The sequence below is a fragment of the Vulpes lagopus genome, chromosome 4, assembly GCF_018345385.1.
Source record: "Vulpes lagopus strain Blue_001 chromosome 4, ASM1834538v1, whole genome shotgun sequence".
Taxonomy (NCBI): Eukaryota; Metazoa; Chordata; class Mammalia; order Carnivora; family Canidae; genus Vulpes; species Vulpes lagopus.
Window position 1 is genome coordinate 80384578 of NC_054827.1, and position 72089 is coordinate 80456666.

Sequence of the window (72089 nt, forward strand, 5' to 3'; positions counted from 1 at the left end):
ACTTTATATTTAACTTATAAAAGCATACATAAACTTAATTTTATGAATTTAAAAAGCAGAATGTAATGTCATCAAATTAGCTAAGATAATAAAATACAAAAAATACTATTTGGGTGGTGAGAGATGGGAAGAGAGCTAAAGTGTGACATCAAAGGATATTACCTGAGATTGTTGCATCAAGAAATACATGTAAAATGTATTATTTAAAATTAAAAAGGGGGCACCTGGGTGGTCCAGTCTGTTAAGCTGCTTTCAGCTACTGTCATGACCCCAGAGACCTGGGATCCAGTCCTGCATCAGGCTCCTTGCTCAGCAGAGACCGCTCTTCCCTCTGCCTCCAACTGCCACTTCCCCTGCTTGTGTCCTCTCCCTCTCTTTGTCAAATAAAGAAATAAAATCTTTAAAAAAAAAAGTTGAAAAGATAAACAGTGTAAAGTAGAAAGTGGTGAGGAAACTATAATTGGGAAAATGTATGGGAAGTGGTACAGGTAACCTATATCTGCATTTCCCATGGCAGGAAGTTTACGACAATGTCCCAAATTAACAACAACAAAAATGCATAAACATAATATTTAGCAATATGATAGTAATCACCAGAAAAAATGGAAATCAGGGGCACCTGGAGGTGCCTCAGTGGTTGAGTGTCTGCCTTTGTCTCAGGTTGTGATCCTGGGGTCCTGGGATTGAGTTCTGCATCAGACTCCCCCCTGGGACCCTTCTCTCCCTCTGCCTATGCCTCTGCCTCTCTCTCTGTACCTCTCACGAATAAATAAATAAAATCTTTAAAAAAAAAGAAAAAATCAGAAACAATTGAAAACATTTAAAATGATTATGAGGGACTATAATGAAAGTGAAGAAAGGGCAGGACACTGTCCTTTTCATCATAAGTCAACCTGTTATTTTTTTTTACAAAATATAAAATTTTACCTCAATAAAAAAAATTTTAAAAATAAGTGTATAGGGGCACCAGGGTGACTCAGTCAGCTAAGCATCTGCCTTAGGCTCATGTCATGATCTCAGGGTCCTGGGATTGAGCCCTATGTCAGGCTCCCTGCTCACTAGGATGCCTGCTTCTCCCTCTCCTCCCCAGTTGTGCTCTCTGTTGCTATCTCTGTCTCTTTCAAATAAATAAATAAAATCTTTTTTAAGAGTATAGAATTAAATAGATATAATTGACATATAATTTAAAAATATATATTATGAGCAGGAAAAGCTCTTCTTTTAGGGAGATGAGTGACCAGATTAAAAAGTCTGTCCCTTCATTTTAAGTTTCCTCATGCCCTTGCACACATCTTCCTCATATTCTAGGCCTTCTCCAAATTAGATCTTTTTAGCACTTCCAAGACAGCATTTCTGATGGGGGCAGGGAGACTGTGAGTTTATCTCTGAAATATAAAAAACATAACTTTGGTTTTATATTAAGTGTGACAGAAACACTCTCTGTAGATAACATATTGGGAAAAACAGTGGGGATGTTGTGGAAGTAGCTAGAGGAGCCTAACAACTGAAAATTGACATTTCAATTTTCAAAATAGAGTCAATGCTGTGATTAGGCTATAATTCAATCTTATAATCGATGTCACCCACAATAACTGATATTTACTATATACTTACTTTATAGAAAGTACTTTGTTTCCATTATATTTAATCATCACAATTCCATAGGTTAGTATTTTTATTGCTAATTTACAGTTGAAGAATTGAGGCTCGGAGAGGTTAGGTAACTGGCCCAAGGTCTCACAGCCAAAAAGTGAGGATTTAGAGATATGAACCCAACTCAACTGACTGTACAGTTCACAATATGCTGCCTATTTATTTATTCATCATTAGAAATATGAATATAATCTTTGGATTCTTTGAAGAACCTATTTTCTGAATATTATTTTAATTCCCACATTCTTATCTTCTCTCAACAAATTATGTGACCACCAATTTAACACTGTTTTGTTTGAAGTATCACCCAAATGGCTAAGAACTCTGTCTAGAACTTGACTGCCTCCATTTGAAACTTGGGTCAACCATATCATATGATGCTGAGCAGTGAGTCAACGTCTCTTGCCTTGATCTCTTCACCTGTAAGCTGGTCATAATAGTCCATGTCTCAGTGGGTTTTCCTGGGATACTGAATGGGATAATCCACGCAAAACGCTAAGAACAATGCCTGACCCAATAATCTCTTGGCCTTCCCAAGGAAGTTTCATTTTTACTTCTCCCATTTTCATCAGTTGGAAGACTTTTAAAAAATAAGTTTATGATAATGGACTGCTTAATTTTCTTTCAGACTTATGATATGTATTTAGTATTTTTTATTGTGTTCATTTCGTATTTTTCATTTAAGAGCACTTATAGGAAGTATCCTAGGAATTACTAAAAAGCTGCCATTTTTCCCATGATTCAAATAGTCAAATAGACACTGAGCACTCTGCATATCCATTCATTCATTTATTAATTAACTCCTTCTCCCACAGATGTGCCAGGTATGCTGACAGAAATAAAGTAAAGACATACCAGTGTTCTAACTCTGTCTACAAAAAGGCAGGCAAAATATGGTGCCCAAATTGGTATTTGATCTTCTGTATTGTATGAATGCTAACTGTGGTAGGAATTAAGATAATGGTATCTGGAATTCTGAATGTGCCTCTGTTAAGTCACTTGTAATCTGTTAACATTTAATAATTAAATGGTTGTGGACTAGTGCAGCAGAATGGGGCCAAAAATCCTGTCAATGAATGCAAGAGGATCTTAAGCAGCTTATTGAAATAAAAAGAAAGGTAAAGTTTCTAAAATGGTATTCAGCCTTTATTCTGTGATGGAAAGAAAAATGCCAGTGCTTTAATTGCAAACATGGTTTCTTAAAGCATTCCAAGTTTTCCTTAGAGACTTTCAGAACCAGGGATTGACTATCCTTGTGCCTGCTTGGATAGAAAAGGGCTTGATAAAAGTGTTATGTCTGCTGGCACAGTTTAATCACTTAATACCTTGTTCCAATTGAAAACATAACCCAACCCCATTCAGATGATTGAGCACCTACACTTGATCTGTCTATGGCTTGTGCAGTCACTGATATTTCCAAGGGAAGTCTCGTGATTGTCAAAATGGAAATTAATTTCATAGACTTGGGCCAAATTGAAAAAAAAAATTGTTCATTGTAATCTGCTGCTGCTGATTCCTGAAAATGTTGTTCAGACTAAATAAGCTCAGGTCAGCCTGGAAGAATGGGCCGAGGTGGAAGACTGGGTATTGGGAATAGAACAGGGACTGCGAGGAGAGGAGGAAGAGAACTGAGAAAAGATTATTGCTGGAGGAAAAAGACAACTTCAGGGACCATGTCAGAGAGCATATTCTCCACATATTTCTTTTTCTTGAAGTTTATTTATTTATTTTTAGTTATCTCCACACCCAATGTGAGGCTCAAACTCATGACCCTGAGATCAAGAATCTCATGCTCCTCCAACTGAGCCAGCTAGGTGCTCCTCCACATAGTTCTTGATTCTTATAATCACTGAAATAAGCTAGCTGGCTTCCAGAGAAAGTTATAAAATCGTCAAAGGTATTAATTCACAACCTTCAGTAATAGGTGGAGGGAAAAATTTAAGCTCTTTTTTAGGGTCTATAAAAATCTTACCGATAACACCATTCCTGAGATCTTCATTTTCTCCAACTAGATGGAGTGCTACAGTAGAGGGTCACAAAGCATTCGGTTCCCTTAAATTACTTTAAGAATTAATCTTCTCATCCACGCAAAGGAATGCAAATGAAATGATTGCTGGATTTATTGTGTTTTTGCCTACAAATGCTTCCAGTATAGATCAGTGGTTCTTAAACTTTCCTGAATCAGGAGTCTCTTTGGGAATCTAGTGAGATAAGACCTCATTTACAGAAAAGTGGGTATATGCATCAAGGTACACAATTCTTTATAATCCCTCCTGTATTCCCTTAGACTGTTATGGGGCAATGGATCAGGTTAGTCAGTCCTACCAGACAGTTAAAACAGAGTATTATACAGACAGTTAAAATACAAACTGATTGTATAAAATAGCCAGGAAAATGTTTATTAACATTGTCTTTATGTAATTGCACAGTACATTGAAGTAAAATATTTTTAAAAACTATAATTTTTTAAACTATAATTTTTGAACTGTAGATTATTCAGTCTCCAAAATGAACAAAGCTGAGACCCAATAAGGAGAAAAGACTTCATGTTCACCCACTAGCTTGTGACGGAGAAAAAGGCTATATTATGTTCTGTGGGTATACATGTGTGTGCTAAACTTTCAAACTCCTATATCAAAGGAGTAGATTTAAAGGACAAATTTAACTTTTAAGAAGGCACTGTTGTTTGTGAATAATACCTATTCTGATTTCTACCCCAATATATTAGGGCATTATATAGCAAAAGGAGGAATTAAATTCAGAAATGCTTACATCTATATTTATTAAATCAAAACCTCATTAGGATAAATATTTTTATTATTTATCCATTTTTAAAATGTCACCTATTTCTAACTCAGGTGTGTAAAAATACAGTATTTTTTCTTCAAAGAATTTTGGAGGCAATTAATTTTCATGAAGTTTTCACGAAAGCTTTCATGAAGCTTTAAATTCAAGAAATTTCAACACTATTTTCCAGGGAAGATTATTTGAAAATAAATATTTTTGGAATTGTGAAATCGATCAATTTGTTAAAAACTCAAGTGGTTTCAGTTCATGAATCAGATATAAACAAGCAGAACAAATAGGCAATAAATTAAGTGCTATTAGGAAGGATTTTAACCTTGCAATCTTATCCTGGCTGTGTGTAAGAACCTTCTGCGAAGAATCAGTGGGAGGATGGAGAGGGGCCCTGGCATCCGCCTTCCTTGCTTGAGTTGGATTGGGGCTCACATTCTGAAACACCCAGACGTTGACCCTCAGCTTGTCCTGTGGAGGCATTGCTGCCTCCTCTGGAACAGCTCTTGTCTGTGAACAACCGGAGGTCTGAAAGCACTGTCCCCACTTCTGTACTCATCCTCTAGCCTTGGAGGCTTTGGAGAAGGGATATTGTTTTGACCTTAAGCTCCTTCCAGAAGACTGGGTCCTGAAGGGGGTTACTGCCAGGTGATTAATTCCCACTCTGGAGGCTGTCAGCCCCCCGGAGCCAGCTGCTGTTTGTCCGGGGAGGCAGAGGCGGCTTCCTGCGGCCTGGTGTGCCCCTGCCACTCTGAGCCCAGAGCTGCTTCAGGGCAGACCCCTCCCTGCTCTCCCGGGCCGGCCAGGGGTTTCAGGGTTCAAGCTGGCTTTGAGCCCAACTCACCTTCCAGAGAACCGTGGCCTTCCTGGCCAAAGGGATCAAAGGCTCTGGACCCGGCGTCTGTAGGAAGCAGAGGCACTGGCCTTTCGCTTCCTGAAAGTTCTGCCAACTTTACTTGTGTCCATTTCCGGGCCGGCTCTCTTTGGCTCTCTGAGGGGAGCTGGAGAGGATAAAATTGTTTCTCAAATTGCAGTACTGCAAGGGCAAGCTCCGTTAGTGGGTGGGGGGTGGGGTGCGGGGAGAAGATGCTCGGGAGCCTAGTCCAGCCTCCCCCTCCGCTGGCGCTTGCCCAGCGGGGACGCAAGAAATGGGGGAGAAGTGACACCCTCCAATTTTTGCATTCTAGCTTCTGCCAGAGGACATTGCTTGGGGTCTATTTCTTTGTTTTGCTTTAGTTTTTTTTTTTTTTTTTTTTGTTTCTACTTTCCCCCCCGTTCTGTTTGGAAGCACGCACCTGCTTTGGTTGACCTCTGTCCCCCCAAGCACACTCTCTCTTTTGCTGCGCCCCTAAGCTCCAAGGTGAACGTCTGTGTTGGCAGCCCCCCCTCCCCCCCAGCTTCCCCGCACTGACCACAGCCTCCCGCCTTAGTCCGCCCTCCTTGACCGCTCCCCATTCCCGGGAGCCAGAGAGGTCAGCAGCTCGACTCCAGGAGCCGGGTCCTTCCACACCTGGGCGTCACTTTTGAGATTTTCCCGCGCTCCACGGATAGAACCAAGCTGCGACCCCCGCCAGGGACGCGGGCTGCACGCTCGAGCCGAGAAGCCCGGGAAGAGCTGGGCCAAGCCCCACCCGGGTCCTCGCGTTGGTCTCAAAGACTTTTTAGAGACCCTCTCACGTCTTTGCTTTGCCGGAGCTTTACATCTCACTTCTGTTATAAATTCCCAAAAGGAAAGCAGGCGATGGGGGAGGGACCATGGAGGGGAAAAAAAGGAAAAAAAAAAAAAAAAAGAAGAAGAAGAAGAAGAAGAAGAGCGAACAGGAGACACTTGGATCATATATTTATTTTATATAAAGAAATGATACATATGTAATTTTAGATTTTCTTCCGATTTAGAGTTCTGAGGCTATAGAAAACCTATTTTTAACACTCCCCTTCTCTCATAACGGCCTTGATTGCTTAAATTGCTTCTAATTGGGTGGCACATATTACTGGAGACGAAGGACGCATGACAAGCAGCCTTCATTCTTTCGCAAATTTAGATAATGTCTCCGGATGAGTATCTTTTCCGATCTGGAAGAGCTAGAAAACTCTTAAACTGCCCCGCAGTTTTCCTGAGGGGTTTTGTGCAATAGAAGAGAAAGGTCCTGACCACCGCACGGTCATGCAAATAAATAGACGGCGTTTTGCCGAGCGCGCGCGCCACCCTCCAGGGCCAGCGCTGCCCTCCGGGGCTGGCGGGGCGCGGAGAGTAAACATATTTTTTTTTCTTTTTTTCCCCTTTTCTTTTTTCTTTTTCTTTTCTTTTCTTTTCTTTTCTTTTCTTTTCTTTTCTTTTCTTCTTTCTTTCTTTCTTTTTTTTTTTTTAACTCACTTAGTCTTCCTTTCTTCCCTTCTTTGATGCATGTAAAAGTTTTTAGGAAGCCCCTTTGGCGACGTAAGCCAGCTGCTGCGCCCCGTGCGCGGCCTGCCCGGGGCCTGGGTGGCCCTGGGCGCCCCCCGCGCGCCGCGCCAGCCCCGACAGCTGCAGCAAGGCCGCCCCGGGAGGGTCGGGCCCGCCCGGCCCCCGGAGGCGACGAGCCCCCCGACGCTGACAGGTGGAGCCCCAAGTGGGGTGCGTCGAGGGCCGCGGTGGGAGGTGAGGGCTGGGCTTCTCTAAAGTGCTCTGGGGGTGGGGGGCGGTGGGTAGATCGCCCCCGAGAAGAGCAGACATCCGAAGGGGGTGGAAGTTGAGATGATTATGGTCAACTGAACAAATGAGACACGCAGACACGCCGCGCATCATTGTGCCACCCTGCGGCCTCACTGTTGGCACGACCCCCAGACAGACACATAGGGGACTAAAGTTCTTTTTTTTTTTTTTTAAAGGATTTTATTCATTTATTCATGAAAGAGAGAGAGAGAGGCAGAGAGAGAGAGAGAGAGAGAGAGAGAGAAGCAGGCTCCATGCAGGGAGCCTACATGGGACTCGATCCCGGGTTTCCAGGATCACGCCCTGGGCCGAAGGCAGGCGCCAAACTGCTGAGCCACCCAGGCGCCCCTAAAGTTCTTATTTAAGGCCGGAGGAGACGTGACAAGAGGAAGGGTCCTGTTCGGAGTCGCCTTGCAATTCTTCCCGAAAAAGGAAGAGCCCAGGATGGCGCGGGAAGCGCCTTCAGGGCACCTTGGGTTGTGTCGCAGCCCGGTCCCGGGTGAGGCCGGGCCGGCCCAGGGTCAGGGAGCTTGTGGGTCCTTGGAGGTGAGCTGCAGGCGGGGGCCCCGCCGGGGAGTACGGGTGGGCGGCGCGGGTCCCCGCGGAGGCTCACGTGCTGGTCCCCGCAGCACCCACCCACCGCCTGTCTTGTCCCGTTAGGCGTCAAAGGGAGTGCACGTCACTTTTGGACGAATGTGGCACTTCTGCTGCACCAAAGGCCCACTGCTAGCCAGCTGCACGGTTTCCGCTGGCCCTCAGGATGACTGGAGTAGCCCGAGGAAGAAAGGTTTGGGCACTGAGAAGTATTCAACGGTGGCCAAACTGGTTGCTGCAGGAGGTGTGCGCCTCACCTCCGGCCTTAGCTGGGTCCCCCCCAATGCTGCGGACACTCCCCGGCTGCCTCACTTGTGCAGCTGCCCCTCTCCTAGTCCTGAAGGTGCAACGCAGGGGAAAACATCACGGTGTGGGGGGCACGGGCCCCTCCAAAGGGTCAGGAAAATCCCTCCCACCCAGGAGGTGCCTTTCGGGGCGGCAGTTTGAAAACTAAGAGGCAACATCAAAGCTTCTCCTTTCAAAAAGGTAGCCCTGGGGGTCCCAAACCGATTTTTTTGGCTGCCAAGGAAGCAATTGGCTGAAACGAAATTGGGGTTCGAATAGGGTCAGGGAAAGCCCAGCGTCCCTGGCCCGGTTCTGGAGGCCAGAAGGGCGCTTCCTGCCCCCGCCCTTTCCAGGAGGAGAAGGCAAAAGGAGGAGAGAGGGCAGGAGAGGGGGAGAGGGGAGAGCGCAGGGGAGAAAGGAAGGGAGAAGAGGGGGGATATTTAGCAAGTTAAGAGGTTAAATATTTGAACAGATTTGTAAATATATAGACAGCCCTTGTTATTTGGAATGTGTAATAATGCCTTTTGTGGTGCCGTCTGGCTGGGAGGCTGCGGGGAGAGACCTCTCCCAGCACCTTCCTCCCAGGGAAGTCAACTGGAAAGCTCTGGAGCTCCCCAAACAACAACAGGGCTACTACCCTCCTTTGGGGAAGGGGAATTCGCCCTCCTTCCTGTCTTAAAAAAAAAAAAGTACGAAGGAAAAGAAAAAAGAAAAGCAGAATAAATGAAAATGTTTATTTTTTTCTTAGGTACGATTTTTTTTTTCCCCAGGAGCATCCCCAGGATTCATCTCCAGGCTGAAGTAATTTCAAAGTATTGTTTAAGCTGATGACATACTCTAGCTCTCAGTTATCTATTGTGCATCCATTATTTCTTTGAACCTAACTGTCTGGCAGGCGTGTGCGCGCGCGCGTGCACGTGTGTGTGTGTGTGTGTGTGTGTGTGTGTGTGTGTGTGTGTAGAGAACCTGGGTTCACTAGCGGTTCTTCTGTGGCTTAGCTGGAGGGGGGGGGTTCTTTACGTGTTTCTCACGATAGTGTTTTCTGGAAAACTGTACTGATGGCAGCTGATGGCATCTGTCCTCTGCCTGTGCCCGTGGGCGGAGGACACAGGCTGCGGGTGTGTCCCGCCCCCGGTCGCGCGTGCGTGTGCGTGTCCGTGTGTGTGTATACACGCAGTATCTGGTGTGTGCCTCAAATGGAGCCTTTTTTTTTTTTTTGCCCCTGTCGCTTCCTGCGTGTATTAGTGTTATGCAAATAGAATCATCCTGCTTCAGTATTTTTTGGAGGGGGAGGGGATGAGCCTTTTAAATTCTTCTCCCGTCTTTTCTCGGCAGTCTTTCCCCTGCGTGTGCATTTACTTCGATGGCTTTTCGGGGGGGGGGGTGTGTGTGCATGCGTGCAGGGTGGTGGTGGTGGTGGTGGTGGTGGTGGTGGTGGTGGTGGTGTGCGGGCAGTGGGCGTGTGCCCCAGCGTGTGGCCGAGCGTGTAGGGCCCGCGGGCACCTTGCGAGCGATGCGCGCTCCCCCCGGGTGTCCCGCGTGGCCGGGCCCCGCCCCCACCGCCCTGCGGTTCTCGGGGTGACCCTGCGCCCATCCACATACGTGCGCCTATCCCCCCGCCTACGCGCATTGTCTTTCTCCGTAATCCGCACGTTTCACATATATTCTCTTATCTTTTGGCAAAGTGCCTTTTTTATTCCCGGAAGAATATTTATTGATGTGATCATCTGAAATGAAAAGTGGTCTCCCATGAAGGAGATGGAAGAGAAAGGAGTGTTCATCTTTCTTAATAGACGGGGCAGAGCCAGTTGACTGGATCACAGGGTCTCTCCGCACTTTCTGCGTGTGTCTGGGTGCGGGGGGTGGGGGCAGGGCCGGAGCGGGGGAGGGGAGCGCAGGCGCCTCAAACGGGAACAAAGATGGGCCATCGCGCCCCCTCGCGGCCAGGCTTCGGGTTGCGCCTCCCGGGCCGGCTTCAGCCACAGGAATCCTGTCATTTCCTCCGTTAAGCCAGTCAGCAGCCGCGTCTCAGACCCGGCCTCCGGCCGCCATCCAATCAGCGGGCGCCATGCAAATCGCCGCTTCCGTCCCCGGGACCCGCGGCCGGTCCGCGTCCTCCCCGCCCTCCCGTCCTCGCGCTCCCGCCCGAGCAGCTGCCGGCCGAGGGGGCCGTGCCGGGCGCCTGCCTCATGCATATGCAGACGAGCTGCCCCCGCCCCGCCCCGCGCCCCCCGCCCCGCGCCCCCGCCGCGTCCGCGCGCCCGGCCGGGCGCTGCTCCGAGCTCCGGTCCCGGGCAGCTGTTTCCCCGAAGGAGGCCTGCGCGCGCTCCTGGAACGCGACAGGCAGAGGGAGGAAGGTACTCTCCTTGAAATCCCCTCGAAGGTCAAGTTGGAGGCTTGCGGAGCCGGGGCGAAAGGCGGCGAGCGTGCCTCTGCGGGTCCGCAAGGGAGGCTCTGCACGCAGGACGGTTGTGAAATGTCTCTCTCCTCCCAAACACCGGGTCCGTTGCTCTGAAACACACAGTGTGCTTGGTCACGTCCAAAGGCAGGATGCCGGTAGATGGTTTCGAGAGCCCAGAGCTACAGCGTGTTTTTGTCCTGGACCTCGGGCTACACAGATTGGAGATGAGATCACACGGCGTTAGAGCTCCCTAGTGCTGGAGAGAGTGGGGGGCGGGGCGGTTACAGACCTGCCGCAGCGCCCGCGCAGTGCCCGGGGCTTAAGCCGCGCAGGTGAGCCCACCTGGGGCACAAACGCGGACCCATGAAAGAAAACCCAAATCCCGGAAGAAAAAAAGACCTGGGAGTAGTAGGCTGCTATTGTACTTCCATCCAGACCCTGGTTTCCGGCCTTTTAGAGCCACCGGGAAAGGGGTATGCGAGCTTTGGACACTGCTCAGAGCTGACCTTGAGGCGCACGCAGGGGACAGGTGTCGCTGGAGAAAATCGCGCTTTCCATAGTGCTTTGAGATCCTCTAGTGAGAAAGTGGGAAAATGGTCAAGTGGTCTTGTTTCATAGATGCCTACTTGGACGTAGGACTGTCTAAAAGACTTTGTGGTGAGAATTTAGTCCGTTGCCCCTCAAATTTTATGCCATGGAGAAGTGAGTAGAGGGTGCAAGATTTGAAATATTTCGTCATCATTTACTCATTCAGCACATGACCACGGAGTGCGCATCGCATGCCAGGCACGCAGCATCCCCCCTTCGATGCGAAGCACCAGTGTACGCCTGGATTCTCAGGTGTGATGGAAATTAGGGAGAGGAACAGGGATTTGGGGATGGTTTTGGCCCTAGAGTTGCCCATTGTCTTGCAGAAAGAGGTGACAGGAAGGACAGATAAATGTGTAACATGGAGCATGGAAACGTCTTAAATCTCTGTCTGGAATACGGTGAATTCGTATATTGGCATATTCCTGCAGTGAAATACTCCGCAGCAGTTAAAAATGAATAGTTTGTCTTCAAAGCAGTGCTGGATGAAAAAAGCAAGTTGCAAAAAGCAAAAACAAACAAAAAAACCCAAAACAAACAAAAAACAAACGTGGGATATTGATGTTAATATTAACAATGATTATTGTAAAAAGATTTTTTAAAACCTTTCCAAATATAAAAGTTGTTATGTAATTATGTATACAAAATAGAAGTATACGGACATGTCCTGCCACCTTCAGGACGGAGGATATCCCCGGGAGAGAAGGATCCTTGCACCATATGGGCTTGAGCTATATGAATAAGGTTTATTTCCTTAAAGAAGAAAGGTGGGGAGAGGGGAGGAAGAGAGAATTAGAAAGATAAGAGAACATGGAGAAGTATGGGAAGGCTGTATTGAAGTGGAGACATTGAAGCTAACCGCTTGAAGTGACAAGCAAGAGCTAAATGGGAATATTCAAAAGACAATTCTCTCTTTCTGAAAACATGAGAAAGAAATACTGAAGCTTTTACACTTTTTATTTAATTTTTAATATCCATACTGGAATATTCACTTTTGGGGGGGGGGGTATAGCATTCTATGAGTTTTACTAGTGCAAGGAGTCATATAACCATCCCCATAAGCAGGAAACAAGAGTTCCATTACTCGCTCCCCAAATGCCTTTGTGGTAGGCCTTATTTGGTAGGCCTTATTTATTTATTTATTTATTTATTTATTTATTTACTTACTTACTTACTTACTTATTTAGTGCTAGCCTTTATAATCAACCTTTACCATTTGTAGTCACCTCCCCTATAACTTTAATGCTGAAAACCACTCCATCCCTATAGTTTTGCCTTTTTCAGAATGTCATATAAATGGAATCATACAGTATGTAGCTTTTTCTTTGGGTCTAATTTCCTTCACTTAGAATAATGAATTTGTCTTCATCTGTGCTGGGTTGTTAGATGTAGTTAGTTCCCATATAATTTGTCCCTTTTGACTGCTGAGCAGTATTTCACGGCATGGACATACCACAGATAGTTTCTCTTTTTTACCAGTTGATGGCCATTTGAGTTGTTTCTGGTGTACAGTCTTTTTTTCTTTTCTAAGTAAGCTCTGTGCCCAACGTGGGGCTTGAACCCACGACCCTGAGATCGAGAGTTGCATGCTCCACTGACTAAGTCAGCCAGGCACTCCTGGTGTGCGGTTAGTTGATTCCAGAGAGTGGACTCATTGTTGTCTAGGGTGTTGTCATGTATAATGTGGGTCTTTTATGACTGGTCATTGTATTATATTGTTAAATGTCTTCACTTATTTCCTCCAGAGGTGAAATCTGTAATCTGATTTAAGGACCATGTGTTGTGAGCTAGGTATGGCCTACTCAGCCAGATGTATAGAAAAACATACATATTCACAGTCATTTGGAATTGCCCTATAACTAATTTAGTTGTGAGTGCAGTAGGACGTACTAACTAGAGACTCTGATGGTCAGCTTGTGTGAATTTGCATGTATGGCTGATGACCTAACAGTTCTAACTCTGAGCATCTGTGTATTTCCAAGTGTGCAACTATGGCTTATTTCTAAATATTTCCTTAAATCCTATTGAAAGATGGACCTTGGCCTTTTGAGATCCAGCTTGAGCTTTAGTGGCAGGCTGAAGTTTCCACGTATCTGATTCAAGATGGTGATTTATATCACTATTCCAGGGGTTCCAAACACTTATAAGGATTCTGTGTAGTTCCAGATCCTGGTCTATAGTGTCAGTCTTCAACGGTTTGGTTTCTTCTTGTTTGGTCTTCTGGTTGTTTCTCACTGGGACCCTGAGAGACTGACACCTGGGCTCTATAGAGTAGGTGCTGATTCAGAAATGGAGTACACCTGTGGGGTTATAAACATTTCTTAACATACATGCCTCAGAGTTCCAAAGCCAAATATGAGATGCTTGTGAGTTATCTACTACTTGGAGCCTTATTGGATTTATTTACTTTTAAAACCTGTAGCCCTGTAATGGTTATTTGAAAGCTGTTTTGGTCAAAGGCAACTGGCCCTGTTTTAAGGTTCAAGGTGGGAATGAGAGAACCAAACATTGTAATTTGACTACTTTCTGGATGTGGGTTTGAGTAGAGAAGAGGACACTCCCAGCTGTAAAGAGTGATTATGGTGTTGTGATCAAAGGTACTGTTTCTCATCCTTGTTCCGTTGCTAAAACAGCCCGGAATTTCTTTCTTTAAAAAAAAAAAGATTTTATTTTATTTATTTATTCATGAGAGACACACAGAGAGAGGCAGACACAGGCAGAGGGACAAGGAGGCTCCCTGCAGGGACCCTGATGTGGGACTGGATCCCGGGACTCCAGGATCACGCCCTGAGCCAAAGGCTGCAGCTCAATGGCTGAGCCACCCAGGCGTCCTAACAGACCGGAATTTCAATTTAAATTGTATCCAGTGGCTACACTGAGACTTTGCAGGTCATCCTTAGTCTTAGTTCTAATAATTAGCACCACCCTTTGGTAAATGACTCTAGAGACAAAAGTTTCATTTAACTAGTCAACTAAAGGACCAGTTGGTAAAATAGCCACTTGTAATTTACTTTGGATACATGTAAGGAGAGGTTATAGAGGTGACACATCAAGAGCTAGAGAGGCCACATCTGAGCTTTGTTAAGGCTGGTGAGACCAAAAAAAAAAAAAAAAAAAAGGCTTGTGAGACCTTGAGAACAACCCTATCTTATGTGTACACAATTTTCTTGCTTACAAAAGGGCAAAGGAGCAAACATGTTGCTATTTTTTGTTTTAAGATTCCCCCAGCAAGAAGCACTTTATGAGCCCCTCTTCTCTTCCAGGTGGTTTGGCTGGTCTAATAATTGAATTGATCTAAGACAGATGAACAGGAAAAAAACAGAATTCTTGCTTACAGGAGAGACCCAAAGGCAGCCAGGTAATTGAGGCTTACACAACATCCTGAGCAAGGGAAAGGGATAGAGACGTTCGACACAGAGGGACAGAAGGCCATTTACTAGAAGGCAGAGAAGTTGTTTGGAAAACAAAGGTTAGCCTGTTATGCAGATAACTTTCTTGGGTAAAAAGGTATCTCTGATAATAGCCCCTTTCCAATGTAAATTTAGGCAGCTGAGGAGGAGGTAAAGAGCTTTTCCTGAATCTGCTGGGTTTTGATTGCCTTTAGCTCAAAATAATCCTTATGCCACAGAGACATATTTTGGGGTGGCAAATCTGCTCCCCTTTGAGGCATAAGTGAGTGCCTTATCATAATGTAGGAATAATGACATCTCAAGGCTTGTATGCTGCATTCACAATCAAGGAAAGTCCCAGAACGGGGTTGACTCAGCAGTACCTGACCAGGATGCTTAATGCAGTGATGAATACCTTTGCTCCTAGGAATTAAATATAGAAGTGCCTGGAGCTTGTGTAAGGTTCCCTGTGCCATTTGCAAAAGGTACTCAGAGAAAAGATAGGCTGATTTTAATTTTGATGTTTTAATCATCGGTTTAAGTACATTTATGGTTTGCTTTGCAAAATGTCAACAGGCATCCCAAGTGGATAACATTTTTAAAAGATTGAATTTCTTATATTTATTCTAATATCATTTCAAAAATATGGTCATTAGTGCCTACAGGTTCATTGGTTAGAACAACCCACTCAGATGATTATTTAAAAACATCTGACAACACTTTTTGTTATTTTCCACATTGTCCCCAATTTTCACTGATTAGAATTTTAGCAAGATAGATCTAAAGGCTTCATTCTAGTTCTGATACATTTAGGAAGGGCTTCAAATAGCATTCCTATCTACAAGATGGCCCAAGGACACTCTGAGAAGATATAATTTATTATCTGATGTATTACCTATGCTTTGCATGTTATAAATAACATTATGCTTTTGTATATTATGTATCCAACTACTGACAAAACACTTTCACATAGATTATCTCATTTCATGTAAATTATCTCAGGATAACCTTCTATGAGAGACTGTGAAAAGGATAAGTTAGTTCTTCTTATTTTATGGTAAATGGTATGGAGGTTCAGAAATATTGAAAACAGCTCGCTTTTTTTTGTAGAGCTTTTTCTTTGTGCCAGGCAGTGTTCTAAGAACTTTCCATGTTTTAATTCATGTGGTCTAGATAGCAGCTGTAGGAAGCACATACTATTATTCTCCTTTTCCTTCAATTGACTGGACTGCAGAGGTACAGAGAGAGAAAGTAACTTGTCCCAAGCTACAGAATGAGTAGGTAGTGGAGTCCCCTGAGAATCCACCGGCCTGGTTCCAGACCCCAGTGATTAACTGGTACACTCTCTACCCAGTCAGAGTTCAGCAATTTGCCCAGGCAATTTGACCACTAAGTGTAGAATCATTAACTTACAACATGGGTTTTTCTGATACCCAGTCAAGTGCCTTTCCATTGTGCATTTGGTTCTAACTTCTCTCATTGTCTTTGCTTTATTGTGTCCCACGTTTTACTACCTTATGGACATCGCATATTCCCCCTAATGGAATGTGAGCTTCCTTAGTGCAGAGAAGAGAGAATGATTCCTTTTCTACATGGACTCTCCTTTACCATGTTTGGAAATTGTTCCAAGATAGAAGGAGTCGCTTAAAATATATTGAATTGAATCAAAGTTGTGGAACTCCTTGAACATTTTAGGCCTGAGAATTTGCAGCTGGATCTTTGGTGACATAAAAATGGTTGACAGGGGCACCTGGGTGGTTCAGTCAGTTAAGCATCTGCCTGCAGCTGGGGGCGTGATCCCAGAGTCCTGGGATTGAGTCCCACATTGGGCTCTCTGCTCCATGTAGAGTTTGCCTCTTTCTCCCCCCTGCTGTGTTCTCTCTCTCAAATAAAGAAAATCTTAAAAAAAAAAAAAAAAAAAGAAAGAAAGAACGTGGTTGACAGTGGGAAAGGGGCAGTGATTAAACCAGGGAAAAAGGGAAAGAATTGATGTGATAGGAAAAAGTGCGATAACCATGTTTATATAATCCTTACTATGTGCCAGACATTTTTTTACGTATCAACCTATATGATCCTTATGACATTTTATTATATCCTCCTTTAATGAAAGGGGAGAATGAGGCACAGAGGTTATATGACCAACATATAAATATACATGTTTCTGGGTGTGTACGTGTGTAGAAGGAGAGAGAAAGTCATGTACATTGTTGCCCATCTCCCTATCTCCCACATAACAATTCCCAAGGGTTTCCTGGTATACTCATTTGATTTTCTTTCTTCTTTTTTTTAAAGATTTTATTTATTTATTTTTAGAGAGAGAGAGAGAGCGTGCGCACGCAAGTAGGGAGAAGGGCAGAAGGAGAGAATCTTAAGGAGACTCTTCACTGAGTGCGGAGCTGGATCTCACGACTGGAGATCAAGATCTGAGCTGAAACCAAGAAGCAGCCACTCAACTAACCGAAGAACCCAGGTGCCCCTATCTATTTGATTTTCATCAGATATTTTCTATCCTAGATGCCCTACACTACTGACTTTTCCTCCTCTAATCTCTGCAAAGCACCACACCTATCTTTCTAAAATATGTATCTGATTCTGCTCTTTGTATTAAAACATTTACTGATTTCTCATTGCTAAGAGGTTATGTGGCCAGCCACATCACAGCCCTGTTTTACATTTTCATCATCATTTCAGCCTCCTTTTCCCAGGCCTTTTATTATGATTGTATTTAAACCCTTCTTAATCCCTGCATGGACCATGTGCTTTAATTCTCCTGTGGCTTGTTGGGAAGGGAGAGTTTTTCTTTACCTTTCAGAGGTTCTTTGGCTGGTCTAAGAATTAGATTGACATGAGACAGATTAACAGGAGAAAATCAAATCTAATTTTGTATATACAGGAAGCCCACATACATTCCAAGGAGAGGAGGACAGCTCACAGGGCAGTAAGAGGAGCTGGTGACTGGTAATTAGATGTTTGCCTTGCCATACAGATGGGTCACTCAGATAAAATTTATCTCTGGTAGAAACTCTCATTCTGAAAAAGACTCCCAATTTAAATTCTAGGAAGTTAGGGGAGGGCAAATTTTCTCTTTTGCCCGCTTGGTCTTGATTACCTTCAGCTCAAAATATTTCACATGCCAAAGTGGCAGAATTTGGGGAGATTTGTTCTAAGCTTCTTCATGACTTAATCCATATTGTCCTTTCTGCCTAGAATGCTGTTCCCCCACTTTTTATCTGGCGAATTGCACTTATCCTGCGGGATGGAGTAAAAATGTATTTCTTGATGAAGCTTTTTGTGATCCTATAGATAGAATTAATATATCACTCCACTAATATATTTATAAAGATCTACTGAATGCTTAAGTCCTGCAATTATTATTATTGATGAAGAGAATGTGATTCAGAAGCTTTAGGTAACTTGTCCAATATCACTTGCATAGTAAACTTTCAGACAGATATGCCTGACCCCAAAACCTATAAATGTAGCCACTTTGTTTTGTTTCCTCCTTTGATAGCCCATATTAGAGTGCATATCACTTTCTCTTCAATAGTATGAACTCCAGAAAAACCAGTTATTTACTTCACATGCTTTCTGCCTAGTGCAGTGTCTGTACTATAGAAGAAGCTGAGAGAGAGAGAGAGAGAATGAGAGAAGAAGCTTCATGAACACAGGTAAAAGACTGAATGGATGTCCCTTACCTGGCCCTTTGTATCCCACACCATAGATCATGCTACTTTACTCCATACCCCCACATTACTGACTTCTGCAGTGGCTAGCCACAAAATTGACCATCTTGGCAGCTGTTGCCAGTGAGAGTCTTTATTCAACGTATTTAATAGGTATGGCCAGAAAATAATGGCAAGGTACAATTTATTCTACAATACTTGGGCTGCAGGCGCTATCTTTTTTGTTTTATATTTCTGAATGAATCAGAACTGGCTTGAATCTTATCTTTATGATAGACATAAATATCTATGTTATAACCTAGGAGTATCCCTTCCCCTATTCAGAAATATTTAAGAATCCTATGAGTTTTCGGAGGTCCCACAGAAAAGGCCCATGGCTGCTCTGGGCCCAGGAGAACTCTTGTTGGGGCCATTGTGGCATTGCTTCCGGGTACCACATGGTGCTACATAGATTTCCAGGTCAGGATGCTTCTCTGATGAGCATTTCCACAGGACATGCGTCTCAGTGACCATCCTTTGGGTTTGTGTACTATCCAAGGACGTGCTAGGTGGTATCCACTGTCCACATTCAACCCCTGGAGATTCATCCACAGGGGTCTAGCAGTCTTCCCTTTTCCTTACCCCAAAGGATCAATTCCTCTCCTTTTTCTGACAATGAAGCTTGTTTGTTAATAGAAAGATCCAGACCACAAAGACACAAATGTATATTTACCTCCACAGTCTAGAAACACTTCCCTTCCTTTATAAAAATTCCTTCTTCCAAAGACAAATTGGAAGACCTCATGGTATCTTCTTGCTAAAGGAGCTACAGCAAGATCTTCACCAGGTTGCCCTTTTAAGTAGTTAAATCTTTAGTGGGGTCTCCAGTTGAAATAAAAATGTACTTAATGGGTACACATAAGTGATAGTTGTTCTTTTTAAAGGAGTCACTTGCTGTACATTATTGTAATTTGCCACCATCATCTCAACAGTTTTTTTATTCCATCCTCAGGTTTTCAGAGCGTGTAGCCCAATTTTAAAAAATCATTCCCAAAGAGCACAAATATTTATGTTTGAAAATGGATTTGATTTCAGAAAGAGTCCAGTGTTATTTGGCTTAGTTTTGTGAATAAAATCAGCGTGAAAAGCTGCTTTTGGTATGAAAGGAGGTGAAACTGTAAGGTAATACCACTGATTTTGTAAGTCTTAACAAGTCCATAAGGAACTTTCTGAGTATAGTGTCATGGATGGAGGGTCAGGGAAGTAAATATCTAGCTTCCAAAAGTGACTACAGTAAGAATGGTACAATCTGAATACAAGTATTCTGGAATATTTGTGACCAACAAGTGTCATTATTGTCTACGATTCTATAATTTGCATATTATGTCCAAAATTTTTGCTGAAAATAGCAATGGACTAGTGCTTCTCAAATTCCATGTGAACAAGAATGCTCTAAGGTATTAAAATGCAGATTGTGAATCAAGAGCTCTGGTGTAAGCCCAAGATTCAACATTTCTAAACAGCTCCCATCTAAACATGATGGTCCAGGGACCTCTCTGAGTATCACTATCCTAGACTCTCAAAATAGCTCTCTTAAGCAAGTTCAATCTTGATTTGCCCATTGATTTTGGTGCCCACATTAAACTACACATGAGTTTGTTTTTTAGCAAAATATTTCTTTATGTTCCTATATATGAACTTTGTGTCAGAACAGATAATTTTCTGTGTACTTTATCAATGAAGATGCAGCAGTGACCCCATGACATTTTCCTTAGATTGGGTATTTTCTTTATTCAGAACATAACAGACACTTCCATGGGAGAAAAATGATAAAGTAATTTAAGTGTTCAACTTCACTAATTATTACATGGCAGTTATTATCACATGAGAGAAAGCAAGGTACATTTTGATATATTTAAAGTTCTTATTTCTGATTTGACAATTTTTGAAACTGATGTTACAAAAGTTCTTTTGCTAGCTAGCTAAAAACAAAATCCTATTTCACAGCTAAAATGTAAACAGCTAAGATGTAATCGGAGGACTAAATTTTCACAGCTACAAAAACACAGCTGTGAAGCATAACTTTAGATTGTAATAAAACCAAATAGTTCTGCATGCTAATAATGGATATTACAAATAAAGATGAGAATGACTTTGTTAGAATTTTTAGTATGTAAATACCTTCGCTAATGTTACCTGTTTAACTGAGAATGTTCTCAAGCTACCTGCCACATATACATCTGTTGAATGTCTAATATATAGATTTTGCTAGGATCTAGTGATACAGAGTTGCATATGATAAATCATTCTTTCAAGGAGTTATTTTGTATTGCATAACATGTCCTGTGTCAGTTCCTTTGAGGATCTTTTTTCAGATTATAAAACTAGTGCATGCAAATTGGAAAAATATTAGAAAAATACAAAAGAGAATTACAAAAAGCAAAATATACATTATTAAAAGACCTACCACTGTTAATATTTTATATTGTGTTTAAGTTTCCACTGACCTAATTCTAAGTATTATTATTTATGGCTTCTTGGTGTGCTTTATTATTATTATTTTTAACGGTGGAAATAACTCTTGCTGGTCAGTGTCAAGGTATATTGCAGTTGAATTTTTATGCCTATGCTGGCATGGGCTGGATTTTGGAAACCCACAATAATGTTGTATATGATGTGTGTGTGTGTGTGTGTGTGTGTGTGTGTGTGTGTGTGTTAGGATGGGGACTTAAAATTACTAAGGAATTGGAGCAGTGGCTGGAATGCCATCTAACTCTGTAGATACTACCTTTATGATATAACTGATAGTGTTTATATCCCTAGAGTTACTCATGTGCTTATTATGTTTTGCTTTCAGTTTTGTGATAAATTTCTTATATTGTGATAATTTTTTAAAGATTTTGTTTATTCATGAGACACACACACACACACACACACAGAGAGAGAGGCAGAGACACAGGCAGAGGGAGAAGCAGGCTCCCTGCAGGGAGCCTGATGTGGGACTTGATCCAGGATCTTGGATTCATGACCTGAGCCAAAGGCAGATGCTCAACCACTGAGTCACCCAGGTGCCCCAAGATTATGATAATTTTAAATTGGGAGTCAGTGGACCTAGTTCTTTACTAAAGCCTGTCACACATTTTTGTCATCTGTAAAATAAGGTACATTAACTACATATCCTTGGTTTTCTTCATGTCTTGAATTTTAAAATTCTCTGGCTATTTTTATTTTTATTTATTTATTTTTTAAGTTCCTTTTTTTAAAATTTTTATTTATTTATGATAGTCACACACACACACACACACACAGAGAGAGAGAGAGAGAGAGAGGCAGAGACACAGGCAGAGGGAGAAGCAGGCTCCATGCACCAGGAGCCCGATATGGGATTCGATCCCGGGTCTCCAGGATCGCGCCCTGGGCCAAAGGCAGGCGCCAAACCGCTGCGCCACCCAGGGATCCCTATTTTTAAATTTATATTTTGTGTGTAAATAGATCTATCCTCATAGATACCTTCATATACTTTTTTTAAAAAAATATAATTTTATTGAATACACTGCAAGGGAGCGGTAAGCAGGACAGCAAGGGAGAGATGGTTTGTGATATGTTCGTGTATTTTTGATAATCTCCTGAATCAGTGTAAACCTAAAGTTTGTTTTAAAATCTCTAATTTGGAGGGGTCCCTGGTGGCTCAGTTGGTCGAGCAGCCAGCTCTTGATTTTGGCTCAGGTCATAATCTCAGGGTCCTGGGATCAAGTCCCACATTAGCTCCACCCTCAGCGGGGAGTCTGCTTAAAGAGTCTCTCTCTTCCCTCCTCCCCACTTGTACTCTCTCTCCCTCCCCCCAATAAATAAATAAATCTTGTAAAAATTAAAATCTAAAATTTGGAATAATAATCTAGAAAAGAGCTTGTCAAATTATTGCATGTAAGCTAAATCTGACCCACTGACTATTTTTGTAAATAAAATTTTATCGGAACACAGCTACGCCTATTCATTTGTGTATTATCTATGGCTGCTTTAAAGCTATAAATGGTGGAGTTGAGTAGTTGTGTTAGGGACTGTATTTACTATCTGAACTGTCATAGAAAAAAGCTTGTTGATCTTGATCAAGATTAATGATCTTTTGGATCAATAAATGTGCCTTTCTTTAGATACTTAGAATGACTATGAATAAGTATGGTATCTTAGTTACAGCAGCAGGGGATATAGATATGGAAGAAATTGCCTGGGTCATATAAACCAGCCCCTGGTTTTGTAAAAAGGGCTTTTTCCTAAATGGAATTTAGTTGGGCTTGATTTCCAGAGGTCAGCTAGATCTGCATCAGATAAATATCACATCTGTTGTCAGGAGAGAAACTAGAGTATCAGAGTGATACTCTTTAAACCTGCAAGATTCATCTTGAATGACTCGGGCAGAAGCATTTTCAATTAATATAGGGACCCTTTGTAATAAAAACCAGGCCAGGAAAGCTGTGAGCTTTTAATATCACAGGGTTAGAGGTACTATTTCACAAGGAATAGGGGCCAAAGTCATGTTAATAGTTGATGTACACATTTCTCATGAAGATTAGACAGGGCCTTGCCCAAGTCTTTGGAAGAAGATGAACCTTTCTGTGATTAGGGGTGTAAACCTTAAAGTATTTGGCAGGAAAGTGAATTGCAACATTACTGGTGAAAAGTATCCTCACTGACCTTGAACTACCCACCTTTTGCATAGACCACGGACTTGGAGGAAGCTTAAACAGAGACAGCAGACCTCTCTGAATTCCTAATGAAGCCTAAGACAGCAGAGTTTGCAAAGCAGAAGATGGACCGGACCCAGGACTCAGTGGGGGAAGAGTGGTTTGTTCTTTTTTGAGAGGGACTGAAGAGAAGACAGCTGAAAGGACCTGAAGACGCTTGGGAGAAGGTGAGAGAAAGGGAGGGAGAGTGTCTTCTTGGAACCTCTTTCAGAGGCTGAGATAGAGGGACCTTGCCTCCTCTGGTACTGTGAAAAGTCTACATAAGTAGACGTTCATGACCTCAAAGATTTGGATCCTTTGCTGCTTTGGGACACCCTGCAAGCCTTTGGTAAAAGAATGCTAAAATATCTGTCAGGGTCTAGTTGGTATTCTGGTGGAAGAGTTCTGGAATGAATTCAGTTTGAATCTGAATAAATACCAATCTGCCCATTTGCAGACCACCAGCAAAGGGCTGCCCAGCCTGAGTGTTCAGGGGCTCCTTCCTCTGATTCTTCATTCCTTTGCTGAACAGAAAGGACACTCCTGCTCTCTGCTCCAGAGAGCTTAAAACTGTTAACTGGGTGGGAAATTATCAGTCGTTTGAGATGATTGGAACTGAATTGAGGTTTTCTTTGTGAAGCAAATAGAAGATTTAAAAGATTATTGAAAATAATTTAATTTTCAAGAGAAACTGAAGCATCTTGTATCAGCAACAAATAGAAAAATTAACTTCTCTTTTTATTTATTCCTTTCAGCCTTTTTCTTGTTGTCATGGCATTAATTACTCTGATGTTATCACAGAGAGTGGAAATGTACTAAACCCTTTTCATTTAGAAAATATTTTAAAAATCACTTTCTGAGGTTCAGATGATTTGGGAGAAAAATTAAAACTGAACTTTATTCAGATGCTTGGGCTTGCTCTTTCTTTCTTTCTTTCTTTCTTTCTTTCTTTCTTTCTTTCTTTCTTTCTTTCTTTCTCTCCTTCCTTCCTTCCTTCCTTCCTTCCTTCCATCCATCCATCCATCCATCCATCAATTTTCTTCATCTGCTGGACCAATGTAACAACATAAGCTGATAGCCTGAGTCGCCTATTATATACTGGTAAGATCAACACACTAGGCAGTATTATCCTGAAATGTCTATAAGAATTGTCCTAGATAATAATGGCTTCTTGAGAAAGATTGGTAAGTCACTTGCATATTTTTATGTTTAGGCAGAGTTTGACCTTCAAATAACGTATTAATTTAAAAAAAGTTTATTTAGGGAGGCTTGGGTGCCTCAGTCAGTTAAGCATCTATCTGACTCTTGATCTCAGCTCAGGTCTTGATCTCAGGGTCATGAGTTTAAGCCCTGTGTTGGGCTCTGCTCTGGACATGGAGTCTGCTTTAAAAAATTCACTTAATGAAAACTAGTCAAGCAAATATTATAAGTTATTAAGATAAAAATATTTGGCTGAATCACATGAACTTGCTGATATTTAGACATCTTGAACTAAGACAATGGCAATTTTGTGTGTTTCAAGCTAATACATAAATAGACTTGAGCTTTCCCCCCTTGTTTTTAAATTTATCCTATTGCAGTTTTCCAAGACAAAAAAAAAAATGATATTCCTTTCTCCACTCCTGAAAGAAGAATCTAGCATAGTATTTCTAAAGATCTTAGATATCCTTACTGGCTCTCTCTTACTCAGTTTTCTTTTGTTTTTTTACATCCACTAATGCCCTAGAGAAGAGAGGGTTAGAAGGTGATGTTTTGAGCTGAGTTTAAAAGGAGAATAGCAGATTTTCTAGGTCCTAGTAGGGTCTTCCACAGAATAGAGAGAAGGGTCATATGTGGGTGATGTGTGAGACTACAAACCTAGACCATCCTGCCATGTAGTGTTCTGTGAGGAGAGAGGGCCTCTCAGGCAGTGGTAAGTGGATGCTTAGGTTCTGCAGTCTTGAGGGGTCATGGAGGAAGGCCTCTGTGGCCAAGCTTTGGAAATTGCCTTGGAATAAATGATATGGGCCTGGTCAATATAATGCATTGAAGACTGATGGCCTTTTCTCAAATTTTCTGGACTATACTCTTATATATCCCTACAGAGTGTTCCTAAAACATGATTCAGTTTGAACTTTCCTTCCACTTTAGCAGGTATAGGCAGAGCCAGATTAATTTGTGTGTGCTTGCACTCGCTTGTGTACATGCACACATTCTCTCTCTCTCTCTCTCTCTCTCTCTCTCTCATACACACACACACATGCACACACAGTTGTTTCCTGCATCCATGTGTTGTGGAGGAAATTCATACTTTTTACCTGAATTTCATACTACACAGATGAAATAACTGATTGAACATTTTACTTTCCTAGTGGTTACGTTGCATCATAGATATATAACTTACACTTGTCTTTTCACTTGACTTTTATAAGGTGAGAATCTAATGAAATTTTATTTCTGATACTCTTTTTCTCCTATCCCTCTTTCTACCTTCCACCTTTAAAAGTGTAGAATAAACAAGAGGTGAGAAATACAACTTGAAATGATACTGAGCATTCTTTAAGCAGTAAATAGTCGAATGAGTGGTAGAAGGGAAATAATTCGGTATAGGATTTGTTACTATATGAAGTTCATCTATTCCACCACTTAGTGCATTGCTTTCTACCTTTCCATCTCTTTGGATTACCTTCAGTGCACAATCATTTTCCTGCTGATGGGCTGATCTTAATTTTCTCTGGAGAGAAATCTGGTTTTGTTTGTTTATTTGTTTCCTGAACTTCCTCCACCACCTCTCTCTCTTTTGTTTCAGGAACAAATTCTTTCAAATTTCTTATAATGTTTTCCGGTTATCAATTTGTCTATTTATCCTTTCTATTAGGCCATCACTGAAGGTTAAAATGGGCACAAGTCTCAAGTGTCAGGATACTCTACTGGATGTATTCTGGCTGTACAAGACTTTTTTGTTTAGGTCCTTGGTTTATGATTCTTCATTCAGTGTTGAGCTTTACTAATTTAAAATATATTCACCATAATTCACCATAATAATTCAAGACAGACCTAGTCAGGATCTGAGATTCACATTTTTTTATAGTGCTCTTCAAGTGAAATTCTGGGACTACTGGTCCATGGTCAGGCTGTATGACCATCATGAATAAAATGGAAGATCACAGTGTGATTGGCTGAATCTTTCACTGATTTTCTGAACTGTAATTTCTACTGTAGGGCTCACATATGGTGAGAATTTTTTTTTAAAGCCCCAAGTGGAATACCTAAGATACAGATAATTTTTTTTTTTTTGTCTCTTCAAGGTATAAATGTAGTCTGGGAAACTGGCCAACATACTGACGTTTCTTTGGCATTATTACTTTTTTTTTTTTTTACAACAATGGGAAGAATATTTATTATTGGGACTATTCTAGGAATTCTAAGAACTATGGCAGTCATAATCATTTTGATTCAATTTTTCTGTCTGGTTTTCTCTGAATGTGATGGGATAGAAACAGCTATTCATTTTTCAACCTTTTATATTTTTGGAGGAGGGTAGTTCTTGTTTATTGGCATAAAAGGTGATTCCATATGTGGGTATTATTTAGGGGGTACCCTGAACGTGTCTGGACAGAGATGTTTCCCACTGTTTCCTTGCGCTCCACCTTAAGTAATTCATTTCCATACGTTGAACATATTTTTTTCTGCTGTTGTCCTTTCCTAACAATTTAGTGTAATTAATTTCCATCAGATTTCTTTATTCCTATTTTGAACAGATTCAACCAATATCAAAGATGTTCAAGGCATTCAGTCTAATGAAAAAGGAGAGGAGAGAACACAGGGAAGAGGAAGGGATATTCATCATGTTATTTTACTGTGTGAATGTTTCAAACACATATATTAGAGGCCTCATGGGTTTTCCTTCTTCAAAAGAAACTTAAAAATCATTCTAAAACCAATTCTCAAGTGTAGCATGAGTTAATGGTGGAACACTGTTTTCCTGTTACTACATGGACACTTCTATTAGAATTTAAGGCAAGGTTTTCTTTGATTATAAAGATGGGGACCACATTTGATGTGAAATATCTCTAGAGTATTTATCAGTAACTTGAAGGTGCTTAGCTATATTTTTTAATATTTGTATGATGATTATATTCATAGAAACTGCTCTTTTGTTATCACTGACATTATTGATGCCTCTAAATTTTTTGTTTGATAAACTATTTTCTTCTTCTTTTTTCCTCAGCTTTGTTGAGATTTAATTCACACATAACATTGTTTAAGTTTAAGGTGTACAACATGCTGATTTGATATACTTAGATATTATGAAATGATTGGCACCATATTGAAACATGAGCTAACATCTCCATCACGTCACATAATTACCATTTCTTTTTTGTGGCAAGAACATTTATGATCTACTCTCTTAGCAATTTTCAAGTATATAATACAGTATTGTTAACTACAATCATGCCGTGCGTTGGGTTTTTGTAACTTATACGTCTTATAACTGGAAGTTTGTACCCTCTTAACAACTTCTCCCCATTTTCCTCACCCCTCAGGCCCTAATAGCCACCATTTTACTCTCTGTTTCTATGAGTTTGATTTTTTCTGGATTCTACATGTAAATAGTATCATATAGTATTTGTCTTTGTCTAACTTATTTGACTTAGCATAATGCCCTCAAGGTCCACCCATGTGATTGCAAATTGCAGATTGCCTTCTTTATCATAGCTAAAGAATATGTTCAATTCTTCTAATTTCTCTTTTTAAGATTTTCTAGTTCCACATTTGTACACATTTGAATGCTTGTGTTTGATCCCTAGAGGTTGTTAAGTGTATGTATTTCAATTTGAAAATACACCATTATGTTTATTAAGAACTAATTCAAAATATTATATAAAGATGGCAAGGTTTTTATTTTTGTATGTATTTTTTTTTATCTTAGTCTGGTGGGAAATATACTAAAGGATTCTAATTTTCTGCAATGGGGATACTTTCATTTAGCATCTCATTAATATTGGTTCCAATCAGAAGTCTGAAATTTAATCCTTGGATTAAATAAATTCCTTGTTTTTTCTTTTAGCATGTTGAAATTTATTTAGTGTAAATGCGTGTTTTACTGTAAACTAATGGAGTATGTTTCTAGTGAGTAATTTGGTAACTGTCTAGCTTGTGTTCTTACAAGTACAAGTAGTATTGTGAGCCTGGTGGAAGTAAGAAGAATGCTGTACTCATTTTCCTATATCCAGAGCCTCACATGATATCTAGTATACTCCAGGTGCATCCCCTGACATGTTGAGTCGATGACCTAGTGGTGATAGAATAAGAGTAAATAAGGATGATTAGGTAAGTAAACATGGCGTGGGCATAAGCAAATACTTCATGAAACCTTTGTGATTTTACCCATATATTCAACTATTGCTATGAATATACTACATGAAAAATAATACAAATTTGAGTATACTTGCTTACAGAAGTTTATTATTACACATTTTGATCTTTGGTGACTTATTTATAGAGAAAATTTAAAAGGAAGACTGATTTGTTGGGAAGATGATTATTTTAAAGAATGTGAATGTGTGACTTTGAAAGTTAATCCTGTACTATTTGGTATTGTACTCTTAGTTTTCACATATATATATTTATATAATCTCTACAAATGTATTGCAAATTTGTTGAGAGTACCTGGGCTTTCAGTAGCTTCCGTTCCCCACATATGTAAGGAGTCAATAACATTTATCAAATGTTACTATTAGGTTCAGGGTTCACGGAGTGATTTTATATATGACCTTCTGTGTTTCCCCAAATGTAAAATTCGGAGAATAATACTTTCTCTACACTACTTATACAAAGTTTGTGTTTATGCTTTGGGTCTTATATTTTGTAATGATATAAATTGAAATAAGAATGAGCATCTTGGCAGTTTAACAGCTAAGTGCTTTAACATGTACATTTGAAAGAGCAAGGTATAAAGCCTTCTGCTTTTTTTACTGGCATTGGAAGCCTGGTTTTGCTACACCTTGTACCTTGGGAATGATGTATAAGTTCTCTGAACCTGCATATGCTCTCCTATAAATGACTTTTGTGATTTTTTCTTTATAGTGGTATTGGGAGGTTAAATTTGATAATATGTAATTCTTTTTTGTTTTAAGATTTTTGCTTATTTATTCATGAGAAATACAGAGAGAGACAGAGATGTAGGCAGGGGAAGAAGCAGACTCCCCGCAGGGAGCCTGGTGTGGGACTCTGTCCCAGGCCCTGGGACCACACCCTGAGCCAGAGGCAGACGCTCAACCACTGAGCCACCCAGGCGTCCCATGATAACTTGTGTAATTAATAATATTGTGCCCAACACAAGGTAGATATTCAACAAATATGGGCATTATCACCTGCCCCGGCTTTCTGTCTTGTACTTTTGGCAATTTGAATGACTTCATAGCCTCGAGTAAAGTTGGTCTGTCTTTAATGAGCATTTTCTCATAAGCTCAGGCCTGCATTTCCAGTCACTTTCCAGAGATCTATACATTGTATCCTTGCTTGCCCCTAAAACTTGTTGTGGCTCAAACCAAATTTAACTTTTTAATTCATTTTCTCCCCTTCCACTATTCCCTATTTGTTATTTAAGTCACCATTCCATAGTAACCAGTCCAAAGAGTTTGGGCTAAGTTTCATTCACTTTGTTTCTCTTATGCTCTACATTTAATTTGTTGGAATTTGGGAAAACTGATTTGGCATATCATAGTAGAAGACCGTTTCCTCCATCCCCAAACAATGCCGGAAGGATGTCAATTGCTGGGTGAGGTCAACATCTTTCAAGTCTCACTAGATTTGCCCCCCTCCAGGTTCAAAACCCTCTCCTCAGATAGTGCTGGGTGAACCCTGACTCATTCTTCTCTGGCTTTCTGATGTAGACTTCTGGCCTTGTACTCTAATTTCGGATTTAAAAAAATTCAGATAGGCATGATACAGCCAATCAGATTTCAGGTTTCTTTGTAATGATCATATTCTATGTTGCCACCCACTTAACATCTATACATTTACACTTACTTTATCTGTCAAGTTTAAAAAATGAAACTCATTTGTTATGGGTTGAGGATTCCTAGTTTTACTATGAGAGAATTTATATAGTGTTACCAATCAGTCCATGAGATTTTTAAAAAGATTTATTTATTTATTTATTCATGAGAGACACAGATAGAGGCAGAGACATAGGTAAAAGGAGAAGCAGGTTCCCTGCAGGGAGCCTGATGCGGGGGACTTGACCCCAGGATCCCAGGGTGGAAAGCAGACGCTCAACCACTGAACCACCCAGCTGCCCCTAATTAATGTTTTTCAAGTTTGGTTCTCTTAAAGGAAATGCTATGCCCTTCTTGACACTCAACCACTGAGCCACCCAGGCATCCCAGTCCATGAGTTTTTATTTTACCTCATACACATCCTATTACTTCCAAATCCATTGACGCCATCAAGCTAATCATTACCTTTCCTGAGCCTCTTTCATTGTGCCTCTGTATCAGGCTGCTTTTGACTAAAGCTAATAGAAAAACAAACTAAACATAGATTAAATGATAGGGATTTAATTTTCCTCCCATAACAAGAAGATCCTGAGTAGGAGGCTCCAGGATTGCTTTCATAGTTCAGCAATGTCAAGGCTCTGAATTGGTGTTCTGTGACTTCCTTGACTATACCCTGGTCACAATCTGGCTGCAACAGCTCCAAGCCTCAGGTCCTCACACAAGGACATTTAATTGACTGGAAGAGATGGGGCGAATTCCTCCCCACGTGTCTTATCAAGGGAGAAAAATCTTTCCCAGATAACTCTTGGAAGACTTCTCTACACATCTTATTAGCCAGGACTGGGCTACTTTCTTCTGCCCTAGTGCACATGTAACCAGGTAAGTGAATATCTGTTATTTTTAGTCCCTATATTTGTTAGGAAGAAAGGGGAAGGTTGGGAAGGCTCTCAGGTAGGTGTTTAAATTCATTTTGCATTTCTGCCAAATGTACTTCTCTGAGTACATTTCTAAAGAAAATGTCATCACTCTGGTCTTAAACTTTCAGTAACTTTATTACCAGCTCATACAGTATATAATACTGCTCTTTCTTTCATCTTCTACTTTACTCTCCCATGACTGTTTAGTGAATCCTCAACAGCCCCAACTTGTCCCTGTGTTGGCACCTTAGCTCATGGCATTTCCTCCTCTTAAAATCCTGTCTGCAGTCCCACCAAGGGCCGACTTAGACAATGGTGCTCACCCCTATGGCTTTCCACTACATGAGGCCAGCTCAGTTACTCTCCATCAGCTGGGATTTCTCTTTTCTCTCAACTTCCTTAGTACTTTCTGTCCACTATAGAACCTAACCACTCATGGACTTATCATTTGAGTTTTGATCACTCACAAAAGCCCACAAAGGTACAATTCAAAAGGCATTTTTAACACTGCTGGGGTGCAATCCAAATCTTGAATGCTGCCAAGTGGGAGTGCAGTAGTGAATTTTCTCATGGGGAGGTGAGTCATGCACGGCCGAATATCTAGACCTCAGCGAGGCTTCACTGTTCTTTCTTTGTTGTAATATAGGCAATAAGTTTTGTGAACTCATTAAAAGCCGTGCTCCATTGTGGAAAATGGCTGTTAATCGAGAGATAAAACTTAAGATGAAAGTTGAAAAGGTTGTTAGCTTTTGGTTTGAGGAGAGGCATAGAGAAGGGGTAATTCTCCAGTAAATGTGATTTATGAGTTTGCCACAAGCCTGAGAAAATACTGATTCTTGATTTTATGGTATAGACAACTTCTTACCTTGTATTGTGATTATTTATGTATGAGACCTCTTGAGGATGATAATATTTCAGAAGGCAGAGAGCAAATCATATGACATAGTTTGGTGGTTCTGGAGGCAGAAGAATTGGGATTAACTTATAACTCTGCCAATTCCTTAAGACTGTGTGACCTTTGGGAAGATAGTTGGCTGTATAAGCTTTTTGTTTCTCCATCCATGAAGTGATGAAAAAAATACCTATTTTAGGGCTATGGAATGGAATAGCATCTGGCAAAGTGCCACGTAAATTGTAAAACTACAGATGATTAAATGATTATCATTATTTATGTCCCCACAATATCAATCATGAGATGAGACACTAAGATTTGTCGAATGAATAAACGAATGAGGGAATGAATGAAAAGCTATCACAATAGCCCTGTTATAAGAATAAAAATACTTTTTATAGTAGCGTCTGAGGTTCTAAGGCATTTATTTGCTTGCATTACTAAAATATGGAAATCAATAAAAATCATTACTGAGAATTAAATACCAGTAGATTATATCAACTTTAATATGAAACTGAATTTCTTTGAGTACATTGGCTATTCATAAACTGCTGGGCCTACACTTGACTGTTTATAGCATTACTGGAGCCCTTCATGTGCATCACGGCTTTGTGGTTCCTCTGGGACTATCCATTATTCCACAGATCCATTATCATCTATAATTCTCTTTAAAAACCTAATAAAATTTACTGTAAGATGCCTGTGCTGTGTATTGTCCTCAAACATAAACTTTTCCACATCTTTCTTGAGTGTTGAGCTTTTAAAGGATCTGATGTTATTGGAATGGTAGCTCACTCATGCTTCAGATTTATACCTCTCAAAGGTAAGGGACAGGTGCTGCTATCCTGGCCAGAAAGGGATTAGATACAATGCCACAAGCTGGTCTGGGCGGGCATTAAATGGTTTAATTTTTCTATAACCAGAAAAGGAAATGAATGAATGAATGAATGGGATTATTTTCCTCCCTCTGGAGTATATGCATTATTCCAGTTAAATAATTTGCAAGTATTTAAATCGATCACAAACTAACAGACTATGGAGATCCAGGACATGAGAATGCATATGAGGATGTTTCTCTTAAAATATCGTCACTATGGGATCCCTGGGTGGCGCAGCGGTTTGGCGCCTGCCTTTGGCCCAGGGCGCGATCCTGGAGATCCGGGATCGAATCCCACGTCGGGCTTCCGGTGCATGGAGCCTGCTTCTCCCTCTGCCTGTGTCTCTGCCTCTCTCTCTCTCTCTCTCTCTCTCTGTGACTATCATAAATAAATAAAAATTAAAAAAAAAATATCGTCACTACTGGTCACACTCACCCTCATCATTGGACATCATTTTTGAGATTCAAGGGGATTGAAATTTACTTTCTCGACAACATTGGTGAGCTCTTTCACTGTTGTCCCTGCTGAGAGGTCTTAAGCTTGTTGTGTTTTGTGTTTCCTGCTCCTTGCCAAGCATAAGGGAATAGCTTCTTTTCTACCACTCTGTTAAATGTTCCAGTCTCTTGCGTTTTTAGTTTACGAGTACCCTAGAGCATTGTGTATATGTGGAGGTGGCAGTGGGGGATTATTTGAAGTAACAACCAGTGTGTTGATGCAGGCAGACATCACTTCAGCAGGGCTGTCACTGGGAGAGGTAGTGGGTAAGAGAGGGTGCAGTGTCCTCAGGCACCAGATGTCGGAGAAGCCACATGGGAGGTGTGGTAGGCTGAAAAATGATCTCCCATTGATAAGGACATCTGAATCCCTGGAACCCATGTGTGTTGCTGTAAATAGCAAAAGAAGCTTTGTAGATATGGTGGGGTTAAAGATCTTGTGATAGGGAGGTTATGCTGGATTAGCCAAATGGGTCCTAAATATAACCACAAGACTCCTTATACGGGGGAGGGTAGAAGGGCAAAAGTAGAAGGGAATGCAATGATGGGAACAGTGAGAGGAAAGGCAATGTGACGTGGGGTCATGCGACAAGGAATGACAGCTTCTAGAGGCTGGGAAAGGCAAGGAAAGATTCTCCTTTAGAGCTCTGGGAAGAAACTAACCCTGCCTTGATTTTAGCCCTGTAAGACTTACTTGGGACTTCTGACTTCCAGAAGTGTAAGAGGATCAATTTGTGCTGTTTTAAACCACTACTTTTGTGGTGATTTGTTACAGTGGCCATAGGAAAGTAATACAGGAGGTTTGGCTGGAGTGGCTTGAACCTGGCTGGCTGGCAATGAAGTCTTTTCTCCCTTTATAATCCAGGGCATTCTCATGGGCATGTAAGCAGAGGCTGTTCAGTTCAGTTCACAGGCCTCTTGGTTACCAGGCTGTCTTCCTGAAGGCTAGGATCAGGGCTCTTCACTCTTAAAATGAGTTATTTTCTTCATTTTCTTTCATTTTGACAGATCTTGATGGCTCCGAAAGCCTAGAACCAGAATCAACTGCAGAAGTTGTCCACCTTCCTCAAATTCATGTAGGGTTTAATTTTCAAATGTTCCTTAGTAACTATTCATTGTAATACATCACAAGGAGGAAGGTAAACAACATAGTTGTGTTTCCACATGGAAGCAAGTGGAACATGTGTGTCCTGCTGCACAATTATGTCCTAGAACTCCTGGGTACCCTTTCCTCCTTATTTTTGTGGTAGAGCTAGAATTACTGCTTAGGTCGCATGACCAAATTCCTCTGGGTATGTACCTTGAACTGATAATAAAAGAGAAAAGATTCCATACTGTGTGCAGAGTTCTGTAATTTTTGGCCTAGGAAGAACTTAACCGTAGCCCAGGCTTTATATTACAAAAACGCATAGAACAAGTGATTGTATGTCAAAAGTATGTATTACGTAAGAGTTGGAAAAAAATCTTATCTATCCAAAGCTGTAATTTCCAAATAAAACTCCTTTCTGAGCTGCCAGCACATGTGTCTGATTTAGGCCTATTCTGAGAAAAACTGGCTGAGTTATCAAAACTTCATTAATCTAATTTGTTTAAATGGAAGTGGTACCGTATGCCTGGCTTAACCAGAACTTAAATGAAAAGGGAGCGGATATACTCAATATAATATAATTAACATGACCTCACTCACTTGTAAAAAGTGAAGTTGTAAAGTCAACAAAGGAAGCCCTGTGGTATAGTGTTTGGCTTTGAAAATGCTAAATAAGGGATCCCTGGGTGGCGCAGCGGTTTGGCGCCTGCCTTTGGCCCAGGGCGCGATCCTGGAGACCCGGGATCGAATCCCACGTCGGGCTCCCGGTGCATGGAGTCTGCTTCTCCCTCTGCCTATGTCTCTGCCTCTCTCTCTCTGTGACTATCATAAGTAATAAAATAAAAAAAATTGAAAAAAAAAGTTTAAAAAAAAAAAAAGAAAATGCTAAATAATTAGAAAATAGTCTAATGGTAACAATAACAGATATGTGATGCTCCTTTAGGATCTTCACTTGCAAAATTTTCTCCATCAACCTCCTTTTTTCTTCAGTGATGCACATCCCCCTAAAACACACAAACAAGTCTCTGTGGCCTACAGTGTTAACTCCTGAGAGCCTTTAGCGTAACCTAAAGAAAACCGTCAAAAACATACGTACATCTAAATGCTGCCAATTTGAAACCTTATTACTAGAAGCCATAGGCCCTGGAATTATCCTTGTCAGAGCTAAGAAGGCAGCCAACCTTCCCAGCAGTCTCTTTTGCATCTCTGAACTTCAGTAACATCGAGTTTCTAGGGCTGGGACTAATGGTGTGACAATTGCACAGTGCTCCCTCCTCTCTTCAATTCTGTTTCTAAAGGTCGGGATGACCTACAGTGTGACAAAATAGGCTAGTTGTTCGGTTGAGCCAGGTGTCCTTTCAGAAGCTAAGAAAAGGAATAACAGTGTCACGAAGTCATTAGTGTACCATATATTATAAGCCATAAATGACAGCTCTGAGTGAGACTGTCTTGCTTGGGAGTCTGCCACTTCCTGCTGGAATCATCCCTTAGTGGGCGGGAACTGGCACCTCACCAAATATCTGTGCCCTCAGAACCAGTGACCATGGACCTAGTAATTGGAACAGGTCTAAGAAAGTTGCTTACAAATAGACAAAGGAAGATATATATATATAAATAAAATATAAAGGTGAATATATATAAAGATATATATAATACAAAGGAAGATATATTATATATATATATATTTAATTCAGGAGACAAGATCTTTCATGTGGTATCATCACTCTAAGGCTATTTTAAGAAAAATAAGAATATTGTGAATTGATGAATTTTCTATAGGTGTTGGCAGGAGTAACTGAAATCATCCCAGAGCATGCCAAATCCTGCTCACCATATATCCCATTCTGTGAAAAGTAAATAAAGATAAGAACAAAACCAAAAATAAACAGCAGATTGCCCATCTAATATTGGAGTTGGCCCATCCTAGCAGCTCCAAAAAACTCCAATCAGTAAATTCTGCCTTCCGATGATTGCCAAATTGCTAAATATTGGTTAGACAAGTCCTTGTTATCTTCCTGGCTCTGAGATTCTAGATTCCATGTCTAGGGAGCCTCTGTACCAATGTCTTGCTAACTTTCATCTATTCCCTTGCACACTATCCAGGCACAAATGGTTCCCTTCTGCTGTCTCCTCCATCTCCAGCTCAGACCAGGTCTTTCCCCAAGAGTGACCTTTTCATCTGCATTCTCTCGGGAGCCTATAGCATTGGCTTAGGGATGCTAACAGATTGGGTAGCAGTGGGGTTGGAGAAGGAGGCTGCAGGTCTTAAGGGCCGCTGCTGGTCCTGAATTATCAGTGAACACTAGGTGTTCTAATCTTGGAGTATTCCTACCTAAGCTCTCAGAGTTCTATTTTGATGAAAATTTTGTGATTTATAAATATATTTTATATATTTTATGAGAATTACAAGTAGAATCCCAAGAACTTTCTAAAAAAAAGCTTCTTGGTTCTAGTTGCATATGCAACTTGAGTTGCATATCACTCAGGACAGGTTAGGGTGTAGTAACATCCCTCATATCTCAGGCGCTCAAATAAACAAATGTTTATTTTTCACTTGTGACATGTGTATCATAGATTGGCAAGGTGCTCTGCTTTTCAAGGACCCACATACTAGAGCTCCACTATGATTCATGCCTCTAGATTGCCTGAGGTCAGGAGAATGTGGTGAATTGTGTACCAACTTGTAAAATTTCTACCAGACACATGTCTGTACACATGTCACTTGGTCACATTTAATTGGCCAAAGCAAGCCCATATTTATGTCTGCTTTGTGAATCGGAATATTTGTGAATAACCGTAATGAGTCTTTTTGTGGCACCAGTTCCTATGGTTATACTTTGTGATTTCTTCCCTAGATTTATGAAAATTCTGATTAAAAATTATTTATTAATTTATTTGACAGACACAGAGAGAGAGAGAGAGAGAGAGAGAGAGAGAGCATGTACGAATGGGGGCAGGGGAAGATAGAGGGGGAACCAGGCTTTCTGCTAAGCAGGGAGCCCGACTTGGGGCTTAATCCAAAGACCCTGAGATCGTGACCCGAACCGAAGGCAAATACCTAACCAAGTGGCCTGAAAATTTTATCTTTTATCTTTTTCCCTCATCTGCTCTTTCTACCTCTCTTCTATAAGTGAACCTGGCTTTCTCCTTAATGATGTTATTTTCCATGAAATTCCCCCCAGTACAGACTTCCCCCTTTCCCTTTCCTTTATCGCTAATGCAGAAGACAAAGAAAAGGGTCAACATTCTTTGTTCACCATTACCAATTCTAGAGTATTGTCCCGGCTGTTGACATTCAGTAATCCCTCCTCTTTATAGCTGTCTCATACCACCTTCCTCTATGCAGCTGCTATGGTATCCTAAGGCCCCCAGTACTTTCTGTGTTGCCATGCCAGTGACTCCACAGTTTCTTACTTCCTTGACACCAGTGATCCTCACCTCCACTCCATCCTTGAATCTCATCATCTATGTGCACAATCTCTAGTTGCGAGTATCCAGCCTCTTACCAAAGCTCTTTAATGCGGATCATTCTAAATTTGTTGCTCAGACTGACCCCGTCTTCACTTTCATCACAACCCTGCCTCAGCTCTTTTCCCTCTAGTCTGTTAGCCCCATTATGACATCATTTCTTTCCTGACTATCCTGCTTTCCATGGCCAGCCAACTCAGCAGTGCTTTGTTTATTCCCTAAAATTCCCCACTGACCTTGAACTTCCAATTGCTTCCTTGCTGGGCTGCAGAGTGCTGCTAGAGAAAGCTGTGCTGATTGAGTCTGCCACACATTCGTGCTCGTTCACTTTAACCAAACCCTCATTTCTGCTCAGCACTTCTTTTATTCATCTCTTGCTGACTCACTGCACATCCCACACAGCAGTTTTTCCAAACATTTTTAACTTTCTTTGAGATTCAAGCCCCGCTCCAGATATGGCCCCAAAATACCTTTTCAGTTTCATCTCTCATTTCTACCCAAAAGCTCTTTGCCTGTGCTTTCCAAACTCCACACATTTGCTCTTCCTTTTATACCTTCCTCTGTTATCTCCAATGAAAATGCCACCTAATTTACTTCCTCCTCTGTGGAGACGCTTTTCTCCTCCGACAGAGGTTATGATTTGTTGTAAATGTCCATGTGATTTTTATTATCTGTTTTGAGCTTAGCAAATCCTACCTCATACTAGGTACTTATACACAGGTACCATCTCCCCAGTTTTATTGTGTGTTCCTTGGAAGGGGAAATCATGATGGTTTGTATACATAGTGTCCATAGTGTCTTGCTGTTAGTAGGTAGATGTTCAGTTGAAGTTTGGTGGATGTACTGGAGAAATAAATGTTAGTTAGCAGGCTGGAGAATGGTCCCCCCCCTCCCCTTCTTCAGAAAGAAGTAAAAGTAATATTAAAGGTAAAGATTTTTTTTTTAATCTATTCTAGTTACTTAAGTCTTTATGTAACAGGTAGTTTTGGATGCTAATACGGATAGATTGAATGTATTTGGAGAGTACTAAAAGAGTTATGTGAAAGAGCCATATTTCATATAATGTTCTTGAATTCTGTGATTCCTTTCCATGCAGTATAATTAAGATCTGTATTTCATTTCTCTTTGTTTTATCCATATTTTTAAATACCCAAGTCAGTAAAGGCAATAGGTGACACACTGAATTTTGTCTTAAAACAAGCTTCGTTAAGTTCTGGTCTCCAGAAATACATTTTATTTAAAAGTAGATGTGACCTTTTTGGGATTTGCATGTAACACCTTATCCCTGCCTGAGTGTGGAATTGTTTGAGAGGTAAAACAAAAGATAGATGCAATGTCCAGGGGTCTCCTTTATTGTCAGTAAAGCGGATGTTGGAGAATATGGCCAATAATAGGATTCCTATTATCGTATTGCAGAGTGAGATGTGCTCATCCATCCAAGGGCAGCCCCAGGTCAGCAGAAGCTTTCCCATGTGGGGGCCTACCCCTGTACAACTTCCAGCATGGAAGAGCAGAGCAGAATGCCAGCTTCCTATGGTGGACAGGATCTACACATGCCTCTGGCTTCTCCCTGTACCTGCATCCAGGTAAGTTTCTCTATCTGATGAGAAGACAAGGTGGGGCAAAAAGGTGAGTACTTGGGGAAAAACACTTCCTCCAGAATGGGTTAAGAGCATTCCTAGCTAAGATTCTTGAACATGATGGTGTGTTGTATTTGCCTGTAGGATGATTGGTAGTCATCAATGATGAGCAATCTAGTCATTTCTGTCTCTGCCTTGAGTGATACTTCTAGTATTAACCAAATGGCATATTTATTTTGCAACTTTTATTAGATACTCTTAAGACATTAAAATAGGTGAAAAATGATTAACTTCTTAGATAAAACAAATTGATGTATGCTCAATTTGTTATGGGCTCAGCCATATAACACATGGGAATAACAGTACCTAAATAGTTAGATTCATAATTATGTGGAGGCTTCAATGTCGCCACACAACTGAATACCTTATTGATATGAAATTAATATGAATAGAAAGCATTTAGCTAGGACAGAGCATATCCAAGCACTTTTTATTTTTTTTGGCCCATAGTAAGTCCCTTCCCTAAAACTTTTAAGGATACATATACATTATTTTTACTCTTGACAATGTTTCTCTTTTTATTTTTAATATTTTACTATATACTTAGCATCTCTTTTTATTATATTTACTATTTATTTTGGCTCCAGGAACTGATCAACCCAGTTAAACAACCAATAGATTGAGAGAAAGAATTGGTTTGATGGCTCACTTAATGGACAAGTACTTTTCTAAATTTGCTATTGCCTAAGCTTTACTGTTAATACTTGTTTTATTAATTATATTAGTTTTGGATTTATAGTACCTGATTTTACTATTGTTTTTCCTTCTTTTGTACTGGTTTACATTGACTCACAGATCATCCCCGTGTTTGTTGAGATTATTTCCCTGCTGTCCAGCCAGCATCCTGCCATTTCTGTCATTCCCTTATTCCTTCCCCTAATAATGCACTTGGATTTTGTTGAAATCTTTAAGCACTTGAACTTTCCTTCTGTTTCCTTTTACCTCATTGGTTCCTCAGTGTTTTATATTCTGTAGCACACTTGTATTCTTTGTCTACTCAGTGTCCTTTGAGGGAATCACTGGTACTTTAACCTCAGTTTATGGATCAGATGGCACTGTTACCCCCTGAGTCCAGGGGTGGACATGTGACCAGGCTTGGCCAATCCTAATACTCCATTTCTTTAGTTTTTATGATTAGTTTAGGGGTGGACATGTCAATCCAGATTTGGTTGGCATTACTGGGGAAGAGGCATCCACTGTCTCTGGGGGTTTCTAAATTGGTGAAAGGCAAGCCTGTTCCTGCTACTTATCATTTTGGCTACTGCTCAGGGAGGACCTGTCAGAGAATGAAGCCCACACAGATAGAAAAGCAGAGCTGAGACACAGAGTTAGGTTTCAAGGTTTCAGTTAAGCAAATGAAATCACATGTTCCTAAAGGGATACTTACTTTTTCAATATTTAGCTTCATGAGCTAGATGATTCCTTTTCTCCCTTATGCCAAATTGAGTCCTAAATACTTCCGCTCTTATCTAGACTGGATCACATTTCTGTTTTCTTTCCTTCTTTTTTCTTTGCCATCTCTCTCCTTTCTTTTGCAAAGATATTTTGCCACCTGACATGCTTTGGGTCAGTCCAGATCACCTCCTTCATGTCTAAACTGCTGACTGCTAATAGTATCCAGGAACTACCAAAGTTGGCGCCACTACAACTTTGTGACCCTTTTTAGGTGGGCCCTTCATGCTGCCCATTGATCCCTGACTATGTGTCAGGAGCTTTTCTGGGCACTGAGGATACAGAAAAGAATATGTCAGATAAGACTGCTGTCATATGAAACATTCTGTTAAGGCAAACAGTTAAGCAAAAATGCAAACAAATGCATGATGTAATTTCAGGCAGTGACACATGTCATAAAGAAAAAAAAAGCTATGGGACTAGAGAGTGACATAGGTTTTGGAGATTATTTCATATGAGGTAGGAGAGAAAGTCTTCTTGATAGCCCTTTGAATAGAAACTTAGATAAAGTGAGGGAACCAGTCATGTAAAGTCTCCAGTAAGGATCAAGAAGCCCAAAGGCTCTTAAGCAAAAAAGAACACAGAAAGTCCCAATGATAAAAATGGAAGGTTAGTGTGACTGGAATATAGGTAAAATGGAAGGAAATGAGACATGTCAGAGTCATGGTTTGAGCACACAGAGCTAAATATCTCCTGAAATCTCTACCTGGTTATGTTGTTACCACATTAAACAAAACAGATCTAAAAGTGAATTTCTTTTTCTTTTTTTTTTTTTTTTAAAGATTTTATTTATTTATTCATGAGAGACACAGAAAGAGAGAGAGGCAGAGACACAGGCAGAGGGAACAGCAGGCTCCATGCAGGGAGCTGGATATGGGACTTGATCCTGGGACCCCAGGACCACGCCCTGAGCCGAAGGCAGATGCTCAACTGCTGAGCCACCCAGGGGTCCCTAAAAGTGAATTTCTTAAGATTTATTCTTACTCACCATCTTCTCTTCTCTTTTTCCTATCGTAGCAAATGGAACTACCATCAATACGGGCACCCAAGTAGGAAATGTCATGGTCATCCTCTTTTCTCTTCTTGCTTTTATCTGATCACTTACCAGTTCCTGTCATCTCTATCTCTTAGATTTAGTTTAAATTTGCCCTCCAGCCTTGCTGCTAGTGCCTTAGTTCAGGACTTTATCATTTCTTTCTTGGGTAGTGCAAAGACTCTTCAACCTCTATTCTTGTCCCCTGGCAGTTCATCCTTCAGAAGATGACTTCTCTAAAATATGGATTTTATTTTGTTAATCCATTTCAAAATCCTCCAATCCTCTATTTCCATGGCTACTATCCAAGCCCCTTTGCATGGCTTACAGGGTCTTTCATAGTCTGGCTCCTGCCTACCTTTCTAGCTCCTTCTTCCCCCTCCATGTCTCATTTTATTCCCAGCTTTACCAGAATGATGCCTTGCTCTGCATTCTGCACACTTGCACTCTCCCTCTGGAATGACCACTACAGCTTTTACTTTCCTGGATAATGCCAAAGTATTTTGCAAGTCTCAGCTCCAGCGTTCCTTTGTATCTATTCCTACAGAACTCCATATCTAGACATGCTCTAGCAGTTTTCACGTTGTTTTGCAACCATTTGTACATTTGTCTTTTGATGGCAAACTCTTTGAAGGCAAATTATTTTGGGGGGAGTCATTTCTTTTTTTTCCTAATGCATAGCATAGTACAGGCACACAGTGGTTACTCAATGATTCTGAACAAACAGGGGTATTATAATCTTCATGAAATTCATCTTCAGAAACACGTTATAACTTACGTAGTTCAAGAATACAGTATTTTTTATAAAAGTAATTTAGACTTTTATTTTACCATTCTATTTGTCCTTATAATATAAAGTGATTCACATGTACATAAAGAGGCACACAAGCACTAACACATTTTAATCCATATATCTCTTGGAAGTCCATCTATAACCTAGTTGTTTAACTTATTTAGGGCATTGCTTCAAATTTATTTTTTCAATTAATAAAATTGTACCCTTTGTGGTTATTACTCCATGGGGTGTAAGCACAGAATTTAAAACTTCAATTAAAATACATAAAACAAAACAGCAGCAGTTAAAATAATATATTTGAAAAATCTTAGCTTAAAATGATGCCCCAATGGGGAAGGACAATTTAAAAAGACACACACACACACACACACACACACACACACACATACACGCAGAAGCAGCTCTGAAGAATAAAATGTTGATGATTTAAAAATAGTCTTTTTTGCATCATAAAAAATAGATGTGGATTTACACTTTGCTCTTTTAAATTGTCATCTCTTATTTTGTGGGCAATGTTTCTTCCTAACTGAGTAAACAGTCAGTATTCATATCATTGTCTAAAAAAACCCTGAGAGATTGGGTCACTCTCTTTATGTATTTTTAACAGCAGGAACTTTTCAGTCACAACAAGAAGGTGCCAATAGAAACTTAGAGATTGAGACTGAAATCCTTTATGGATTTTTGCTTTGTCTTTAATACTTAGCAATAACCAGGGATCTCTTTCATTTTAATTTACTGTAAATTATATTGGTTGGGGCTTCGGCTAAAAAATAGAAGTTGAATGAAGAACATTTATCTAGCCAATAAAAAAAATCAAGGGGATCCCTGGGTGGCTCAGTGGTTTAGTGCCTCCCTTCGGCCCAGGGTGCGATCCTGGGGTCCCAGGATCGAGTCCCACATCGGGCTCCCTGCAAGGGGCCTGCTTCTCCTTCTGCCTGGCCTCTCTCTATGTCTGTCTGTCTGTCTCTCTCTATGCCTATCATGAATAAGTAAATAAATAAAAATCTTTTAAAAAATCAAAACAAGGAGGTGAGGAAATGTAAAGGCTGATCTATACAATTCCAGGGATTGTTGGCAGAGGTTTTTACCTAAACACTTTATTCTAAAAAAAAAAAAAAAAAAAAATGTTATTCAAATGCCTTGACGTGAAGTAGGTTTTGTGAGGTTCTGGATACAATTTCAGGTGGTTTTCCAACACTCCAATAAAATAAACATTTTTTGAGAGTCTGTTATGTGCAAGATCCCATGGGAGATAGAAGGCAGAGTAAGTTATGCTACCTGCCTTCAAGAAGTTTATAACTCTGTTGGAGTAAAGAAGGTGTGCACATGGATAGAATATAAGCAGATTAAACCTAGTGGATTATGTACACATGTTTATTTGTACCATCCTGAAATACTGTACAGTAAAAAAAACTAAAGAGGCATGAACTGATAGGCATACCAGAATGGGAACAGATACAACAATAGAGCAAACCATTTTTAGAACATAGGAATGAGTAGAAGAATTGGCAGAGGTAGAAAACTGATTCTAAGTGTCTACAGATGGTAACGGCAATGAGAAGTCAAATTTTGCTACAGGATCTTAGAAAATCTCAGAAATTGAAGATATTTGGTATCACTGAAGACAGAAATAAAGCATGGAATTGAAAACAGGGGGAAATGGTTGGAAATTGCTATACCAAGATGCTAGGTCCTCCTTCCCTCTCCAATGTTAACAGAAAGCAGAGGTTTTATTTTTTAAGAAAATTGAAGTGGTGAGTTTCATGTGAATGGTGGGAGGAAAGATACTATAGAAAAAGCGGATGACTAAGTGAAAATCTTTATGCTGAGTGGTTAAGACTACCTGACCTCCATGAGCTACTTGGCTAAAAGAAGCAGCTCACAGGCAGGAGGGTGGAAAATTTTCTCTGGAGGTTCCAGACTATCATTGAGTATCTGTATCTGTCCACAGAGACTAATCTAAATCATTCATCCAAAGGGCTATGGCTAGACAGCATTGAAACCTACCAAGTGACAAATTCCATCTTACATAGTTGCTAAACAATTTTCTAGTATTTCACTCTTAAATGTGAATGGACAACAAGTCAGCAGATCTATGAGGATAGCCTTCAACAGGAAAGGCAGAGGAAAATGTGTGTATGTGTGCATGTATGAGAGAGAGAGAGACAAAAGGAAAGAGAACAAAAAGAACTCAGAGGAAAATATAGATAAGACAGGAAACAGAAGAAACGCACCTTTCTCCTGCTTCAAAGCCATTAATAAAATCTTTGGAGAGCTGAGTGAATGTATTCTTTCTGTGAATCAAGAACAAGACAGCATTAAAAAGAACACTTAGAAAACACACAAACAAAAGAGCCCTTTGAAATTAAACATAAAATAGCCAAAAATAATAATAAAAAAAACAGTAAAAAGTTTGGAAGTTAAGACCATTTTCCAGAAAGTAGAAGAAAAAAGACAAAGAAAGGGTCTTTTAAAAGGCGAGAAAAAAAAAAAAGGCGAGAAAATATAAGAACATTCAAAGACCAATCCGGAAAGACTAATATCTGATTCATAATATTTCCATAAAGAGAATGGGAAGAAAGTGAACAAAGAAATCATATAAGAACACTTGCCAGAATTAAAAGGCATACATTTCTGCACTGAAAGACCCCACTGAGTGCCCAACATGAGGGCCTGCAAAAGATCCATACCAACACACCTCACTGGGAAATTTCAGGATAAGATTATAAAGAAGATTCTTTAAATTTTTAAAGTAGCTCACATAGAAGGATCAAGAATTATGATGGCATCAAATTTCTTAGTAGCAACAAAGGAAGCTTAGAATTCTCTATCCATTCGAACTATTGTAGAACAAACACATTTTGCATGCAAGATCTCAGAACATGTGCCTCCTTTTGCAGAACCCACTTAAGACTTACTCTAAGAAAATGAGGTTGTAATTATGATCAAAGGACATGGGCACAAGAACATAGGGATTCCATGTAGGAAGAAAAAGAGGAAATAACTAGGATGACAACAGAGCAACAGGACTACTAGACAGTCTAGGATGGAATGGGGGCATGGAAGTTTCTAGAAGCACTGGTGCAGGAGACCACTGTTTTTCATTCTAAGGTGACATGATGAATTGACTTTAAAATGTTCAGTTTTTCTCTTGTTTTTACTTTGATAAAAAGTAAAATTAAAATAATAAGATTTCAAAAAAAGATGCTCTGTACTATCTAAGGGATTTGCAAACATAGTGCTTTGGTAGAGAATCATTCTGTCTAGAAGGCAGTTTTCATGGAGAAGGGTGAGCACGTTAGAGATTTGGTGTTTGACAGTCACCACAGACTTCTCTGCATGTATCAGACTCCCTTGCAGGTGGACTGGGCCCATGTGACTGGGTTGTGGCCAATGAGATATGAATGGAAGCCATTTGTGGGCCTGGCCCTTAAAATAGTCCTGCAAAATCCTGTGGATATATTTTTTTGTCTATGGTGGCAGCCTTGGGGCTAGATTCCAGGTGGTGAAGAGAATGCCTGACCCACGTATGACTTTGCATGAAGGAGAAATATATTTTATTGTGTTAAACCACTGAGATTTGGGGCTTCACTTGTTAACACAGCATTCTTTGTGGGCTACATAGAAGGTAAGAGGCAGCATGGAGTAGTCACTAAAGGCAGGAATTCTGGAACTGGACTGATTGGGTTCAGATCCTAGTGCCTGTGGGATCTTTGGCAAGTCAACTTTAACGTTTCCGAGTCTCATTGTCCTCATCTTTAAAACCAGGGTGGCAATAGTACCTACCTCATAGGGTTGCTGTGAGGATTCAATAATTTAATATGTAAAGCGCTTAGGGCAGTTCTTAGCACATAGTAAGTACTTCTAAGTGTTGGCTATTATTATTATTATTATTATTATAGATTTTATTATTTCACACAGAGTGAGAGAGAGTGAGCCCAAGCAGGGGGAAGGGGAAAGGGAGAAGCAGGCTGCCTACAGAGCAGGGAGCCTGCTGTGAGACTGATCCCAGGACTCCTTGATCATGACCTGAGCTGAAGGCAGATGCTTAACTGGCTGACCCACCAGGGCACCCAGTGTTGGTATTATTATATCACAAGTAGAGAAGCAAGAAATGGCATTGTAGGGGAAAGTAATAGAACAAAATAGAATGATATGGTGTACAAAAGTAGAAATGAAATATAAAGATGGTTAGGGTATGAAGGCTAGCGTATTTATTAGGGTTTGATCAGGGGAGGAGACCCACTACGAGGGATGTGAAATAAGGGAGTTCCTAACAAAAGTTTGACTGCACATGATTTGGGGAGCCAGAGAGAAGTCTGTGGCAGGTTGTTTCTTGTTTCTGGAGGTGGGAGGCTAGCAGGATTGGCAAGTGGGAAGAGATGGAGAGTGTAAAGAGGGCGAGAGCAAAGACAAAGGCTGCTTTGGAAGCTGCAGTTAATCACTACCTCCAACCTTGAGGATGTGCGTGCCCTGCAGAAGAACCATAGCGTGATCCAGCAGATTCAGTATCAAAGTATGTGAATGGCAGTGGAGCCTAGTACCCTGCACTTACTGATTCTCAGAACACAGTGGCTCCAGTTTCACTTTTGGCTCCAAATCCCACGAAACTTTCTCTTTTGGCCAACTAACCCCGAATCATATAAGGAGAAGACTTTGGGCCATGTAGGTCCAGATGGGGATCAAATTGTAGAGAGGGACTCTGGATGCCAGGCTGATGAATTCGGGCTTTCCTGTGTTGGCTTTGGAGAGCAGTTGAAAGCAGACAAGATTAATAGATTCGGGATTGAAAGCTGTGGGACCCTCAGCTAAGTTGCTTTTGAAGATGTTGATGTGTGTTAGAGTTGATTTTATTCGCTATTTATTGCATACCTACTGTGGATTTGTAAATCATTTCTGCCTTGTTTTATTACTTAGGAAGACTCACCGCGCTTGTGGGTTTTTTTTTGTTGTTGTTGTTGTTGTTCATATAAAGTAATCTTTATCACGAGTGCTTATCGATAATTCCAGGGAAAAGAGGATTAGACAGTAGGTACGATTCAGTGTCATTGCCAGTAAAATAGTAATAATATCATCTGTTTTTAAAGTGCTTTAGGGCTTTTGGAGGACAGGTATCGCTGGCTGTAGGTATAAAGTTAAAAAGGAAATTTAAGATGAATGATGCTTTTATGGTGATGGCTGCATAGCGTGTTGCAGAGGGACAGGCGAACCGCAGTGTTTAAGAAAAATGAACGCCGCTACTTACTGGCACAAGCTGTCCCAGTTTAATCATTCCAAAGAGTAGTTCTCCTTTTTGGCAGCGCTGGAAACAAAGGTATAGTGACTCTCTAAACAGAATTGCCTGCAACAGGATTGTCGTGGTGCTAGATCTGCCCTTCTCCACTTATTGAAATTCTCTTATCCTTCAAGGTCTACATTTACCCCCTTCCATCCTTGAGACTTCTCTGATGCCTTCATTGAAGAGGCATATTTCCTTTCTTCACCTTTGTGATACTTTGGATTAGATTTTGAAAATTATTCTCATTATACATGGCTATCTTTTACACCAAAATGTACAGCAGGAGAGGGAGATCTGGATTCCAATCCTAATTTTCTACTTACTGTGTGATCTTAGGCAGTACTTAACATCCCTTGGATTCAATTTCAGTTTCCTTAAGCTCGAAAAAATTTCATTGACGTACCTGCCACATAGGTGTAAGATGAACACTAGTCTCCTCATCATGCTTTTCCTTCCTTTAAGTTTATTATGGTATCTCCAGTTGGCTTTGATCACCTTAAAGATAATCATTAATCATTGTTAAGACAAACAAATCTTAATCATTGTTAACTCCTCAGCGTTCAGCCCAGTGTCTGACCACAGGCGTTCGATAGGATGCCATGATGAGCAGATTAAAGAACACGGAGGCAACCCAGTGTAGCTGGGGCTCCTACTGAATAGTGCTGCTGGGATTGAGGCAGATTCCCTGTCTGGAGTCTTGATACATACTTTCCAGGGGCACTTCTTGTTTTATCAGAGAATTAGGCCGCACAGCTCGGTGGAGCTTCTATGGTGACATCCACTGCTGAAGGTGAAACAAAATCAAAAGTACTTCTGGAAAGAACAGAAAGAAGCTTTTGAGGTTTCCCCATCCCTAGTTTTCACTAGGGCCCAGGGGATGCTTTCAGATGTAGAGCGTGATGGAGTGTTGGCTCCCAGAAGTCCACCTTCCTGTCTTGAGCAGAATATCAAAGCGAAGGCGGCCTTTCTGAGAGAGCTTCCTCCCATGCTGGGCCCTGCTGAAAGACCATTATTAACCCCACCAATTCATGTCCAAGTGGCATCAATCATTTGGGTCACACAATGCCTGACTGTAAATTATGACATTATCTCTGAGTAGGAAGGTGATAATAATAATAATCATTAAAAAAAAGAAAGCTCCCGGCATGGCCCCAGCCGGCTGAGGACCTTCGCCGGATCTGTCATATTTGTTTTGAACATGAAAGGCTTGGCTGTTCCCTTGCAGGCCCATACATCACGGGGCCTGTCATGGGTGTCTGTAGGACCAGTTGACACAGCTCAGAACAGCAGCTGCTGGATGGCTTTGGGGAGCCTGACTCAAGAAACAGTTGCTGGGGTACGGGGACCGCAAGCATTCTTCCACAGACTGACATCCTGTTGTGCTGTCCTGCCACTGCCCTCGGTAAGTCACAACGAGGAGTAAACTGCTGTCACCGAGATGAAAGGCCCCCTTCCTCTGATCTCTCCACTACAAAATTACTTCAGTGCCACACTGTATTTTATGTCAATACCTATTTTATTTTTCAAAATTGAAAAAGATATAAGTACATTGTTCCCTGAATTCCTGATGCTCTGGGTAACCTAGCAACTGACTATGCCACGCAGCATACAACAGAATATTATCATGCACTCCACTCAACTAACAAGCAAGCAGCACAGATTTCCCTTGCAGATGATTTAGGCTAAATTAACGGTTAATAGTTGCTATTAATATTAAAAATAATAATAACCTCCCTTTTTCATTTCTTAGAGCTAGATTTGTAGGGAATAATGCTTGGTTCTAATTGTACATGTGGGAGAGTGTTTTTCACTGAGCCTACATCTTCCAAGCTATTTGCATGGGATTTAGGTAGCCAGCAGCATGCTGCAAAGTGATAATCATATGAAACAGGCGAATACATTCAGGACATTTGGAAACCATGCAAAATTTTCAAGTTCAAAATTGACTCACGCTTTCCACCTTTGGGAAGATGCTGTCAATAAAGGGCTTGCGTGCAGCGATCAGGCTGTTTGGCCATGCTGACACTGCCCCCAGTCCTCTGAGAAGGCCGCCAGGGAGCCCTCTGGCAGGCAGCTCCAGGACAAGAACGAGGCCGGAACAAGTGTCAGGGTCAGGGAGAAGTTCAAGGAGTTTTGACCCCAAAGAACACAGCAAGGTCATGGCGCAGAGCAAGAGTCTGCTGATGAATGACAGAGGTTACAGGGAAGGGAGGAAAGAGTAAAACAGAAGTTGGATAGAACAAAGGAGCAGAAAAAGACGTCTCCGGAAGCCGGGGGGTAGAGCATCAAATGCACCTAGGTAGCATCATGAAACAGAGGTGGGTGGGCTCTGGTTTGATAACAGACCAGCAGTTCACAAGTTGGCGGATGGGTATCAAAAACGAGCATTTATGTCCACTTGCCCTTCCCTTGAGATCTCCTTTCTAGTTGACCCACCTATTTGTGTTCTGGGAAAATAAGCTACTCAGTTAAACACACACAGACACACACACAATTTTCATTAATGGGGCCTTGTGAATAATTCACTATTCACTTGCTCTTCTTTCCCTCCCTTTAAAAGCAATCAATTTAATTTGGTAGCTTCTTCCCTGAGCCTCTGGAACTTTGAGAAGCTGTTGCAACCTTCTTAGAACTCAGACCTCAAAAAGAACCCTTGAAACGTCCTGCTGTTTCTCTCCTTAACTAGTCACCTCAATCTGAAGAACTAAGGGCCTTTCATTTTGAGTACGTCCTGCTGCTTTTTAATAATCTACGAGCGAATTAGGCATTTTCGCCTTCAGGTTACAGCTGTTGCAAAGAATGTTTCCTTCCAATGACGAAGAAAATAGTTTAATACTTTCTGAGACTCTGAACAACCTGTTATGTGAAAAAAAGTGCCCAGTTTCTCATCTAAATCGAATTAACTTCAGCTATAGATATCACCGTAAAGCTGATTCTGAAAATACTCTTGGTTTTTCTTAATTAGAACAAAAACTTAAGAGCACATTTTGCTTGCCAGTAGGCCAAAGCAAGTTTTGCTTATTTAAAAAGCATTTTGATATTTGTAATCAAGGAACAGCCAGCCTTTTCTGTGTCTAGTTTCTAAGTGCTCACAGTTTGTGCCGATTAAGTAGCAAACCATTTGGTTGCACTCCTTGCCACCGGGGAACTGACAGGACACTAAATATCATTGCAGTGCAGCAAAGCATGGAGATGCTCTGAGGACAGCAGAGCTGAAAACACGAATACAATGCATGAGCTTTTGACTGGATGGCAGGAGGGCGATGAGAATCTGGGAACCAACAACAGTCTGAAATTGTGCAGTGTTTGGATTTGCTCCGTTTTAAGAAAAGTATTTTAGAGAGCAGAGTACTGGTGGGGTGATTTTTTTCCATGCAAGCATTGAAGGATCAGCTGCATTAAAAAAAGAAATAAAAAGGTCACATTAATGTATTTGTGCCCAAACACTTGTAAAAGCCAGACCACCCACGGGGGATGTGTTCTTGTCAAAGACGCTGTGGAGTGACCTGTGGGTCGGAGGGTTTCTGTTGCTGAGGTGATGGGATGGGCGGCTGGCAGAGATGACTGCCTTCAGAATTTGCAAGAGCCCGTCAGGGCCATGGCACAGAATGGGTGTGTCCCCAGTGCACTAGAATCAATCTGCTAATTGTTTCAGGTATGGAATTGTGGGGAGGTGTGGCCTTAAGGGTCATTCCAGGAGAGGTTAACTTCTCTTTTCTCTATTCTAAAATGCCTTCTATTAAAAGAGCATTGGTACAATGGGGAAATGTTAGGAGGGCAACGAAGAAATCCTGGGACAGATGACAAAGACAACTGATTGAAATGCTCATGGTTCTGGTGTATTGTAGCGCGAGTGAGGAGACCACGGTCCTGTTTCCATCTAGAAATAACTGTGAACAGATGGACAGTAGTTAAAAAAAAAAAAAGAGAGTGGCTTGAAAATAGAATTTGAACTTTGTGAGTTTTATATACAGTAAATTGCCAATATTACAAAAAATACCGAATACTACAAAAAAAAATCCTTCAGAGTTATATCTAGACAGACCAAAATACGAGGCTCACATGCTTATCATAGGGTGCTGTTAGTAAGTGAACAACGCCCCCCCCCCTTGTCTGTGACTGAGCACACCTGTTGACAGCCCGAGATGAGGGTGGTCCTGGCCTACACCCATTTTATGCTGAGAACTTGAGAACACCTCTCTAGTGTAAGGATGGGGTGGTGTCATTTGCCCTCAGTGAATCCTAATGCTTTTCAGGGTTTGGTCCTGCTTCCTTCGTCCACAGCTCCCACCCAGTACTGGTAAGCAATACTCTCAGGCCACTCTTTAACGTGACAGTGTTAGAGATATCACCTCTGGGCCTTCTCAGTTGGGTGTTTGTATCTTATGCAGACACTTGGAGTGGATATCATTTAACCCAAAGACATATAATGTTAGTGATGACCATCTGGGCATGCCAGTGCAGGAGACTTATTCTGATGGGAGACAAGCCCAGTCTCCCTCATATTATTTCAGGCCAGCAAATGGCCTACAAGTATAACTGTACTCTGTCTTTCCATTGAGTGCCAAAGTCCTAATATATTCATTTTCTCCAAACTTTTTATCAGAACATTCCCATTGGTAAAAATATCTCAGTGGCTCAGTTGGTTAAGCCACTGTCTTCAGCTCAGGTCATCATCCCAGGGTCCTAGGATCAAGCCCCATGTTGGGCTTCCAGTTCAGTAGAGAGCCTGCCTCTCCCTCTCCCCACTGTTTGTGCTGGCGCACTCTCGCTCAAATAGATAAATGAAATCTTAAAAACAAACAAACAAGCAAACAAACAAACAAAAAAAAACCCACCTCATTTTAGACATAGAATTTGCCTATTTAGAGATGCTGCTTTGTTATATCTTAAATTCAAATGACTTGTTAAAACAAGATAACATTGGGTTAGAGGCCATCTTTAGCCCCTTGAGGAAGTCTTTTTTTTTTAAGATTAATGTATTTGTTTTAGAAAGAGAAAGAGAGCACACATGGACAGGGGGTGGGTGGGGGCAGAGGGAGAGGGAGAGTGTGGGGCCTGATGCAGGACTGAGATCGTTACCTGAGCCGAAAACAAGAGTCGATGCTTAACCAAGGGAGCATCGACTCAGGAGCCCTGGGGAACTGTAGATAAGGACAGTGATAGGCAGGATATGTTATTAGCATTTTACTCTGGTTAAAGTCCATATTAATATGCTTAGAAGAAGCATCAGAAGGTGTTAGAAGTTGGTACATATACTGAACATTTGATTAAAATAGTACAGCATTTAAGCAATATTCTTGCTTAAAGATATGATTATAGATCAAATCAGACAACAACCAACAGCTAAACACCTAAACAAAAGTCCATTCTGTGATTTGAAATTAGATACTATTATTACTTAATAATATATAAAAACAGGGCCCTGATTTTCTTTCACCCATCTCCTTGCTCCTTTCTTGTTTTCTTTTCTCACCATCTGCCCCCTATTGGAATCAGACAGACACATTCTGGCAAACCAGGAATGTCCTTAAACCACTCCTGTTCCCAAAGAAGCAGCTCCCCACTTTGAGGAGTGACATAGGAGACTGCAGGACGCTGTGATTGGCAGCCCTGCCAATCTGTCCCGAACCCGGGGAACACATGATGGGCCTTGATGATCCCTGTACTTACAGCTTCCTAACAAATAAATTCTGTGGTCTTTTAGCACTCCACACAGCACCTTTCTTTTGCTACTTTGTGAGTGGCCTGTCTTAAAATTCAAGCAAGGCAGCTTGCCTGGATTTTGTTGTTGTGTGTGAAGATACATGGCAAATCAAGACTGCATAGTCCTCATGAAGAAGATGTTCTGTTAGATAAGAGTCCAGAGCCCTGGGATACAGCCTACCATGCCAGTGCCTAGGAGTCTAGGCAGCAAGGAGACACGGATGTTTTACCTTGTTCCTGAATAATTCAATGCACTTCCTGGGGGCCCTTATTTCTTTTCAAGCATGCAGTGGACATCAAAAAATGTTGCTGGAGGTTTAAAATTTCTCTCCCGATCAAAATAATTATATTATTTCAAACCAGAAAAAGAAAGTTGAATAAGGAAGTTGGAAATTGCATTTCACATGGCCTTGCCTCAGCCCTTTGCATTGAAGTATTTAAAATGTATGTAGAGAAAAAGTTAGAAAAATTGAAAAGGCATTTTTGTTCCAAAAATAAAATACCCATCCCTGAATGTAAACGTGAACTACAGTCATAATTTTTCATGTGTTTTTGAATTGTAATTATAAAAATGCCAACTTTACTGGAGTAAATGGCTGGCACGAGAAATTAATTAGTTCACACTTTTTAATGTTTGTAGTTTCTTTCATTCAAGGAGCACCAAGTAACACACAAACACTGGCATAAACTAGAGATCCACCGCAAACCTACGCCCATACGTACGCGAATGAAACCTTTACTAGTTCAGTCCATTAGTTCTAGTCACAGATGGCAGGCAACTGAGTTAGAGATCAGAGGCATGGTCTGCTCTGGTCATCTCCCTCATGGGGTCATTTGCTTGGCAGGAGGACAATGCTAGACACATGCTAACAGGGTTAATTGCAGCCACACGTAGGTTTTCTTTTTGGGTGACAGGGCCCTGCCTTAAAATTGATCCACGCACTGCCGAGGGACTAATTCTGGGCTTCCTTTCAGCCCCATCCTCACCCTGTGACAGACTGTTGCTACCTACGGGCCCTCGGACACACTCGCCTGTTTGCACGAAGTGTGGGAACAGGCACAGAGCTGGGTCAGAGGGCATGGAGCCAATGTCGCTACATGCATGTCTCCGCTTTTGTGCTGGCCCTGGCTTCGTCCTACTTTATGCAGATTCCACCTCTGCGAGATCCAGATTGTGCCATATGGGATTCCTGTGTATTACTAGCGAGGACACATGCCTGTGGGAACTATTCTAATGAAGGAGCAACCCAGGCACTGCTGCCTGAGCAGTTGCTTTTCCCAGGAGAATTTCTGTAAGGGGGGTTGAGGGGTGACGTCTGGGGGCAAAGACATTCTCAATGTCTGGGAAAAGAGTTGTGTGTCTGGTTCTTTACAGAGTGTGTGTATGGAGATGGGAAGTTTTAGGGTAGAATTTTCTGAGGAAGAGAAATTTGCTTTTTTTTTTCCCTTATTTTTTTCTCCTCTCTTCCCTTTGTTCTTTTATTACCATTATTTTCTGTGTGTGCATGTGCATGTGCATGGTCTTGTGTATTTGCTTTATCACTTCTGATGTTTGCTTTCCTTCCATCTATGCTTAATTTTAACATGTCATGCTTGGATTTTCTCTCTGATTCTGTTGCTTATCTGTTGTTTCAAGTCATATTTCCTTTGCAGATTCCGCATTCCTTTATCAATCCTCATATATTTTGAAGTTGCACCTCTTCCTCTCTTCCTCCTATGGGTTATAACTTTGTACATTTCTGTCCCTCAGCATCGATGCTCCTCTCTCTTCCTTTTTTCCCCAACCCCTATTATTTATAATTATTGTATGGTTTCATTTAATTAATTTTTGATGGAAGCATTTGCTTTACAGTTACTGAATAAAAATAAAAACAAAAGATGTTCTTTTTTTTGCCTTTCTTCTCAGCCTTCTTTATATCCTTACCCCATTTTTAAGGCATTTTTCCTTTTCATCCATCTTTCTAGTCCCAGAAGTAATTCTTGCTTTCTATTGCATGAATGTGTTCATCTCTAAATTTCAATTTCTCTCTACCCCCTACTTATATTTTCTCCTCTTTTTAGTTCAAGTGAAGATTTTATTGATTGCAGATTTTATTTTGCTCTGTTTAAATAGTTAATATCCTTTGTATAATGCTATTACTTTTCAGAGCTTGAGATTGAGTTTTATATAGTCAAAAGAGTACATAACTCGAGGTCAGATGACCTGGGTAGAGACCTGACCTAATCTCTTGTCATAGGTTCACTCATGTCCCTTATTCACTCACTCATTCATTGCTTACTGAATTTATTAAACATGTCTCAATGTCTAGTCTGTGCTCCCATGGTCCTGGGTAAATACCTATTCATTCGTGCCTATGATTAGCCTGATCTCAGAATTCTTCATTTGAAATAATCCTCTTCTAGACCGATTGACTCACTTAGGGAGGTATTGAGGCTTTCTTCGACAAGGACAATTATGCACCATGACCATTTTTCTGGTGACAACTTTTCAAGTTGTGAATAGAAAAAAATATTGAGAGCTGAGACCTACAAGGTTTCCTCTGGCTTACATTTTACAACTTCAATTGAATGGTTCAGTGTCTGTTTTCAGATAACCTTGGTCTTTCATAAAGACATATCCCTGGAGTTGGTTTCACTAGTATTTATAGCTGGAGGTGAATTGATAAGTAGGGCTTCTTTTTCCTATGGATGGGATGTTTTAACAGGTGCTGAGGAGCCACTTGGTTTTTTATACTGGTACTCCAGAGTTAGAAATTCATTCCTTCAGCTTATGAAATAGTTTGACGTTAAAATAGAAATACTCCTGGAATGCTAAATATCCAGTGTAATGCTTCAAAATATCCAGTCTAATCTCTTTCCCCCTAAAGGATACATTTTGGTAGCCAAAGGAAGCCAGCTTAAGGGGGGAAACTAGAAATTGTAAGGTAGTTTTGTAGTACTAAAGTACAAGAAATGTGTGTTTTGCACATTATCAGCCCTACTACAAAGGCAACTATTTGCCATAGAATGAAACTTCTCATCATCCTTCATTGTCACAATGTTTAAAGGTCTTGTTGAACTACAATAATTTTTGATAGGACCTCCTTTGACTTTCAAAAATATCCCAATTTGATGCAGTACATTGTCATTCTATTTCTAGGTAAAATGGTAGGGCAGAGGAGATAAAAAAGAAACATTTAAGAATGGTGTTTTTTATTTTTTTTAAAAAAATCTGTTATTTTTTCTTTGTTTTTATTTTATTGCTTTATATTTACTTGTGAATTTATTGCTATATTCTCCATTTTTTCAAGTATTTTTGAATCTTTATGCATTATTATTATTACTGCTTGGTGTAATTTATTCCACTTTGGGCATCTTTTCCTATTCTGACCTAAGAACAGATGCATTCCTCTCATTCTCTGATCTGACGTCTTGAGATGCTTTGCCTTCCTTATATATATTACTGGGTGAAACCCTTATTCAATAAGAACAAAGAATAAAACCTTCATTCATGTTTTAAATCAAGAATAGGAGATTAAGACTTTAACTTTGGCATCTGCCATTTATAGACTGCATGATTTTACCTTTTTATTTTTAAATATTTTATTTATTTATTCATGAGAGACACAGAGAGATCATAGAGAGACAGGCAGAGACATAGGCAGAGGCAGGCTTTCCATGGGGAGCCTGATGCAGGACTTGATCCTGGGACTCTGGGATCACGACCTGAGCCAAAGGCCACTGAGCCACCCAGGTGCCCAAGACTTTATGATTTTAGACAAGTTATGTAATCTTCCTGAGCCTCAATTTCTTCTTCTATAAAGTGGGAATAATACGATTTATCTTGTTAGGGATTTTGTGAAAATTCAAGGATATCAATTCTTGACACAGAAGCAGAACAAAAATATATGGCTCCCTTTCCTTATATGTATGGTTTAACTTAAAATAGGTTATTTTGGGGACACCTTGGATAGCTTAAGTGATTTACGTGTCTGCCTTTGGCTCAGGTCCCGATCTAAGAATCCTGAGATAGAGCCCTATGTGAAGCTCCCTGCTCAGAGGAGCCTGCTTCCCCCTCTCCTCTTCCCCACTGTTTGTGCTCTTTCTCTCTCAAATAAATAATTAAAATTTAAAAATAAAAAGTGAAACAAAATTAAAGTAGGTTATTCTTTAAAGACACCATTTCTAAAGAGTGACATTAATATACTTCAGTTTATTAGCGCAAATCTCCAATTTCTTTAAGGCATCGCCTTTCTGGTCCTGATTTACTTTTTTTTTTTTTTTTTTTTTTTAAGATTTTATCTCTTTATTCATGTGAGACACAGAGAGAGAGAGAGAGGCAGAGACACAGGCAGAGGGAGAAGCAGGCCCCATGCAGGGAGCCTGATATGGGACTCGATCCTGGGACTCCAGGATCATGCCCTGAGCCAAAGGCAGATGTTTTTGTTTTTTTTTTAAAGGCAGATGTTCAACTGCTCAGCCACCCGGGCATCCCTGGTCCTGATTTACTTCTGATTCTCCTTTCCCATTGCTCCAGATGTCACTCAAAGATATTCAGGAGACATGGTGGCATTCTTCCAAGTTCCACCAGGAAGCAATGTTACTGAAAGTCCATTTTTTGGCCAAAAGCACAGATTCCCCCAGATTTTCAAAGAAATGGTGATAAATATAGAGTAGCCATCATTTCAATTATGTTTAAAAAAGAAAAAGAAAAAGAAAAAGACTTGAATTTCAAACAATTTTCCAGGATCTCTGGGAGTGTCTTGTGAGGCTCTCATAGCCTCTTCAGGTTTGCAATGCTCAGTGGTAGATTTTCAAACCAACAAGAAGTAATCCCTTTGTTATCTCTTCCATTACCCTGGCTGCACATCACTCCATCTCCCATCCAGGAGTTTGGAGAGAAAAAAGACCAAACTTTTTTCAATTTCCTCCTTAAGAAAAAATCAACTAAATGTAATGTGGAGAATGTTTTTAAAATTTTACTTGGTCCCAAACCCATGTCAATGTGATTACATAATTTAGATTCAATTTAGATTAAAAACATTAGAAAAAATTCTCTCGAGTTGAATTTTGCTTCCTTTCGTTATTTACTCAAACATGTTATTGAAGGCATTATAGTATGATGATTTTTTAAAAAGTTATATTTAGGGTAACTCTAGAGTCCTACTATAAATTTACAAGAATACCACAATGCAACCTAGATTGGGTGACATGTGAAGAGGATTTGGGCAGGGCACCATCCTTTTCTTGACAGAAGAAAAAGAATTTATAATGTAGAAATGAGATTGCTTCTTCATACACCATCTCATCACTGAAATACTTTTAAAGGTAATCTGCATGCAAGGATATTTCTTTGGCTGGTCTGATGTTGGTTATTGGGCTAGATCTGGTAGTTGCAATTTAGTTGAAAGCCAGAGTGCATGGAGATAAAATAATTTATTTTATCTCAGGAGCTTGCATGAAGGGGTGCAGACACTTAGCAGATTTCTTATACACATCAGGCTATATCACTACTTGTAACATAAAGATGATATTTGTGTTCATCCTTTCAAAAGAGGACCCTAAGCTCTGATTTTCCATTGCCAAAGGTGATAAGCTACTATAGAGACTCAACTCAGAGAGCCACTAATCCCCATAAAAGGCCAGCAAATGAAGAAGAGAGGTTAAGGTCATTGACTAGAAGCTATACTGTTCTTTACTGATAGATGGAATGTTGGCTAAAGAAAATTCTTTTATTTTTCAGAATTACTCTGCCAAGGGAGAAAGCATGAACTTGCTACTAGAAAAAATAACCTTGTTCGAAATACAACTAAGCTATTTTTTTTTGGAGTAGTCCTAAAAGAATGAAGCATGCTTTGTGTAAAGGAAATTATGTCCTTAGATGCCCAACTTTTCTATAGCCATTTTCTTTTTCATCTCGGTTTTGTTGAGTTGCCACCTGTGTGCTCACATGCCATGTTTGTGTGGGTAAGAGATACTTCTCTCTTCAAAAGAATAGGTCATCTTTACTCACTGATTCTGTGGTAACTTATGTATTAGTATATCTGCTTCTGCATTTTCCCATATACAAAGACTGAAGTCATTTGACCAAGATGGAACCTTAAAAACACTTTTATTCTTTAAACAGAAATGGAACTCTTCTACTGTTTCCACTTCTAATGTGTGAGGAAGATGAGAGCCTTCTTGAATAGTGGTTTTTGTCAATCACATGTTTGAAGGGGCCTAAGGAGCCACTGAAATGTCACTATTCTAGAAACACATTTTATACAAAGTGTGACTTACAGGTCCCCAGTGTTTGTTCTCTAGATTGCATTAGAAAATGAGGTAGGCCATGGTAGGGTACAGAATGTAGATAAGAGATAACCCCAAAACATTTACCTAACAAGGTCTTGGCTGTGTACTAAACACAGATTTTAAAGAACATTCTCAAGTGTCTTTCATTCTTAAAGACATTAATATTTGATGGATCCCAACTGATACTTACTATTACTGTAATGGCAATATGCATTACTGAGTCTCTCCTAGCCTAGTGCAATTTGCCTTACTGCAAATATTCTATTTTGCTTTTGATAGTGATTCTTGATGTACCCAATTCTGACCAAGAGGCAAGTAAGTTATTGGTGAAGTTAAGTCACAGTACCTTCAGATCTGGGATACAATGATGTATGAGTCAAAGTGCCATAACAAATGACCACAAACCTAGTAGCTTAAAGTAACATCCATTTTTATTTATTTTTTGTTTAAGGTTTTATTTATTTATTCATGCGAGACACAGAGAGAAGCAGTGACAAAGGCAGAGGGAGAAGCAGGCTCCATGTAGGGAGCCAGATGTGAGACTCGATCCCGAAACCCGGGGACCACGACCTGAGCTGAAGGCAGATGCTCAACCACTGAGCTGCCCAGACGTCCCAATAACATCCATTTTTAAACTAATGGTTAAAACAGTTACCAAACTGTTCTGTAGGTCAGAAGTCTGTCATAGCAAGACTGGGTTTTGTGGATCAGAGTCTCACAAGCCTAAAATTGAAGGGTTTGTGTGCTGTACTCTTCCAAGCTCATATGGTTGTGGCAGAAATCAGTTCCTTGGGGTTATGGGCCTGAAGATTATATTTCCTTGCTGGCTGACAGCTGGAGGCTGCTTTCAGGCTCCTAATGGCCCCCACATTCCTTGCCATGTGGCTCCCTCTGTCTTCAAACCAGCAATGGAGAGTCAATGTTGTGTCAGATTCCTCTCACATTTTTTTTTAAAGATGTTATTTATTTATTTATTCATGAGAGACACACACACACAGAGAGAGAGAGAGAGAGAGAAAGAGAGAGAGAGGCAGACACAGGCAGAGGGAGAAGCAGGTTCCATGCAGGGAGCCCGATATGGGACTCAATCCCTGACCCTGGGATCATGCCCTGGGCTGAAGGCAGATGCTCAACTGCTGAGCCACCCAGGCGTCCTTCCTCTCACATTTTGAAACTTTCTCTCTCTTTTTAATGAAAAGCTCTATCCCTTTTTAAGAGCTCACCTAATTGGGCCAGATACATTCAGGTTAGTATTTTCTAGAGACAGCAGAATTTGAGAACTATTTACACCTGCTAAAGCCCTTCAGCGGACAATAGTTCTCCTCCCTCAGCTGTGGTTTTGCTTTCTGAGTTTCGCCTCTTAAGGTTTTGGTTACCCACGGTTCCCTGTGGTGGGGAAGCAGATTATCCTTCTGACGGATCATCGGAAGGTCAATAGTAGGCCAACTCTATGTCCCAGTCCCTCCGTCCCTCACCTCACGCCTTCTCCACAGAGGCCTTTTACCATCCCACATCATCACAAGAAAGGTGAGTACAGTTCAATCAGACATTTTATGAGGCACCTGGGCATGGCTTTGTCTGTTAAGCGTGGAACTCTTGGTTTCAGCCTCTGTCATGATCTCATGGGTTGTGGGATCCAGCCCCTTATGGAACCTGGCATTGGGCTCTGAGCTCAGTGGGTGGTCAGAGCTTGGAGCTTCCCTCTCTCTGCCCCTGCCCCCCCTTGCTCTGTCTCTCTCCCTCTCATAAATAAATAAATCTTTTTAAAAAAAAGATATTTTGAGGGAGAGTGTGTGAGAATAAGAGACCACATTTACATAAGCTTTTTTTTTTTTTAAAGATTTTATTTATTTATTCATGAGAGACACACAGAGAGAGGCAGAGACACAGGCAGAGGGAGAAGCAGGCTCCATGCAGGGAGCCCGATGCAGGACTCGATCCTGGGACTCCAGGGTCAGGCCCTAGGCCGGAGGCAGACACTCAACCGCTGAGCCACTCAGGCGTCCCAACATAAGCCTTTATTGCAGTGTATTATTTTTTAAAAAGATTTTATTCATTTTTTCATGAGAGACACAGAGAGGCAGAGGGAGAAGCAGGCTCCCTGCAGGGAGCCCGATGTGGGACTCATCCCAAGACCCCGGGATCACGCCCCTGGCCAAAGGGAGGCGCTCAACCACCAAGCCGTCCAGGTGTCCCTTTTGCAGTGTATTATTATAATTATTTTGAGTCATGGTTTGACCTAGTGATTTTTCAATGGTGTGGAAGTGAAACACATAGAAATGGAACTTCAAATTTTGAATTTTGATCTTTTTCTGGGCTGGTGATATGCAGTGCAGTACTGTCCCGTGATGTTGGGCAGCAGCAACGAGCCACAGCTTCCAATCAGCCACACCATGTGGAGGGTAGACAACCCCTACATTTACAACCATTCTGCACCCATACAACCATTCTATACTTGTATTACAGTATCCAATAAATTGCATGAGCTAGTCAACACTTTATTATCAAATAGGCTTTGCGTATATGATTCTGTCCAATTGTAGACTAATGCAAGTGTTCTGAGCACATTTAAGGCAGGCTAGGCTAAGCTATGATGTTAAGTAGGCTAGGTGTATTAAATGTATTTTCAGCTTAGGATAGTATACTGGAATGAACCCCATTTGAAATCAAGGAAGATTTGTATTTTGTTATTGGTTATTGTTAATCTCTTACTCTGCATAATTTATAAATTAAACTTGATCATAAGTATGTATATATAGGAGAAAACATAATATATATAGGGTTTGGTACTATCTGCATTTCAGGCATCACTGAGGGTCTTGGAATGTATCCCCTGTGGATGAGGGGAAACTACTGGGTTAATGTTTGACTACTTGGGAAGGTGTGTCTATACCAGGAAGTAGAAATTTTGGGGTCCACCTGAGAGTTCTGCTTACCTCACCAAGAATACTATTCTTTCATATCTGAGTTAGTGGGATTTTATATATATATATATATATATATATATATATATATATATATATATATATAGTTTATATATATATAATATAGTTTATATATATAGTTATATATATATAGTTATATAGTGGGATTAACTGTATATATGTATAATATATAATAACATATATAAATATAAATATATATAATATATAATAACAAAAGAATTTGGCCTTTGCCTTGATAACAAACATCAAAGAATTTAATAAGTTACTTTATTTAATCTTAATATAGTCCAAATCTTAATGTAGTCTTAACATAGTCCAATGCCAGTTTGGTTTAGTACTTCTATTAATATAGATAAAGAAATAAAAATAGAGATATATACTTTATGTCCTTGTAAGGATCACACCTAATATACTGTCTAAACTGAAACCCAAGGTGCAATGATCTGCATAAATCAAGCAACTTTTAGTACTTGCTGTGTTTTAGGCACAGTCCTGGATGATGGAGATAGAAACAGGGTACTATAGCTCAAGTTAATTTCTTAAATCTAATTATATTTCAGTTAAAACATCAAAGGCATTTTAATGACATTCCAATTTATGTGCAAGGATAAGCAAGCAATAATAGTTTTTTAAAACTATTAATAAGAGAGGTGTACTTCAAATGATACTTAATAATTTGGCAGTACTACAATAATTAACACAGGATGGGTCAGCACAGTAATGTAGGCAGATCAATAGGACATAATTAAAAACTTAGAAAAATCAGAAACATCCTGATATATATATATATATATATATATATATATATATATATACACACACACACACATAAGACTTTAATGTAATTTTAATGTATAATTAAGTTAGCATTTAAATTACTGATATTATAATAGTTATGAGAACTGTGAACTATTTGGGGAAAAAATAGAGCTACATTTCTTTTTCATCATACATACAAAAATCAATTCCAGATGATAAAAAATGAAAGGCTAACCATGAGAACTTAAAATTATTTGAGAATATAAGGTACATATTTGTATTATTTGGGGGTCGAGGAAAATCTTTTTTTTTTTTTTTTTTTTGAGGAAAATCTTCTAAGCATGATCCCTAAGCATATGCCAACATAGAAATTGATAGATTTCTCATACTCGATAGCAAACTCTTTTGCAGATTGGTAAGTCATGAAATAAAAAATGTTTCCACATATATGGCAGAAAGTTAATACCATTGTTGCATAATGAGCTTTTACAAATCAATAAATAAAACAATTCAGGAAGAAAAAAGCAAAAGGCCTAAGTAAGAAATTCACAATAAAGAAATACAAATGACCTCCCTCAAAAGAAAAATGCTCAAAGTCACTAATAATCAAAGAAATTAAAGCTAAAAACCAGAGATGTAATTTTCACCTGAAAAAACTGGCAAAAAAAAGTTTGCATATTAAGTGTGGGAGAAAATGTGGGAAAATGGATATACAGACCTTTTGGAAGCTAATAAATTTGAAGGAAAGTCCTGAAAGTCTGTGTAGTCTTTTACCCATAATTCAGTTTTTATTAATATATCTTTAAGGATAGCTAAGAATAAATACAAAGCTTTAACCACAGTATTTATTACAGTATAACTTATAAGAATTAGATCTAGTCTAAATGTCCAAAATAAGCCATGGTAACTTTATGACTATTATATGGTATTTTGAATTCTTTTATTTTTTTATCATTTTTTTTTTTAAGTAGGCTCCATGCCCAGTGTGGAGCCCAACACGAGGCTTGAACTCACAACTCTGAGTTCAAGACCTGAGCTGAGATAAAGAGTCAGATGCTTAACTGACAGCCATCCAGGCACCCCTTGAATTATTTTTATAAAGGAATATTTCATTCCTTAATGAATGTTAATTATATATGTAATTAAAAAAATCTTTTCTTCATTATATATAACTACTTCCCCCCAAATGTACATGTTAATTTTTGGGATATATGGATATAAAACTGTTTATACATATAACATTTTTATACAGTAATTGTATGTATATATATGTGTGTGTGTGTGTGTGTGTATGTATGTATTTATATATATAAACAGTTATATCTATTTATATATCTATATAAAAAGTTTTATACCTATATGTCCCAAAAGTTAACAATTTAATTGTATCTGAATTTTGGGATTATAGGTAATCTAAATTTTATTTTAGTTGGTTTTTATTTTCTAGATTTTCTGTGATAATGTGTTATTTTTAGTGATCCATTCCCCCTTTATTATAGATAATTTTGTTACCCAAAATAAGCTGGCAGTGGAACACAGCACAGAGAGCAGAGAGTTCGAATGTGGTGGAGCTACATTTGAATCCTGGCTCACAGTTCCCTGCTTCTCCTGGGGGATAATTGTCCTGGATCAGATGCTTGCCCTCATCCAATCAGCTGTAGCAGAGGGTTATGTGTTCAAAAATCTGGCTGCCTAAGGACTAGCTGTCAGCACAGCTGAGTGAGTGTTACTGGCTCATCTTGGGGATACAGCAGACCGAACTATAATACAACAGGAAGTGGTAAGCTTTTGGATTCAGTCAAGTGCTAATGGACTCATGGAGAGGGGGATAGAAGACTCCTGAGAAAAACATCACTGAAAAGGTGACTTGCAAATGATCTTTCTAGATGATATAATTCAATAGCTGATGAAGAGGAGGCAGGGCAGGTAAAATGTCCTAGAGGCAGAAGAGGCATCATGAAAGAAGGATGGAGGCATGAAAACACTGCATCTTTGGAGAGCAGTAGGCAGGATGGTTATTGGAGAGAGAAATACATGCAAAATAAGGTGAGAAAGGTAGGTAGAGAACTAGCTGGATTCGGACTCTGAATATTTAGGGCAATCTCTTTTGCCGTTTGTTGTTTCCGAAAATGACATTTCAATTTAAAGAGTCCCCTGCTATCACCCAGAGATGTTCAGTCCTGGCAGAACTTTAGGAGTCACTTTGGAACCTTTAAAAAGTAAGGATGCCTGGGGCCCCAACCTGAATCCCAAATCCAGATTTCAGGGGATTGGGCTTGAGTGTGTATTAAGAGAGCTTCCCGGGTGATTGAAACCGGGCAAAGAAGGTCAAGGGCCATTGTTATAAACTATGCTATGTGACCTGTCTCCTGTTTTCTGTATAGTCTCTGACTCCCTCTTTTGGTTTCAGGCTATTTAAAAAGAGACGCCAGACTCTCTGGGTATAACTAGATTAGTCTTGGCTTATGCTTTTCTAAGATTATGGACTTCACTGAATGACTTTTAGAGCTTGGTAACTCATCTCTACTTGTAATAGTTTCATCACATGCCAGTTTCTTTATGGTTCGCAACTGTCATCTCAAATTTCTACCACCTTTAAAATTTTGTCCCAGAGCCATGCTGCTGAGGCCTCTCTAATTGCCCTCCTGGGCAGGCGCCTATTTCCTGCTGGTTCTTACACTCAACCCTGCAACCCTTTCCTGCCTTTCTTGGTTATGACCAATCATGAATGGCCTCTTCCTTTTGGGATCTTTATCTCTCAGATGATTCTTTCCACAAAAGTGAATATAGTTTTTCTCTAATCGTTTTAGAGATTAGAGGCATATTTTTCAAAGACTATCATTTACTCTTTAAACATTTAGCTTTCCTTAGAATTATCAATATCAATATTCCTATTGTTTCTTTTCTTCAACTGACAACTCTAGGCATTCTTTATTATCACGTTATTTCGGAATATGGAAACGTGGAAGAATTAAAACTCTTCAACAATGCTAGTTTTTTAAAAGAGTGCTGGTAAGATGCAGATTTTTTTTTAGTGAGGATTAGCCAGGATTTCTCACCTCTAATATCTCCTATGTGAATCAGAGAATTCATTAACATAAAAGGCACCAACCATGGCCCCATAGTCCTAGAACTAATGAACACATAATAAATCCCAGCTCTCTTCGGCAAACTCCGAATGACACAGGCTAAAGAAACATGGTCTTTCAATCCATCAATTTCTATTTTACCTTGATAGCAGTCATGAATGCCTTCCAATGTCAAAGCAGGGCAGAGTTGTAATTCAAAAAGAGTAAGATTTTCAAACCTTGAAAAACCACTTTGGATTTATGGTCCAAATTCAAAATTTTATTCCTTCTCCCAAGCATGGAACTCTCAAAAAAAGGGAAAGGTGGCATATGGAGCTTACCTGCCTTGTCTTCACAGGGGTGCAACAGACTGTAATGTTCTTTTATGGGCCTCAAATGCATCAACTCAAACTTTTTCAGCTCTGAGACTCATAATCTATAAATATTCAAGAATCACTGTTACCTCAATTTGTCTAAACATGAGTTTGTCGTCCCAACTGTCAATTGAGTGGATAATGAGGACCATCTCTCTCATCAGTTAACTACTCTGCAGACTGGTTGTGCTCTGCTTCTTCAGATTTTGTCTTTGCTCTGAAGTCTTTACTACATTCTCAGCTTTGGGGATTTCTATAAACCTCGTATCTTTTTTCATTTAATGTTATCTCTTGGTGTCTTCTGAAAAAAAGTGATCATCTAAACTAAATGCTGTCTTTTGGATGGCAGGAAACCTATACTTAAAGGGCTGTTTTAAATTTTCCTATCAGCTGAAAACATGTACCTGATTTTCAGTGCAAACATGATTAAATGTTCAATTTATAACTTTATTTAGGAATACATTATGTAATCTACTCTTAAAGACTGTAATGGAACAAATATAGTTTTTTCCAGAACTGAAGTGGAACTAAAAATGTTCAGTAGTTTGGCCTACTGTTAGAAATACAAAAAAATTTCCAACCCGAGCAAAAATAACAGCCCATTGTGGATTGATGTTTGTCTATTACACAGGAATAGGAAATCAGTTAAGAGATCAAAAGTTCTTTAAAACACTTCTACCCACCACAGGCTTTTGATAACCTTGGAGGGTGATTAGAATGAAAAGAAACAATTAAAAATTAACACCATATTTTTGATAATAAAAATTGGCTACAGAAAGGAAAAATATATTAAAGCATCATTGTAGAATGATTGTGATACCAGAATAGTAGAGACAATCCAAGTCAGCTCTTCTCTTCCTTGCAGAGACCAAACTATGAAAGACTTGCTCTTCCAGGGTCCCACAGGAAGTCACTGATAACATGCCTCCATTCTCTCAGTAAGAGATGAAAGTGGAACTGGGGACACGTGTCTCACATGCCCTTTGGTAAATGCTGAATCTTTTTGTGTTTTATTTATTTATATTTTTATTTTTTTTAAAAAAGATTGTATTTATTTATTTGAGAGCATGTGTGTGTGTGTGTGTGTGTGTAAGAGAAAAAGAGAGAGAGCAAACATGAATGGGGGGTAGGGCAGAGGGAGAGGGAGGAGCAAGTTCTCTGCTGAGCAGGAAGCCCCGTGTGAGGCTAGATTTGAGGACCCTGGGATCAGATGATCTGGGCCTAAGGCAGATGGTTAACCGACTGAGCCACCTAGGCACCCTAGGTGTTATTTATATATATATATTACTATAAAAGCTATATGAGAAGCATATGAGAAGGTGACCACAAATCTAATTAGTTAATTAGGTCTAATTACCACTAGCTGTAGTTTCTGAGGTGATTCTCACTGATGCTGCATACAGCTTTTGAAATATTATAGTTTAATAAAAGTAATTTACATGATTCTGTTGATGAAGAAGGTAACATAGAACTAACTTACACATGTCTAGATCTGTGTTTTCAAATCATATCCCCTGAGATGGCAGTGGTCGTCTCAGAGGAAAGGGTCCCTAATGGAAAAAGTTTGGAAAACTTGGTTTAAAGAAAGTTTAGGAAGATTCTTTCTTGTGGGACTACTTAGAGCCTGTAATAATCTAAGGAGCCCTGTGAATCCTCCCATTGGGGTAAACTATGTAATATTTCTCAAATATACTTGTCCGTGGAATTCTGATTTTTCACTAAGTAACTATTAACATTCCACCAGAATGCTTGTGCTTTTGAGAAACACAGTTTAGCCATGTAGTTCCAAAATGTCTCTTTCACTTTTTCTGAAACTCAGTTTTTCATGTAACTCATTCTAAATATTTATGTTGACTCTTATGATCTCAATTTAAAATTTCCTAGAGTTCCATTATGAGGAGACTATCGTCCAGATGGGCTCTGTGACTTGCTGGTTGGCTCTCTCTTCTCTCTACTTCATTTGTCCAGAAAATCTCCCTTGACATCCTGCTCTCCCCAGCCCCAGGGGACCCTCTTTCATTCCACTTACCATGGGTGTTACCGTTGTTTGTTTGGACTGCGAGCTCCCTGAGGTCAGGGGCCATGCTGTATTCTTTACATTCCCATTTCCTAGCACAGGGCCTATTGTTTATTAATTCAGCAAATATTTTTTTGACACTGCAAACAAGACAGAGAAGAACGCAGCCTTTTTAGAGCTACAGTCTATTGAGGGAGAGAAAGAAGCAATTGCCAAAAGATGTGAGAAATGCTGTGATAGAAGAAATGCAGACTGTTCTCAGAGAGACACTCTAGGGAAGGTTTCCTGAGGGATTGATACCTATTTTGAGACCCGAAAAATGAACAGGAGCTAGTGGAAAGGTGCATGTAGTAGGCTTTCATGGAATACTCATTGGACGAATTAATGTATTCCTGCAGGAAACAGAACCTTGATTACCTTATTTTTTTCAACTGTTCCTTTTCCTTTCATCGGAAGCAATTTCTTTCTGATTGTTCCAATTCTTGAATCTGTTTTCAAAGTGTCATGAAGTTTTTGGAGACATCCTTAATAGGTTTACTTTTGCAAATATTTTATTGCCCTCACATTCTTATTGCTATTATTGCTAGCATTCATTTCATATTTTTATCAATACTGTGTGTGTATGTTTTGCTTTTTATTTGGTACATACTTTCTGTGCAAGATAACTTTTATAACATTTAAAATAAAAATTTTGTGCATAGAAAGGGCATTGAAGCAGTGAAATATTTACATCCAGCATGCGTCTACATCAAAGTATATTTTCCAGATAACTAACTTCTTTTACACTGATTTTAATCATTACTATCATGCTCAACAAGTTTTCAGAACCCTTTTGCATATATTATCTCATTTGAAATGAAAAATTCACAAGATTTTCAGTCATTAACTCCCCAAGCAGCCCTGCTGAGTAGACAATACCAGCATTGTCCCTTTATAAGTAGCCCTACCGGATGAGCACTGGGTGTTATTCTGTATGTTGGTAAATTGAACACCAATAAAAAATAAATTTATTAAAAAAAAAAAAGTAGCCCTACCTCCATGAACGAAGAAGAAACTGAGTCGGAAAGATGATAAATAATTAGTCTGGCCATGAAGTGGTATATAGGGCACCTAGCTGTTTTTGGATTTCCAAATATTTACTCATTTTGTTTCTTATGTAAATTTGGCAGATTTCTTTTATCTCTTGGATAAGTACTTCATTGTAGAGAACCTTGAGGATTGTTCTCGGTCATCTTACATGAGAATTATTTGTGCTTAGAGAAATAATAATATATGCTTTACTTTATGGACCACATAGTGCCTAGAGTCTTAAGAAGGGTTGTCTGATATGAGTTTTAGTTTTGAGTTCGTGGCACTTTCATATTCATTTGCAGAGACAGTTCAAAGTGTTTAAGTTATGTACCTATCACTATTCTGATGCCATAAACAGGTGTAGAATGCCTGAACACACAACGTTGTGTCTTTGGTTGTGTCTTTTATGTTTTCTTAGCCTAGGTACCAAAGTGCCCTTTAATGGCTTGAAAGTGACTGCATGGACAGCAGGTTAAGATTGACTTCAATCAGAGCTAGATTATTTTTTTTTTTAAAGAAACTGTTTATTTTCTGTCAACCTTATTTCCATCTTGTTCCTTCTGTGGAAGAGCAGCTTAAGACCACTCAGTGGTCATTCGTACCCATTCAGTGGCCTGAGCAGTGGGAGCTGCAGACCCATCTTCAGTGGCTGGCTGAGCTCTAGTCTTCAGTGGCGAAGTGCTGAATAGGCACAGAGGGCACTTGCACACTCCAGGCCAGTCTGCAACTTCAGGCTGAGTAGCAGTGAACTCAGGAGCTCAAGCCGTCCATTCACCCTGAAATTCCTCCTTAGTCACAGCCTTTTCAGCAGTGGCCTGTTCTTCCTTTTCAATCTCTTCAGGATCTCTGCAAAAGTAGAGGTCGGGCAAGACTTCCCATGGGTGCTCTCGAGAAAGGGTGCCACGCATGCACAGGACTTCCCGGGCCAGCATCCACATCAGACCCACTGAGTGAGCTCCCTTGTTGCAAGGGACGGCAGTGTGCACATAGCGCAGAGGAGAGTCTGTTACACAGAGCAATGGTAGGCAGGTGAACATAAGACGCCTCTGTGAGAGGCTGGTGGTCAGCCCTGGGATCAGTAGTAGCCTCCAGAAGCCTTGGCTCTCCTTGGCTGGATCTGGTTAGTGAAGGTTCCAGGAGTGAAGCAGCCAGCAAATCTCAGCACAGCTCGCAGCAAATATCAGCACAGCTCACTGGCCAGTATTCCTGGATGATAGAACACTGACATCAGCTGGGTTTTCTTTTTATTTTTTTTAAAGGTTTTATTTATTTATTCATGAGAGACACACAGAGAGAGGCAGAGACACAGGCAGAGGGAGACGCAGGCTCCATGCAGGGAACCTGATGTGGGGCTGGATCACGCCCTGGGCCGAGGCAGACGCTCAACCGCTGAGCCACCCAGGGATCCCCTGGGTTTTCAATGGCAACAATGGCATCAGCTGCCAACAGAAGCTTCTCCCAGGTTCTCTTCAGATTTATGATGTAGATACCATCCCTTTTCCTTTTGTAGATGTACTGTTCCATTTGGAAGTCAAGGTTGGTGCCACCTAATTGGGTTCCTCCTGCAAGGAATTTGAGGACATCCTCTTCCTTCATTTGCAGAGAGCATGAAGGGCTCTGGACGTTTTTTTAAGTTTCCCTTTAAGTTACAATGGGAATGCAAAACAACACCGCAGTATGAACCCTTCCCTGGGTAGAGCAGAAAGCGATTCTTTTTTTCTTAATACTAAAATAGGAATTTGTTAACCAATGACTGCATGTAAGTGTAGAAGAAAGAAAGGATCATGATGTAGTTAACTCTTTGGAGGTTAAAAATGACCATATAGGTGGTCAGAAGATAGTGCATTGACTTTAACTTGCCTACTTTTTTCCCCCTATAGACCCAGTTAGAGGTTTGAATATTAGAAACACCTTTTTTTTTTTTTCATCTAAAAATCATTCATTCATTTACTGAACCTAGTGGGGGATGCAGCTAAGAGCAAGAGTAGGCAGAAAAATTTTTAAAAAGCAAACATAGATGCCAAAATATCTTTACATTATATTTCACAGGCTAAAGATAGGAAGAATGCATCATCATTAGCTCACTTAATTCCAAAGCCAGGTTATTGGTTTTCCAGCCAACTAGAATTTGAAATTAGAATATTAAAGTTATTACAGATACAGGAATATTGATAGCA

General features: G+C 40.2%; 1 long non-coding RNA gene and 1 pseudogene across 1 annotated transcript; one reads left to right on the forward strand and one right to left on the reverse strand.

The window, feature by feature from the left end:
* Window positions 1-16376: 16376 nt before the first annotated feature.
* Window positions 16377-39080, forward strand: LOC121489663. Its single transcript, XR_005987388.1, has 3 exons — window positions 16377-16868; window positions 22778-22969; window positions 38917-39080. It is a non-coding gene; the product is annotated as an uncharacterized LOC121489663 (long non-coding RNA).
* Window positions 39081-70487: 31407 nt separating this feature from the next.
* The window catches only part of LOC121488805, a 7113-nt pseudogene continuing 5511 nt past the window's right edge, over window positions 70488-72089 (reverse strand).